Genomic DNA, 72,089 nt, shown 5'->3' on the forward strand with positions numbered 1-72,089 from the left:
AAATGATCTCATTCAGACAAGATTCAGTACATCTTAACAATGCCAACAATCGATTTCACTAGTGTCTACAAAACATTAGTGTCATTAGTTTCAATGCAGCCACACACTGTGAGTTTCTTCTTGGCTCTCAGGATGAAGTTAACCTTCCCTCTGTTCTTCATGTTGGAAGTATATTCATGAGACTTCAGTTTGGCATAGTAATCAGAGAACTTATTAAAGAGCATGGAGATAGGAAGGCCATTCAAAATGATCCCAAAGGAAATGCAGCCAAAGGCAAATATCCGCCCCAAAAGGGTCTCTGGACACATGTCACCATATCCTACAGTAGAGATGCTAACCTGGAATGAGAAAATATTGATAAACTGATCAAAATTATAATTCTCTCATCATTTACCCAACCTTATGTGACTTTCCCAAACCCCTATGAGTTTCTTTCTTACATAGAAAACATATGGAGAGGTTTAGCAGAAAGTGCATGGAGTCCATAAGTGGTAAAGCACAAAAACATCATTAAAGTAGTTCAAAAGACTTTTCTTGATTTTCCAAGTCTGAAGATGTATAATAGCTTTGTGTGAGAAACTTGAAACTTCACCATTCACTTTCAGTGTTATGGAAAAGAGCAGCTTGGAAATTGTGCTGTTGAATGCAACAATGCCTATTTAGCCTTTCTAGCAGCCTTGGAATTATTTTTCCCAATAATTCTTCCCATGGGGTTGCAAATGTCTTTGTTAAGGAGTTATATGAACCAAACACTGCATACTTTGTTTCGAAGTAAAGAAGTATTTGAAAATTGGACCAAAAGACTGAGCATATTGGAATGATTATGTTACACTAAAACTATATTTATATATTATATATATATATATATATATATATATATATATATATATATATATATATATATATATATATATATATAATTCATATTTTATATACACACTCATGGGAGTGGCAATTATCCGCATATTATACTGACTTAATAATGTCAAACAGAATGCTTCATGGGAGTGGCAATTATTTTGGTGCGATTTGCTTGTCACGATTCTTTGATTGCTAGAGATTTATCTGCAGAATTATGGGTAAAGTAGTTTTTCATGAGGAATTCCACTCTTAAACGTGATTATTTTTAATAAAAAATGAAATTATAAAATTTGTTGGGATAATGTATACCGATCGCTTCAACATTAGCATATACCATTAATTAATAACCTTGGAGCTCACAGTTGGTCTTTCTTTAAAGGTTTGCAATTGTTCAAAACCAATTCCCCTATAGAGAAAATTAATGGTATTTTACTTCCAGAACCCACCACTTTTTAAAATATCTCCTTTTGTGTTTTTCCACAGGAAAAAGAGAGTAAAACTTGTTTTAAAAGATATGAGAGTGAGTAATTCAACTAAATTCAACACCAACTATATCATATCTGCATGATTAATAGAAATAAAGTTGACTTACAGATGCCCACCACCAAGAATGTGGAATACTGATGAATTTGGTATGAGGGACATCGTGTTCAACAGAATAAACCATGGCGGAGAATGCGAAGATCCCCATGCCGATAAAGAGGAAGAGACATCCCACCTGCTGGTAACACTGCCTCAACGTGAAGCCAAATGCTCTGAGCCCCGTCGAGTGTCGCGCCAGTTTCAGAACCCGAAAAATACGCATGAGTCGCATGATTCGTAACACTTGTCCCACCTTGCTCACTTGACCAACAGTCTCCATGTCAGTGGTTTGTTTCCTAGAACCAAAGGTCTCAATGCTTTCAAGTGCAAATTGGAAAAACTGAGGCAGGATGGCCATGAGGTCAACCGTGTTCAGAATGCTCTTAACAAAGCGACCGATATCTGGGGTTGAAACTAGACGCAACAGGTACTCAGAGGTGAAGAAGGTTATGCACAGAGTCTCTACAAACTCTCCATTTGTCTTTCCGCTAAACTCGTTAGTAGATGCCATGTTCTCCATTTCATCTACTGTAGTCAAAGTCATCGTAACCAGTGACACCAGCACAAACATACTCGAGGCGACCGCCATTAGTTTCGCCGGTATCGAGGAGAACGGTTTCTCCATGAAGCTCCAAAGTGAGCGCCTCGTCTCGCCGAGGAACATGTTATCAAACGCCTCCTCGTTTTCTTCGAATTCCACCTCCACCTCCAGTTCCTTCTGAACCTTGAGCTGTTCGCACAACTCGTCGTGTTTCTCCTCGAGCAGGATCCGACAGCACCGTTGCGAGTATTTGATCCGAACACCCCAGTAATTGATCTCTTCCAAGAAGTTCCTCGGACAAAGCTCTTCCTTGATCCACAGCACCCCGGTCCTGTAGAAGTTGAAGATGCTGTTGAAGATGTCTGGATCTCGGTCGAAGAAATACTCGTTGTCCTTCACAACGTAGTCGTCACAGAGGTTCAACTTCATGTTGAGGTCTGTATAGGTTGCCAGACGGCCGATTCTGCTCTGCGGGTATCTTGCTGCCATTTTGTAGGTGATGCGGTAGGACTTTCCACCAACGTTGAGGTTAAGCATGCAATCCCTGCTGGGTGATGCGTTTGCAAACCACAGTGTTGGTTCCGAATGCTTCTCAACCTCCTCATCATCACCAAAGATTTCATAGATATCCGGCTGTAGTTCACCTAAAGAGCTCCACTGTTTTAACAAACACTGTTTAGCGAACGGAACAGCGTCGTCTGTTGACTCAGAGGTTGCTAGTTTGCAGTTGGGAAAGAGGCTCTGTCTCCTGTTTCTCTGAAAGTTGAACATCCTTTCGGTCCTCAGCTATCCTCCTCGAGGAGGATAGCTAGTGTACCGTACACCTGTAAATCTCAGAGCTTTACTGATGTTAAATCTACCCTATTTAAGTGTAAAGAGGCAAGCAGGAGGCAGCGCCAGTGGTCTAATGCTCTCTATAAGGAGCTAAGAGTTCAACTAATGATCCTTTAAGCTTTTGCTTGTTTGTTACGTCTGCTTTGAGTTCTTTGAAATGCAAAACCCACAAAATTTAGAAAAATAAATCCACATACAAAACAACATAATAATCTAAAACCCCCTTCAACACCCAATATATTAAAAACTTATTCTAAACTAGAGGCTCTTAAGCCACAGAAGTTAGAAATGGAGTGCCATATTTACTACAGGATAATGATCGTAAGATTTAAACAAGCACCCAAACAGACAAAGAAATTAGTGGGCGTGAAGATATTCATGAATGAAACTAGGATACTAGGCATTAAAGAGAGAGAGAGAGAGAGCGAGTTTGGAGTAATTAAGATTTTTTATTTTTTATTTAAGGCTAACCATGCTGTTTATTTGATCAAAAGTACAGTAAAAACATATGGTGGACTTGAATCTAGCTTTGTAAACAATGGAAAGAGCAGGACAGATAATGCCAGATAAAGTCACTTAAGGTAACCGGGTCACTAAGACTTTCAAGCCTTAAGTTCCAACCTAATCTCATGAGAAAACATACCTATTTAACGATGTGGAGATTTGATATTTATTCATACTATGTGAATCCGATGGAACACAGGATCTTTAGAAAAAAATTTAGCATGAAAGTCCACCCTTACCCCACCCCTAAATTCATACAAATTAGCCAATAATTCACAAAAATTGTTATGAATTGTCAAAAGAGTGTGTTGTTAAATTTAATTACTGAGGCAATTATCTATTGTTCTTTAAAAAAATTTTTTAAAAATTAAAAAATTAAATAATGAAAGAATAAATATTTATTCAGTAACTTGTGCCCTTTGTTAGATTATCACTTATTCAGAAATAACCCATATGCACTTCTCTATTCTATTCTATTTTTATTTGATGGGTATTAGGCCTATATCTCTTTATATTGCAACCCCCACCCCTCACATAAAAGCATCACGGGATGCAAGATAGAATCAATACACAAAATAATCCTGTATAACAAACATAGTGCTTGACTGAGCATATTAGCTAGTTTTACAACATGAAGTTCATTCAGCGGCTTTTAGACTCTTAAGGTCTTAAATAAATCACAGTAGATCAGATTAAGCAACAATTTAGGGAGACAATGGGTACGTTTTTAACCTTAGATGCTTCCACCGTCTGTCACTGTGGTCAGTTTGTGACAAGACCCCCACAATGGTGGCATTTTATATAATAAATGTTCATATAATATATGATTTGTTCACCGAATGTTATTTGCAATGCATTTTACTTAAAAAATAAATAAATAAAAATAAATAAATACAATTTAAAAAATTATAATTTAAGCTTTGAACTAGATGTTTCAGTCAAAATAAGATGAGCTATAAGTCTTATGACGACTTTACTGTGTGACAACTAGCCCCAGTCTTCCCTGTAAAAATACATACAGTAGATTATAACTTGTGATGTACATGTGGGTCATTCCAGGGATTCGGTAATATATCAGTCCCCCAAACTTTTTAAAGTGGTGTTTCACCCAAATGAAGTGTTAAAAGCTTTTCACAGTACTTTGGAATGCTCTTTAATAAATAAAAATAATTATTGCATTTAAATAATTTTTTATCATAAAATCTTATTTCTATCTTACACCAATCATTTTGTCATGTCACTGAGGCACTTCACTGAGTTTGTACCAAATTATTAACAAAATGTGCAGGGTCTATAATTTTTGGCAATTATGTATTCCGCAGCATTTATTTGTGTTCCTTTGTGTGAAAAATATTTTTATAAAAAATGTCAAGATATTTAATAAAATGATGTCTCTCAGTCTGAACTCAACCCTGTCACACTAACCATTCTACCCCCATAATAATTTAGACTCCTCCCATATGTGATGACATTTACCAGACATGACATCATTCAGGTCTCTCCAATAGTACCAGTCTGACTTTAATTATGATATCTGCAAATCGTTTACTGACAATATACTTGAAATTTGATTCCACTGATTAATAATGACTTCAAAAATCTTTGTGACCTTAAAAGAGAAGAATTTTCTTAATGTTTAATTAATGTATTAAAATAAAGAAACTGGCCACAACTATGAGACAAGGCTCAATCTCCCTGATAAACCAGAAGAAGATCCCTTGGAAACTGATAATTGGAGACCCATTACTTTCTTGGATTACAGACGGATTGCATTGTTAAATGCTAGAAGATTAAAATCGGGACTAGATAAAATTATTAATGAATCGCAAACATGCTTCATGAAAAACAGACATATTAGTTATAATATCCGTCTTATTTTTGACCTTTTAGACTATTCGGACCTGATAGATTCAGGGGCTCTTATTTTGTTTTATTTTTATAAAGCCTTTGATACTTTTGAACATGGCTTCTTACTTCACTCTTTGAAAGTTTTTGGGTTGGAATAATTTCATTGATATTAAAGAAATCTAAATAATTTTTTTTTATAAAGATATTATTATTTGTTAATTGATGAACTTCACATTTTAAGCAATCAAAGCATTCGGGGACTGAAAATATTTGATAGATAACTTTCTTACCTGACGACACTGCATTATTTTTAAAATAAAAAAATCAAGTTAAAACAGCCCTGGATTGTACAGTATTTCTAAATTTACTAAATCTTCTGGTCTAAAGCTAAATCTTCATAAATGTGAAATTCTATTCATACACAATTCTATAGACTTATCTATTGAAAATATACCAGTTAAAGATTCTATTAAATATCTTATAAAGCTACCTGTGAACAATTTAATCTTATCTAATCTAAAATCTACATTTTTCTACTGTAATCTAAAATCATGAAAACTAAATATATCTCGAATAATTGGCTACCAAGGGATCTTGGAACCATTTTCCATTTTTGGGAGAGTTTTATTGTCCAAAGCTGAGAGAGAGCTGAGGACATTATATAAGACAAAAGAGTAGATGGTGGCTTTTTTTTGTTGTTGTTGTTTGCCATTAACAACACTTTTAAACTTAATTGGTTAACTTGTCTAAAAAATGTACAATTCTATGTGGTTCTTTATCTTTATATGTATTTTTCGAAAGCTTGGACACTTATCTTTTCTGCAAAAACTTTATTTTTTAAAGAGATGCTTTTATTCAGCAAGGATGTGATAAATTAATAAAATAAAATAATATATATATATATATATATATATATATATATATATATATATATATATATATATATATATATATATATATATATATATATGCTTATATTATACAAGCAGCACAACTGTTTCCAACACTGATAATAAATCAGCATATGAGAATGATTTCTGAAGCATCACGTGACACTGAAGACTGGAGTAATGATGCTGAAAATTCAGCTTTGCATTACAGGAATAAATTAAATTTATAATTATTATAAGTAAGTATATTATAACAATTAGTACAGCTAGATAGATAGATAGATAGATAGATAGATAGATAGATAGATAGATAGATAGATAGATAGATAGATAGATAGATAGATAGATAGATAGATAGATAGATAGATAGATAGATAGATTTACCGAATCCCATGTATATGGTCAGGAAATATAATGCAGTTCTACATATTTCATTTAATTGGGAGTAGACATCAAGTAGATTTCACTTTACAGGGATTAGTATCTTCAAAAATATTCTGTTTTCATAAAAAAACGTAAAATTAAAACTTCACTATGAAACTTTTTCTTATGTTTTTTTTTATTTAAATATTTTTATGTTATTTATAGAACTTGTTTTCTTCCTTTTTGTAATTCGATGGATTAGATCGAGGACCCCGAGCACGAATGTCAAAGGACTTTTAAATAAAGGTTTCCAGAGTTTAAATGAAACATGGCCGCCACGCCAGACGGATGTGAGCATTACGTTCGGAGCTGTTTGTTAAAAGTGAGCGACATGTAGTTACACGTAAACTTTGTGTTTCGCACATGCTTGCCGATATCTAAAAGTTAGCTCGGTTATTTGGCTAAACGCGTTCTTTAAACCAATCTGATTAGCCTACTAGCTAACTGAAGGGAATATACATCACTGAGGACCTATTGACAGGTTTTTATGTTCAGTATAAGATTAGTTTTTTGATGTAAAATCGAATTAGTGTTGGCTTAAATGCAACAGATTCGATATGTTAGTTTAGACTCGACGCTGTGCTCGCTAGGGACAAAGAAATGAACAGTTGATGGATTTGTTCCTGCAGCGTGTTTGATGGCAGTGATGTTCTGGCTTTAACACACAGTGTGCAGTACAGTGGTGCGCGTGCATTGGTTTGTGCTCTGTCTCTCTCTGTAGGCGCCCTGCTGTGGGAAGTTTTATGTTTGCAGACTCTGTCATGATGGTGAAGAGAAGCATCAGCTGGACCGCTTTAAGGTCCGAGAGGTCAGATGTGCAGCATGCAGTACTATTCAAGAGGTGAAGTCATGTTTAAGCTATTTTAAGTTCTAAACAAACTAAGTTAGACTTTGCTTGGATGAATCTCACAAAACCTGTAAATAGTCTTTTTCTTAATGCATATTTCTCTGATAATATTTAAAGCTCTTGTGCATCCTTTGTTTTTTAGGCTCAGCAGACATGTAAAGAATGTGACGTGAAGTTTGGGGAGTATTACTGTGACGTTTGCCATCTGTTCGATAAAGACAAGAAGCAGTACCACTGCCAGCCCTGCGGGATATGCAGGTTTGTATGACATTTGCATTTAATAATTTAGCAAATGAACAAGTGAAACATGCAAAAACAATGTATAAATTAGAGGTGTCTTCATTATTCAGCCACAGCAATACTTTGAGTAAGATTCTTCTCCTCCGTTACCTTCAGAATTGGTCCAAAAGAGAAATACTTCCACTGTACGAAGTGCAATTTATGTTTAGCCACTGATCTTAAAGATAATCACAAGGTAATGTCTCCTCCGGACTCTTGAACATTTCTTGATCGTTGTGTTGTTAGTGGTGAAATATTAATCAGGGCTTGCTGTTTCAGTGTGTGGAGAATGTCTCTAGGCAGAACTGCCCTGTATGTATGGAGGACATCCACACGTCCAGAATAGGGGCTCATGTGCTCCCCTGCGGTCATCTGCTACACAAGTGAGTGTTTGATTATTACTAGTAATATTCACTACCCGTTTAGACACACTTCACTACATTTTTTGACTGAAAAATGTCAAATCTGGGTTTTTGCGCGTCTTAAAAAGTCTTAATTCACTCTTTCACTAATCGAAGCAGAAAGTCTTAAATTCATAGTCATTGCATGCTTATATTTTTTCTCTCTTTTTTCCCCCAATACAAATATCTTAACATCCTTAAATCAAGATACATTTACTTGATATGCAAAATGAAGATATACACTGCTGTTCAGATGTTTGGGATCCTTAAATTTTGTAATGTTTTTAAAGAAGCCTCTTCTGTTCATCATGGCTGCATTTATTTGACCAAAAATACAGAAAAAAACCCCCACTGGTATTGTAAAATATTACCATTTAAAATGATGTTTTTCTATTTTGATATACTTTAAAATAAAATCTGATCAAAGCTGAATTTTCATCATCATTATTCCAGTCTTCAGAGTCACATGATCTTTTAGAAATCCTTCCAATATGCTGATTTATCAATGTTGGAAACAGTTGTGCTGCTTATATAATATAATTACATATATATTGGAAACTGTGATACTTTTTTCTGGATTGAATAAACTTAAAAAGAACAGCATTTATTTAAAATAGAAATCTTTTCTAACAATATGAGTCTTTATTATCACTTTTTATTAATTTATCACATCCTTGCTGAATAAAAATCTCTTTAAAAAAGAAAAAAATACTGACCCCAAACTTATGAATGGTTGTGTATATTGTTACAAAAGATTCCTATTTTGGATAAATGCTGTTGTTTTTTTACTTTTTATTCATCAAAGAATCCTGAAAAAAAGTATCACAGGTTCCAAAAAAAAAGCAATGATTTTTGAAGGATCATGTGACACTAAAGACTGGGGTAATGATGCTTATGAAAATTCAGCTTTGCATCATAGGAATAAATCAGATTTTAAAGTATATAAAAAGTAGAAAACCATTATTTCAAATTGAAATAATATTTCAAAAAATTTAATTTTTCTCTATTTCTGATCAAATAAATGCAGCCATGATGAGCAGAAGAGACTTCTTTAAAAAAACATTACAAATCTTACTTATCCCAAACTTAAATCCTATGTTTAAGATCACTGTGTGTGTACCATCTGGTGCCCTGACCCATGTGTCATCAAATGAATATGATTTAATGTAAAAACACTTTTTTTTTTTTTGCTTGCAGAACATGCTTTGATGACATGTGCATAACTGGGTAAGGAATGATGTTTTTTTGTGACTGTTGAATTAATGATTTCTTATGACTTCTTATGCTGCTAATTCTGCATAGATTTATGCTGACATTTCCATTAACTTAAGAAGTGTCACTGATCTGAGCTGTGTGTACGTGTTCTGATCCTCACTGCACTCCATGAACCTCGTAATGTTTTAAAGTTGAGAGGTGAGTTCATGTTGTCTGTCCCGCAGTGCTTACCGCTGTCCTCTGTGCATGCATTCGGCCTTCAACATGAAGGAGTTCTGGGAAGATCAAGATAAGGAAATTGCCCAGTCTCCCATGCCCACAGAGTACCGGGACACTACAGTCAAGGTAACAGAGCCGTCATTTACATGTATTCACTTAGCACACACACTATCTAAATGAACATTCAAATGAGGAGCAATGCAGACACAAGCAGAATTGAATGTGAGATGTGCTCATATCCTGCAGTTGTAAAATGCCAAAGGTTCAGCTCGGATGTGGTTATATATACTTTGGTCATTTTACAGTGAAGCTCAGAATGATTATTTTAGCCTACAGCATGTGGCCGCAGTAGTTTATTTATTTTTTTTTTTTCTTTTTCAATTTATAAAGTGAATCTCTTTCTGTCTTATTTTAGAACTATTTATATACTTTTATAGTATTTATTAATGTACTGAATAAGCTTTTTTATATTTTTCATTTTAATTTAAGTTTAATTTTAGGGCTTTTGTCTTTTTTAAACATTTCTATTTAACTTTTATTTTCAGTTTATTTTAGTTTTAGTAATTTTAGTTATTTTAGCTTATTTCAGTTTGTCGCCATGGCAATTTTTCTAATTTTAAATTGAGCGTTTCATATAGTATTTATTATCATTTTATTTCAGCTTTATTTCAATTATCAAAAATGAGTTATAATAGCTTTAGGTACCTGACTAAACCTGACTTTTCTAGGTCATATTTCATAAGTAATTTTCTATAATTATGTAGTTTTATTTATAGTTATGTTAATAATTAGTTTTTTAATATCTTGCAAAATAAAATTACACCTCTTGTGGGACTATATTTTTTTTCCCCATGACAGTTAAAGGGATACTCCACCCCAAAATGAAAATTTTGTCATTAATCCCTTTTAATGACATACTTTTTACTGTTTTACACAAATTAGAATAATAGATACAATTATTGGGAATGACAAAAAAGTGTGGGTCGCAATCATAAATGTCCCTAAATCTGGTTTCATTTATTCATTTGGTTACCTTTTATTTATGTAGAAGTATTCTTTTTTTTATTTTAATAATCATTTGAATAATTTCTTATTTTTTTCCTTTGATGTTACAGTGAAATATGATCTGTTCTTGTGAGATTCGCCTCACAGGTCTGCTACACTTTATTTTCATGTTCACAGATCATATGCAATGACTGCCAGGCTCACTGCACTGTCTCCTTCCACGTGTTGGGCCTGAAATGCAGCTCCTGTGGCTCTTACAACACGGCGCAGTACGGCGGGCTGATCGCGGCCCCTGCTGTAAACACATGATGGTCTGAGGAGCCGCCGCCTGAAGAAGAGCCCAACACAGAGCACCACGAGTGACGTTTAGGCTCAGAAATCATCTCTCAGTTAAGCTTTTACAGAACTGATATATAGAAATACAACATTTCTGTACAACTGCTCTAATTGTTCTTGCTTGATTAAAAAGGATAAGAGCATATTTGAGGCTTCTTTAATTTTCTGTCATGGAAACTAGCTGTTCAGAGTCAGGTGTGTAAGATTCACAACTTATATTATCATATTTCATATCTCATATTTCTTGACTATTCCACATTCATTTTGTCGTAAAGAATGTTAAAGATAATCCTGTGCTGAGAGGATAGTCTGCTTTGTTGACTGAATCCTCAATATCTATCAAGAGCATTTTTGGTTTATATTAAGGAAAGGTATCCATAATATAATGTATCAGCATGCGCTCTGATAATCATTCAGGGCCAGTGGACATCATCGCCGAACTTTTGTTTATTTTAAAATGATTTAATTCTATTTATTGATTAATGCTGGACAAGAAACAAACATTGTATTACAGAAATAAAATGAATTGATCACATTGCATATTATGTTTTTTTTTTTTTTATAATCTTTAATAATTAATAATTTAATTAGGTTCTTATTTTCTCAATGGTTCTTTAAGCTTGTCTTCTAGAAGGAATCTCGTTCTCTGTAATTCTTGCTTTTTTTAATTAATTCGTTGAGTATGATTCCAGAAATTGATGATATTTCTAAAGGCCCGTTCACACCAAGAATGATAACTATAAAGATAACTATATTAGCATCCACACCAGCAGACAATATCGTCTGTTTATTCCAAGCAAACACTCGTCTGCCGCTTTAAACTCTCGAGCTCATTATAGCAGGATTGATTCTGATTGGCTGTCAATGTTTTTTATCGTTCATCAGCTGGAAAAATCGTTCTGAAAATGATTCCAATGACATAGTTTCTCTGTGCCTTTATTGTTATAGCTGTGGACGCTGCTATTCTTTAATATTGAGAATGATTTTTAGAACTATATCTCTATCGTTATCTTTATAGTTATCGTTCTTGGTGTGAACAGGCCTTAATACTGACATTCCGGCATTTTTTAGAATGAAATTTTTTTTTTACTTTTTCAAAGCATACTTCTATCGCACTTTGCTTTTCAAATACAATTGTGGCAAAACTTAATTGCCACCCATGTGGTTCACACCACAATTCAGTCAAAACCCCTGACCATTTGCACCACCCTAATATGATACGCCTATACTAACATCTGCAATTACTACTGTTCCCACGGCTGTGGTTTTGGGTTATTTGTGGCCTCCACATATGTTTATTCTTGTGTTTAGCCAGCAGCAGTAAATGGTGAGCTCGCCATCGCTGAAAGGGTTGTTAAATACAAGCTTTCAGTCACAGGAGAGATGACCCGTAATTGGTTCAGAGGTAGCATCTCGGACAGATTTTGATCATTCAAAACGAAAATTGGTATGCTTCATCAGAACCATGATCTGAGGGTCCATGCCAAATTTGGGAACAGCGCCACCTACAGGTCATGAGATCTGTGAAATTGATAATTTTGCTTTTAACTTTTGAACAGGTTGTCAGAAAATCATATCTGAATTTTCATTTTCCATCAGATTGACTAAAAATTTACTCATATTGACGCAAATTAAATTTTTTTTTTGTTACTCTTCCCACAATTTTGTCCAAAATCAGATCAGATGGTCTTTAGAAAGGGCCGCAAAGAAATAATTTAACATATTTATGATATTCACTACCGTTCCCAAGAAATACCTCTCTGAAGTAGACCATGCCTGTGTTTGTCCTCTCAGCAGCCTGGGGAACCTGAATGAGTGACTAGCTCAATGTGTTATACTGTGGATCCTGAATACTTCATGTTGTGGATTCAAAACCCAGTGTGACACATGACTGGACCGCAAGATGTACTGTGGTGCAAAAGTTGTATCTGTTCCATGTCTTTCTGAGAATGATCTAATGTGAACTTATTAAATATAACACGCAGTGCACTTGTATATAAAATCTTTATTTTGGTTGATTCTGAACTATAACTTCGGCATCTCTGTGAGCATCTGAGTTATAAGTGGCTTTTTGATGAAGTTAAATATTTAGAACGTGTTTAAACACATGAACTCTGCAATGTTCAAAAGTTTCCTAATAAAATTGTCAATGACTCCAAAAACAGTCATAAGGGTTTGGTCCCGGTAATTGCAGCAAGCAGCTTTATTTTCAATTTCTTATTATAATCATAAACACACTGGTTTGTAATGCAAATAGTTTACCGAATGGTATAGTCTTTACAGTACTGTTCTACCTCTGTAATTTTAATACACTCATCACGATGTGATAACCAGAGGAGAACGCCTAGGGTTCCTAAAGATTGGGATGGATACTAATGGTTATGTTACAGTGAAAAAAAAATCAGAAGAAATTCCACTTTTCCCCAAATTTTCAAAGCAAAATGCATTCAGTGAGTGTTTAAGGGCCGTGCACAGAATGCAGTTTTGGAACGCCGTGTTTTTGCATTTCACTGCACTACTTTTTCACTACTTTTTCGCGTTTTTTTAATCATTGTGTTTTTGACTACTTCAAAACAGGTACATGTAGCCAGCTTCAGCCGCAGGAATTACCTCAGCAGCTAACACATAACCAGAACTTCATCTAACTTGAACAGTAGTGCCATTTTTTATATGCAAGACTAAAGTGGTCTATCAAAAATATGAGCAGCATTTGTGCTTTTAAATCCTCAAGAAAAAAGGAAGAAAAATGAGGATTTAAAAAAATAAATAAATATTGTGGTATAAAATTCATTACTTGAAATAAAATTAAAGATGAACTTAAATAGAACTAATAAAATAACTAAGACTAATATAAATGTCAAAAACACACAACAAAAACTTTATAAAATATAACTATAAAGTTAATTCAAAATATTAAAACCTATAATGGTATATTAATTGTCCGTATGAGAGGACAATTCCCATATAAAAGGCATTATTCTGTGATTATTAATTATTATGAAATGAGTTGACTACATTATTTTGCACATTTTTTATTACTTTTTGAATTTGCAAAGTTCCTGAAAAACTTGTCTAACAAGCATCATGCCTATTTGTCGTCTGCTTTATATATCTTTTATATTTCTTAAGAAATACTGTTTCAACTATCAATGAAAAATGTAAATGAAAAGACACCAGTTTAACATACAACAGCTGAAAATGATATTGTTTAATTCTGAAGATAATTCAACTGAAGAATTCTACTGAAGAACAGTGAAGATGATATGAGTTTGGTCAACCTCTAACAAAGGTAACCCTGCCACAAACACCACCATGTTTTTGAGAACAGACAAGTCTAGTAAATATCAATATACACTGGCTAATTAAATGTTATCTCCTCTGACAGGTTTTGCCTCAGGACTGGTGAGTGGGACCGTGTAACATTGTAGTTCTGGGGTGGTGACGTTTGGAGACACCAGTCTTTCAGCATCTGGTCCACCAGTAACCGGCACAAATGGTTCAAGATGAACATAGGTTATATTCAAGTCGAACTCCACAACCTCTTGCACTGGGAGGAAAGGGTGCAATGTGGTCTGCGCAAGGCGTAGATGTGCAGCAGAGTCGTTGGCTTGGTGCAGATTGTCCCCCAGACTGACTGGTTGCATGGTGTTCAGCTCAGTGGGTTTTAATGTTGTTCTCGGTATTGTGACCTCCTCTGAAGAGCTCGACTCGTTTGATTCAAAGGATTCAGAACTGGATTGTGTCGACTGGCCATGCTGACTAACCTGTCAGAGGATTATAGATAGATAATCAACAGGTTTCAAATGCAAATCAAAATGAATTTTTAAAGCACTTAGTTATCAATAGTGTAGCAGATAAAGATAAAATACCATAAAAAAAGAAATAAAAGCAAATTAAATTAAAAATTAAAACCCCAAATACATTTCTTCAAAGCCAATGGCCAGTATAAAGTAGCAAAGGCTTTATTAAATGCAACTTGTACATTTCATACAAGGTACTAATTCAAAGTGTTTGGACACAATAAACAGAATAAAGTTTGGATTAACAATTGACTAAAAGAAACAAATTACAAATAGTATCCTTGTGTGTGTGTAATTATAACCTATATGACCTAGTTCACTTAAGTAACCATGCTTAATTTGAAAATGCATAGATAAACATAGTCTGAATGTAAATATTAAAATATATAATCATCTTACCGGTTTAGAAATTGTGAATGACACCAAAAATATTCCAAACAGTGCTAGTCCCAAACCATTCATCTTTTATTAAACGTCTCTCCCTGTTAGAGAATGAAAATTGTTCATCTTAATAATGAAAACAATCAATAATGGGCAACAAGATTACTAGTTAACATTACACATGCTTCAAAAAAAAATCATATATGCTCTGGATGTGAAAGTATAAATTGGTAAAATATTACCGTGTTTGTTCAAACTCCTCAGAAAGATGCAAGAAATTTCCAAGTTTGTCAGTCTTGTGCTGAAAGTGGACTAGAACTGCATATTTATATACGACTTAATTATCACTTGCGTTTGGTGTCAAATCTTTGGTGTTTATGTTTCTTTTCTCTGTAATTTCACAATCGGATTGCAGTTTTAGACGGAAGTCAGACCTACACTGAAGAGATCATATGGTTACCAAAAAATTGTCTTGTTAATTCCGGTAAACATGTTTTGTTTCAAGACATTTAACCACGTGGTGGTTGGCTGGGCTTGATTGAAAACACACCCTGTTTTTAATCTTGTCATTGTGAACTCATATTGGAAAGATGAATTAATGCTTTTATAACAAAACACATTAATCATGTCAGTGGTGAAAACATGATCAGACCAGCCACAGTACGACAGAGAACGCCTACAGCAGAGATTTCAAAAAACAGCAGTAAACTGGTCAAATCTTTATTTTTAAATCAACACAAAGCAAAACTCACAACCACAAACAGAACACTGAAGGTACTTTAACATGAGAGTACACCCAAAAATGAATACTCTGTCCATTTACTGACCCTCGAGTCACTCCAAACCTGTATGATTTTCTTCTGTGGTAACAAACTGTTCAAAATTAGGTTGGAAATACATGAGGGTGAGTAATTTATTATGGTTTAACGTTTCATCATGTCTAGTTAATTTTCCAACAAAGTGAATGATTATTTAAGAAAGAAATGCATTGCAGCTTGCTTATTTCAGTGACCCAAATGTATTCATAATGGCCTGTTCACGCCAAGAACAATAACTTTTCATCTCGCATTTCGTATTTTGTTTCTCACGACTCTGAGGGGGGAAGAAAAGTAAGATTTGCAACATATAAACTCAATTCAGATTTTTTTTTTCTTGCAATTGTGAGTTTACATCTCGCAATTCTGAGTTTATCTCTCGCAATCTGACTTTTTTTCTTGCAATTGTGAGTTTATATCTTACAATTCTAACTTTTAAGAATTGTGAGTTTTGCAATTGAGTTAATATCTCACAACTGAGTTTACAGTATATGCTTTTTTAATTCTAAGAAAAAAGCGAGAATTGTGATGAATTGTAAACTGAGAATTTAAAAAGTCAAATTCCTCAATACAAGCAAAATTAATGACAATTAAATACAATGTAAATATCTTATAATGTCTATAACTATTAATAATGAATAATTAATATTCTATAATCTAAATTATTAAGGTCACGCTTTAGCTTTAGGAACAATTCTCACTATTAACTATGATTTTGCCTCAAATTCCTAATTTATTGCTTATTAATAGTAAGGTAGTTGTTAAGTTTAGGTATGGGGTCGGATTAAGGGCTCTAAAATACGGTTATGCAGAATAAAGCATTAATATGTGATTTATTAATACTAATAAACAGCCAAAACGCTAATAATAAATCAAACTAAAAAACAATTTAATAACAAGCAAAAATCCCAAAACTAAATACAAACCAATAACAACAACATAATTAAATCAACATAAAAATAACAAAATAATAATAGAAAGATAATGTAGTTATATTTAATTTAAATTTTAAATAAATTAAATTTTATCAATTGTGATACACCTTATGTAAAGGTGAACCCACTGGGAAGGCAAGGGTGATGCTTAATAGGCCGGCAAAAATTATGAGATTCTTCATTGTATGTTAGGAAACTGATTTTAATGGGCAAATATGTAAAAAAATAAAAATAAAAAAATAAAAAAAAGTACAAATTATGATTTGTTACCTTGAGATGTTACAGACCTTCTCTAGTGTTGTACTTTACCTTGTATTCTTTAAATTGCATAAAATATGCATTCAACCTCTTTGTTTCATTAATGAGGTCATATTGTAGGGTGGGGCCAAAATTTTCTATATAGCACCGCTTATTAACTTTCTTCCCAAATTTCTGTGGTCAAGAGCATCATTTCACAACACGTTTCTTAAAAATTAGACTTCAATCTTTCATTTTGACAGGTTTACAATGTGGTTCTTTGGCCAAATCGATTTCTGCAGTAGTTATGTGGTAAACTAAGATATCGTCATTTAAGTTGGAAAGTTTCATATTTTGCCTTTAGACATTGAATAAGAACAGAATTATAGTTATGCAACAGTTTGTTTACAGATGGTATAGAAGGTAATTGCACAAACTAGACTGTGAATTTGACTTTTCAAAATGCAACATGACTTTATTTCAAAGAAACCAAGATGCTACAGCCAACATGTTGAAGCTAGTCCACAGATGTTACCACGTTTTCCTAAAGACAGAAAAAAGATAAAAAATAAATAAGTGTCAAATCAGTCATTTCAAAAGCTTATAAAGCATTTTCACAGCAAATGAGGCACCATCTTTGCTAATGGGAACATTTTTCTGGAACAAAAATTCTCTCAACCAGAACCGGGAACACTTCCCATAACACCAGAAGTACTTGTTACATCATAAGAAGAATGGCATCTACGCTAATATTAGTCTGTTTTATTCTTATTCTGAGGTCACCGTAGCCACCAGATCCAGTCCGTATCCAGATCAGATGGTGGATCAGCACCTAGATTGAGATGACCTCTACAGCCCTGAATGTCAGCAGAGACCATCTAAAGCTGCTTTGACACAATCTGTATTGTATAAAGCGCTATATAAAGGTGACTTGACTCGACTCTCAGGCAGGCCAAGATGTAGATGAGTTTTGTAGATGTAGATGAGATCAGAACAAATTTGAGGAAATGTTGCATTGCATCACTTGTTCACCAGTGGATCCTCTGCAGTGAATGGGTGCCGTCATAATGAGTCCAAACAGCTGATAAAAACACCACAGTAATCCATGCAACTCCAGTCCATCAGTTAATGTTTTGTAAAGTGAAAAGCTGCATGTTTGTAAGAAACAAATCCATCAAGGCAGTTTAGCTTTAAATTGTCTATTACAGTACGTCCAATTTTAGTCCATAATCTATCACAATGCTTCCTCTAGTGAAAAAGTCCACCCCTGTGACTTCATGACCTTTTTTTTTTACTAAAACGGTTTGAAATTAAATGTCTTCTTGGATTTGTTTCATGTTACTTTTCACTTCACAAAACATTAATTGATGGACTGGATTTTTGTTTTGTTTTTATTAGCTGTTAAGACTCTCATTCTGACGGCACCCATTCACTGCAGATGATCCATTGGTGAGCAAGTGACAATGCTACATTTCTCCAAATTTGTTCTGATAAAGTGAAACTCATCTACATCTTGGATGGCTTGAGGGTAAGTAAACGTTCATCTTGGGGTAAATTATTCCTTTAATATTACCATTCTCTTAATTCATACCTCTGAGAATTCAGTGTCTTTTCCATTAGATTTTACTGAAGACGTCTCTCGTCTTTTCTCTAGTTCCTTCATGCCTGTCTCCTGCACATCCACAGCCCTTGCTGCTTGCCTAAACACAAACACAGTTTAATCCTCACAACAAATATGATTTCAACCTTCATAAGTGAATGAAAGTTAGCAGATTATAGCACACCTCTGATTTGTGGCTTTTTTCTTCTGAATGAAGCCAACGATGACCCCCAGGATGACCACAGCGGCACATAGTCCAACTACTCCGTACAGAACCGGCCCCTGTAAGAGCCCACTCGAAAGATCCCGGCAGTGCTCTCCACTGTAACCCCCCTCACAGACGCACACTGTCACGCCGCTCTGGGTCAAGCATTTACCGTTGCCATTACACAGCGTAAGGCCACATGCCTCAGACTCCACGTTCTCTGGTATGACATTATCACTCAAAGGATGTTTTTATGTTGTGTATCCTGAAGACCTGAGAATTCAAAACAGAAGAACATGTCTATTATATGCATCTGTTTAATTTTGAGTGAATCTAAATGAATCTGAGTTCTAATATAATACTTAAGAATAATTAAGGTTATTTAGATTATTCAAAATTTTATTTTCTATTTTTCACTTTACTAATTAATGTATAAATACTTAAGACTAATTAAGGTTATTTAGATTATGCAACATTTTCTATTTTTCTCTTGATTCTGTATGTTTTGATTCTACACACACACACACACACACACGTGTGTGTATATATGGGGTCATTTCATTAAAACAAAACAAAACACTACACAATATTAATTAATAATTACACTTACTCTAATAATTATGAATAACAATTAAAAAAACAAAACAAAAAATTATAATCATCATAAAAAAAAAAACAACTAACTAAAGTGTCAGAAATTAAAATGAAGCCTATATTTGGAACCCTTAAGAATATTTTCATTATTCAAATTTCAATTTTCCTTTGATTTTGGGGTAAAATTGACCAGTATATGTTCTTCACAGTGGAAAGATACACCCCAATGGCAACTACCCATAACAGAATAATAAAAAATTCAAAAACTTTCTCCTGGAACAAATTTAAACCGGAAGGTTAGGAGTTGACGTTTCCTCACAGTTCTCATCAGAATGATCTGGACAGTCGGCGATGCCGTTGCAGAACTGCTCCAGGGGTAGACAGATGTTTTCACTCAGGCAAGGTTTGGAGCCTTGAGGGCAGCGGGGGTCCGGACTGCAGTCTCTGCCGTTGACAAGGCGGTGATTATGAGCACAATGGCACGTCATTCCCCCGGGGAACGTGAGACAGAGGTGACTGCAGCCTCCATTACCATTAGAGCAGAGATTAGTGCCTGAAATATGAAATGGACTCATTAATGCTTCATAATTTACATAAACGTAATACATTATTACATAATTATATCCCCACCTTTTTGTCTCGACTTTGCGAATGCTTTCAGACTAACGATGTCAGCGTCCACTTCAAACCACAGCTTCCCTGTATGTTTATCATCGCTAAACCAACACTTAGTGGAGTCTAAACAACAATGCACAGGTTAGCAGGAAAAAAAAAAACATCTTAACCTAGTATGACCTGGTTTTTCCCCCACAGGAAAAACTCAAAGTCCTCATACAAATGTACCTTTTTTAGTAATCCAAACAAGCACTTTGTTAACCACAGCAAATGACATCAAGCCGGCTTCTGTCTTTATTTCATCCAAAACAAAACAAACCAAACCAACCAAACAAACCAATACCTAGAGAAAAGATCATTATATTACTGAATTTATATTTTATATATATATATATATATATATATATATATATAGTGTGTATATATAATATATATTATATATATATATATATATATATATATATATATATAGTGTGTGCATATGTACAGTGGGTATAGAAAAGAATCACCTCTTTAAAATAATCACATTTTGCAATGTGCAAGGGCCCATCTTCATTTCAGGCTGCAAAGCAACAAAACATTAATTTTTTTTTATCCACTGTAATTTATCTGATCAAATATACAGTAAAAACAGTAATATTGTGAAATATTACAGTTTGAGAACTATTTTCTGTTTTAATACATTTAAAAATGTAATTTATTCCTGTGATGTAAAGCTGAATTTTCTGCATCATTACTTCTGTCTTCAGTGTCACATGATCTATCAGAAATCATTTTATTATGCTGATAATATGCTGGAATAAACTACATTTTAAACTGTATCCAAATACAAAAGTTATTTTAAATTCTAATAATATTTTACAATATTACTGTATTTTTCATCAAATAATTGCAGCTTTGGTGAACATATGAGTGTATATAAATAAACATACCAGTGTCAGCCCAGTACAGTTTATTCCCTTCATCCATCAAGATCAGTGATGTTGGCCGGACTGAATTACTCCACACCACTGTCCTGTTCTGTCCATTCATATAGGCACACTCCATCCGGGCCATTTGACCTTCCTGGACTTTGTTTGAGAAGCAGAGGTGTCCGCTGGGTGGGTCCAGAGCAATGGATTCAATGGCTCCGACACCGTCCTGTATTAACACACTGGTGTGTGTGCCATCCGGTGAGGTGACCTGCAGGCCAGGCAGCTTCTCGCTGCTCCAGTACACGTTCAGGGTGATCCAGTCCACTGAGAATGCACGCAGCGAGTCCTTATGTAGCTGGAGCAGTTTCCCACGAGGCACCAGCACTGTGTCCTTCATCTTGAAGAGCCCCACGACCGGCTGACTGCCATCAGACACGTACAGGGTGAGGTCACGCAGCACTAAATCTAACATGGTTGACTTGTTCATGTTGGGAAGGTCAAAACGGCGATGTTCAGGCCAGTTCTTTAGGTCCACATTGCTGTGTCTGTTCTGTAAATAAATCTGACAGAGACAAATTGTGTTAAAGTCTAATCCACTTAAGCATATTTAAAAGATGGTGTATCAAGGGTTTAACTGTAAATATTTCTGGTAGTTCTTATTTTTTTGTTACTGTATTTATACTTGTATACCCTATCATATATATGCGCACGTGTGATTTTTTTTCTTCCTTCATCTGGAATCATACAGCTGTAATGTAACTCAAATTCATAAAAACATTATTTTTTGCTGGAAGACAGTAGCATTTAATGCAACACATTACTGACTGATTTATCACATTTTAACGGATACTTTCAAGAGTTTCACAAATCATTTGTACAATTTAATTGCAAGCTAATCTGTATTTACCAGCTAGATAACATTAACCAATCTGTAATAACGTGGAATATATCACAAAGACTCAAATGTTTAAAGTTGCAATGAAACCGAAGTGGTGTCTGTATTGTGACACATTCAAGATTATCGATAAAGAAAACAAAATAGGCTTATATTAAAAATAAACAAACTGCTCTAAGATAAATTACATGAACTGCACTACTATGAATTTGTCAATTAATGAATATATGGCTTTTTTAACATCTAGCTTTGACCATAAGGTATTAACAGCAACACCTGTGTGATTGCAGTTGGAGAAAGAAACAACAGGAAGGACGAGTCTTTGGGTTTGGAGCAGGTCAGTCCATCTTCATCCAGCAGGAACTGAGACGGACACATGCACACAGCCTTCAGCTCCGGCGATAAAACACACAGGTGAGAGCAGTGCTGGGAAGCACACGGGTTAGAGACGCCCACTTGGAAAAGTGCATGAATGACCTGCAGACACACACAAGCACCAGGTACCTGATTTACATCTTACACATGCATGTTTAAAAGCAAGCAAATATACCCTGCACTTATATGAAATACGAATATCTGTGGGGTTTAATTCGATTTTTGTGATCACAGTGTGTAGGAATACTTGCCTTCAAACCAAACGGCTGTCCAGGACGTTTGAGCAGAACTTGGTGCTGTTTGCCCGTGCTTTTGTGAGCTCTCTGAATGGTTCCTCTTTTGGTATCAGACCAGTAGACCTTATCATTGAATACAGACACTGAGAATGGACTGGGGGTCTCCATCATCTGCAAGAGCTGCGAAATTATGGAAGATGGAGAGGGGAGATGATACAACAATGATGCTAGAATATAAATGATCATAATTTGCAACTCATAGTGGATCTTTCTTTTATTAAAGACCCATATCTAACTAGCGTGATGTCCGATTTGTGAAAGAGCCAATTCTTTCCAATTAACCTTCTGAATCTTTTCACAAATCACACTCTGATTCATTTGAGAATTGGACTGATCTAATTACAGCTGTTTGTGAATGAACAACTCACTGATTTACTGATCCAGTTAAAATGAGCCGAAAAAGGATCAGGATATTGTCAGAACTTGAATGTGCGACTGATGGCGAAAAAAGTTAGTTATTAATGCCAGATTTTAGTACTGATTATGGTAAATGAAAATCATATTTAGGTCATGACTCCCGGTTATTTCTGCTGTAAAAGTGTGTTCTGTTCAAGCCCAATGAAAGGTGATTTTAAGAAAAATAAATTTCTGCCCATGCATGTTCCTCCCTGCTGTAGCAGTTTCAAATGATATACAGCTATTTTGTTTGCATAGTGTTCCTCTTACAACATTGATGCATGTTTCTGCATGTGATTTTTATACTATGTCACCGCATACTTGCACAAATTTAACTTTTCCTCATTTTTGAAATACTATATGGTATTATTTCACTTGTTTGCGCACTTGAATTATCAGTAATTTAACTTCATATTTTGGTACATTGAAGTTTAAGGTTTTAACAGCGTATAATAAGTTTTTGATTAATAAAAAAGTTTGCTTATTTACATATGAATACCTAAAATAAACATGGTTCATCGATCAGTACTTGAATGTTGATCCAGAAACATCCTACAAGGTAAGCAATTGTAAACACATTCAAGTAGTAGCAGAGCATGTTTAAAGCCAATGTTTGGCCTTATTGGACATTTTCTGAAATGGTGGACACATCCATTACCTTAATATTTCCTCCATCGATATCGGCTGATCCGATGCACTTGAGTTTCTCATCTGTCCAGTAGATTCTGTGATGCAGGGAGTCCACCGTCAAACTGACTGGCCATCGGAGAGAGTGACTGACCAGCACACGTCTGTCTGAGCCATCCATGCCTGCTCTTTCTATTTGAGCGTCATCCCCGGTTTCTGACCAGAACATAATTCTGAAAGAATGACAAATATCAGGGTAACCAATTTCATTTACATCATAAGTAACATTCTCAAACAGTGCTTCTCGTGTTTTGTAGTGCCCACTGGTGGCTCTGTAATGTAATGTGACAAAAGAATGATTATTCAAACCCTCTCTGTGGCAGCAGAGCGATGGAGCGAAGCTGCCCTAGATCTTTACCCAGGATCATCACAATATCTGTGGTTCTGGGGGCATCACTGTCCAGTCCCAATGCATTGATCTGGCTGTTGACGCTATCAGCCCAGTAGAGGTTCCTCCCCACCCAGTCTACTGCCAGACTGTCTGCATTGATACCTGACACGGAGAGATACAGAGAGAAAGAGAGATGCTTACATGTCATTCACAATTCCGTCACATCCAAAAACTTTATTACATAGACAAATAACCAGCCTTATTTACACCCGTTTTGTGTTTCTGCAATATGACTTGTCCTCATGGTCAGGCAATGTGTAAAGTCAAGTAAAGTTTATGTAGCGCTTTATACAATACAGACTGTTTTAAAACAGCTTTACAGTAATAACAGGAAAATAACAGTGTTAATGTTGTCAAATTCATCAGTTATTTTCAGCTGTAAAGCAGCACTAAAAACACAATAGAGTCATTATTCAGTTATATAGCTGAATTAGCTTATACACAGTGTGTGTGTGTGTGTGTGTGTGTGTTGTGTGTGTGTGTGTGTGGTGTGTGTATATATATATATATATATATATATATATATATATATATATATATATATTATATGGTGGTACATTTTATACGTGCTTTTGGCATTTTTAAAATTTATCCCCCAAGTGAAACATTTTCATTTAAGATTTTTTTTTTTTTTTTACATGTAAATGTTTTATCTAATATCTACTGTATATTGCATCTTTTATCGTTATTTCAGTTACCACAACACTGACCTTTAATGAAGGTTCCTTTGCTCTTCTGATCCAGTGACAACCATTTTATGTTGTCTGTATTAAGGTTTATCCAGTACACTCTCTGCTTCTGCCAGTCATAGTCAAGTGAAAGGACAAACTGCTTCTCTGACGAAAGCAGGACGTCCAGACTGGAGCTCCTCAGACCCAGCAGGAAGACCTCAGACTGCACAGATGCCAGGAGGTACGGCTCACCTGAGACAGGAACACAACTTTCCACTTCAGTCTTAGATTGTGTAAAGAAAAGGATGGATTATACTGTGAAACTGCATTATATTGTGTATTCAAGCCATACTCATGATCTGAACACTCATGTGAAATATTCTAGCCCACGTTGCATTCACTTGCAGTGTAACAAATGACATCTATTTTAAACGTATAATTGAAATACTAAATACCTTAATTTTTTTTGATAACATGTAAAATACTACCATAGATAAAATGTAGCATACTAGCATTTGATGCATAATGCATACAGTCTGACCATTTTTATAAAATACAGAGTGTATACTGCTCCATTCTGAACATGGCATATGTTTTACAAACAGAAAAAAATATATTTGCATTTGCTTGTAATTTGTATACCTGTGATTTTGCAGCTGCGGCCATCAGGTTCCAGAACGTAACCGTGACTACAAGAGCATTCAAATGAGCCCTGAGTGTTGTTACAGTAGTGTGAACAGAAGTCTGGACGGTCCACACACTCATCCACATCAACACACAACACACCATCATCTACAGGCTTGTAGCCGATCCTGCACCAACAGCGCTATTGGACGAAGATAAAAGTGGTGTCAGGAGCACAAAATGGTAAGCAACTGCTTATTAATAAGAGGCCAAACACCAAAGTGAGAGAGGGTGCATCTGATACTGGTGTACTATACAGAAACAAAGCTTATTTACATAATGTCTTGAATGCAACCAAGCAGTTTGGGGCTACTGCCACCAACTGGTCAACATAAAATGCTTTTTATTTTTGCCTTTTAGAGTAATGCAGAGTATACATGGAATTTATCAAAAAATCTTATCCTATAAAATTCTTATCAAATTTGGGTTATATTATCAGCCTAAAAACTATTTTCCAAAACTGATTTTTGGATATTTGGTGTAACGGATTAACATCCGACTCTGGTCAATGATTTTAAAATGACTTTTTTTTTTTTTATATAAAGAAACTTTAAAACCTAAAGTCCTAAACTTGTTAACCAATACCATTCAAACATTTGGGGTAACAACATATTACTTCTATTTAGCAAGGATGCATTATGTGTGATTTGAAAAATGACAGCAAAGGCATTTTTAATAAATATTTGACAAAGTTCTATTCATCAAAGAATCCAAAAAAACTATCACCGTTTCCACAAAAATATTAAGCAACATTGAAAATAAGAAATGTTTCTTGAGCAGCAAATCAGAATATTAGAATAATTTCTGAAGGATCATGTGACACTGAAGACTGGAGTAATGATGCTGAAAACCCAAATAAATGCAGCCACATTTTAAAATGTATTACAATAGAAAACGGTTGTTTTAAATTGTAATATTTCACAATATTACTATTTTTACTGATTATTTTTTCCCAAATAAATGCAGCCTTGGTGAGCATAAAAGACTTCTTTCAACAACATTAAAAAACTAAATAAAATAAAAAACTAACCACCCATAAACTTTTTAACTTTAGTGTATGTTAATATTATTAGTCAAACTTGACTGGTAGTTTTTAATATTCAAAGAACACATTTTATAACAAAAAAAAAAAAGAGGAAATCATACTGTGCCTGTAGGTGTGATATGGCAGTCCTGTGCACACTTTGACTGTTCAGAGCATTTGTCTGTCTGGCATGTCCCGCCCTCATCAGAACCGTCCAGACAGTTAGTGATTCCGTTACAGAGCTGAGACGGGTCCACACACTCCGAACTACCACACTGGAACAGATGAGGAGGACAGGACACACTCGGACCTGTCAAAACACAGAGCAGAGGCTCATTTACCTCAGATCAGATCAGATACGGACATAGATATAGGTAATCTTGGTGAAACTATGATTACAGTTAAAATCCTATTTAAATAGATTTTTTTTTCAATTTCAAATAAAACAAATTTTCCAATGGTGTGATTAAATATCCAGTTTGACTCAGAAATGTGTCATATGTGTCAGAAGTAAAAAGCGTCAGTGTGTTGATTATAACTTTCAAGCTTAAAAAATGTAATTGTGATTGTGATTAGGTATACTTTTCAAGAAGCCACATTTAGAAATGGATTTCGTCACTCCACAGGAATAATTGGTGGAATACAGAAAAGCATCAAATTAATGTGGACAGAAATGCTATTTACATATATAAACATTTTTCCAGTTGGGTTTTTCAAAAGTGACTAATGATTATTTTTGAAATCATTCAAAAATTTGGGTCAACATGGATCCATTAAATTGATCAAAAGTGACAAAAACTTTTACATTGTTACAAAAAAACATCCATTTAAAATAAATGCTGCTCTTCTGAACTTTCTATTAATCAAAGAATCCTGAAAATTATTGATAATAATAAGAATGGTTTCAAATCAGTATATTAAGATGATTTCTGAAGGATCATGTGACACTGAAGACTGGAGTAATGATGCTGAAAATTCAGCTTTGATCACAGGAATAAATTACAATTTAATATATTCACATATAACAGTTCTTATGTTGAAATATTTCAGAATATTACAGTATTAATTGCATTTCTGATCACATAAATGCAGCCTTTCAAAAAAACATTTTGAAAATCATACCAACCCCAAATTTTTTAATGGTAGATTTACTTAATTTTAGTCTATACAAATGTCCCACCAATCATTCCTGTGGGTTGACTCACAAAATCCATTTCTGAATGGGAATTCTTTAAAAGTGTTTCTTATCAGGACCCCAAACACGTTTTTTCATTTATATAATAAACACAAAACACTTTTTACTTCTGTAATGTGATGCATATGAGAATATAAAATGAGTGAAACCTATTTTTTTTCCTATTGGGAATTGTCTTTATATCTATATGAAAAAAGTCTGTATGAACGGTGGTTAGAGAATTGCTGAAAGTAAATAGGGTCAATTCTGATTTCATGTTGACTTTAAAATAATTTCTAATGTTTAATGAAGATGAACTTTCATTGGGGTCTTATCTGGGTTCAGCCTGTTCCAGTTTGACAAAACTGTGTTAACTCACAACCAGATTCGTCGCTTCCATCCCTGCAGTCTTCAGAGCCGTCACAGCGCCAGGCTTGTGGAATACACTGCGTGTTAGAGGCACACGGCCACTGAAACTCACCACACTGCACTGGAGACTCCTTACAGTTCTGTCTCACATGGAAAAGGTGGTCAGCTGAGATTAGAACAACTAAATGAATCATTTTATAATGCATAATTGTAGTGCTTTTGGTCATTTAATGCACAGATTCCCCAGCACACCTTCTCATCTGTGCCATCCTTGCAGTCCATCTCTCCGTCACATATCCACTCGTCCAGGAGACACTCCTGGCTCTTTGGACAGCGGCGTTGTGTGCTGCATGGTGGAGGTTCAGCGCAGTCCTCCTCGTCTGAATGATCTCTGCAGTCCGGGGGTCCATCACAGCGCATACTGACCGACACGCACTGACCGCTGCTGCACCGCCACTCGGCACTGCTGCAGCTCTCCTCTCCTACAGGACAGGACGTGTCATTTCATTATGAAGAAAATGAGTCTGGTTTTTACTTTGTATATTGTATCTCAGATGTGCATAACATTATGCATAATGGACCAGTGTTATTTTAGTATTATTTATATGCTAAAATAGTGTATATTAACATTTTTAATTAGACTTTAATATATATTTCCAGTTTTAATTTTAGTAATTTTTATGTGCTTTTGCTATTTTTATTAGTTTTTATTTTTATTTCAGTTTTAGTAATTTGAATATTTAATTCCAATTAGTTGCTAAGGTAACATTTCTAAAACAAAAAAAATATTTAAAATTAATTTTATTTCATTTATGCTTTAATTCAGTTTATGAGAATGATGAGAATAGCTTAACAATAACAACACTGTGATGGACAAAAACCAACCCCAAAAATATAATATTATATTTTCCTTTTGAATTCAAATTTATATATTAGTAACCTTATTATGTGGTTTTGTTTTAAAAATCTTTTTCAATTCAGTTTTATCAATTTAATCATTTTATTACATTTAGTTGCCATGGACAAAAACTATAAACAGCAAAAAAAAAAATATATTAATATTATATTATCCAATTTAATTTGAATTTCAGTCATTTTTGTTATATATCATTTTTTATCAGGTTTTCATTTCAGGTTGGGCAATTTAAACATTTCATTAGTTAGTTTAGTTAGTATTTCGAAATTTTACTCAAGTTTTTCCCCCTTTTTTCATATTTCAACTTATAAATATATATATATATATATTTACACACACAATTACAATACACATACATATATAATATATATATAGTTTATATATGTTGAAATATAAATATTACATGAAAAAAGGGGGAAAAACTTGAGTAAAAAACACTGTAATGGACAAAAAACTATAATATTCACACACGTTTCTATTTCATTACTACCTATAATGGACAAAAAAAAGCCACTGACGTCAACTGTGATAATTTAAATTTAAATTATCTCCGCACTTAAAAAAAAAAAAAAAAAAAAAAAAAGAGCTTTTCACCTACCACAGCTGGCCTCATCGCTGCCATCCACACAGTCTGCATCTCCATCACAGACAAAGGATTCTGGGATGCAGCGGTTTTTATCGCAGCGATGACCGCAGCCCTCCTCTGGCTTGAAGCAGTCGACTTCATCCGAGCGATCCTGACACTGAGCCACACCATCACACACCTGCCGTCGCTCGATGCACTTCTTACCATGTGCACACTGAAACTGACCTGAGAACAGATGGACGGACTATTGCAATATGAACACAAGAGCAGGTATTGAGGAAGACTTTCTGACCATGTTAAAGTGCATATAAGTGCATGTTGTGAGTGGCTGCCATTATGTTGCCATGAGGTTTCCTCACCTGATTCACACTCCACAGAGCACTCGTCTTCATCAGACCCGTCCTTACAGTCGTGCTCACCGTCACACACGTGATTATAGAGTACACAGTCCGTCCCGTCTCTACATAACTTTGAGCCGATAGAACAGCGTAGAGGTCCTTTAGTTACAGGAGCTTTTCCTGAGACTTCATCCTCCATTGTCTTTCCCTTCTCTTCATCCTCCTCATTGCTGTCATCATCATCATCAGGGTTAACATCTGAGAAGACAAAAGCAAACTTCAAAACTAAAGGCATGTTTTTGGAAACGTTAACTTTTGTAGTTGTATTAACCAAAGAATTTTGGGTCCCACAGTATGGATAAAAAAATACTATGGAAGTGAAAAATATGCACTAATAAGTGTGTTTGTTTACAATCTGAACCAGATCCAACCAGATGATTTTACACTCTGTTCTAGTTAGAACCTAGTAATACTACTTTTTAACTTAATTCAAACCCCTACCACAGCTGTCCTCATCACTGCCGTCCACACAGTCTGCGTCTCCATCACAGACAAAGGATTCTGGGATGCAGCGGTTTTTATCGCAGCGATGACCGCAGCCCTCCTCTGGCTTGAAGCAGTCGACTTCATCCGAGCGATCCTGACACTGAGCCACACCATCACACACCTGCCGTCGCTCGATGCACTTCTTACCATGTGCACACTGAAACTGACCTGAGAACAGATGGAAATACAATGCTTTTATATTTTGCAAATTTAAAATAATAATAACAAATAACATCAATTAATTAGGCAGCCTACTAAATAGTTTTTTTTTAATCTAGTAATATGCACCACTGCACAAATGGCATGTTAACATTTGCTTTCCAAATCTAAAAAGTTAAAGGTTATCAGAAATTAACCAATTAATATGAGCACCAAGGCCAGAAATAAACAGGGGCTCAGGGAAATTAATACAAAAACAAAAGTAGTAGTAGTAAAGATGATATTTTGTTATGTTTATTATAGACCTGTACACTAAAAAATACTTAAGCCTAAATATAAGATTTATGTATTTGAATTGCATGTAAAATTTCCATTCATTTAGATTAGATTACACAGTTTTAACATAGACCAATAAACTTAATGAAGCATATTTGTTTTTCTTACAGGTAAAAGTTCTGTAATAGTACTTATAAACTGAATGTGTTTTAAATATGTTTACAGTGGGTATAGAAAAGAAACACCCCACTTTAAAATAATCATATTTTGTTGCTTTGCAGCCTGAAATGAAGACGGAAACAGTTTTCACACTTATTCCAACTCAGTGATTCGGTTTTTTTATTTTAATTAATTTTTTTTTCTGACATATTGGTGTTGTATCTTTCACTTGGATTTTATAAGTTGCACTGAGCTAGATAAAACAAAAACTGTGTCTATCTTCCTTTCAGGCTGCAAAGCAACAAAATGTGATTTTGCATTTTGGAAAATCTGATTAAGCAAAATAGATGCAAATATTAAATTGTGCCTTTTTTTTGAGTGCAGAAAGCTTGCATGTTTAATTTATGTATAACTGACAAATATGCATCACATTAAGTTTATTAATTTGTTAAAACTTAATAGTTTTTTTGTTAAAAATGTGTATTAAAATGGAAATTTTATATGCAATTCAAATAAATAAGTCTTATATAAACGTGCATTCTAGGCCCCTTGAAAATCAACTTGAGGAAATGTTTATTGAAATGTGTAAAAACATACCTATGCTGCAGACAGCTGCACATTCATCTTCATCGGAGCCGTCAGGACAGTCATTCTCACCGTCACACACATGACTGTACAGCACACACTCTGACCCGTCCTTACAGGGTTTGAAGCCCAGCCTGCAGTGCAGGGGAACATGATCAGAAGCCACTGCAGCCTGCACACATTCAGCTAGAGCACAAACAAGTCAAAGCAAGTGAATCCCATGCAAACCACCTCAATAGATAATCACTGCAAAACAGTCGTTTTGTCATTTAAACCAACACAAATTGAAGGCATTCAGTACCACCAAGTATTATTTCAGTATAACCACAATCTAATTGTATTTTTTAAATAATAATATCATGCTGCATGATCATTATGCAAATAGTTTTTAGGGTACATTATGACCTGGATCTGATTAACACAGGCAGCTTCAAATTTGTATTTTAATTTTTGCAACGCCTCTAAGAACATAGAAGATACTATTATATAGTTCTTAAATAAGTAAACTAAATCACTTAGGTAAGAAACTGAAATGACTAAAATTTAAAAGTGTTTGGGGAAAAAAAGTGCATTTTAATGGCCACACATTAGCCTATATAAATTGCTGACAGGAGAACGTTTGTCGTTTCGCACGCAGTGACTTCAGGCCTGTTTGTTGCTGCCAGTTTCTCAGTTTCTGGACGAGATAAAATAGCGGAGGAAAATATTACACCGAAGTTAAATGTGAGATTTGTATCTGACCTCTCAGAAGCAGAAAGATCCCTGAAGCGACACTGAGCAGCACAAATAAACACATGACTGCAGGGAAAAGCGGTCAAACCGGCTCAGCTCGAGATGCGGAGCTTTAGTCGCGCGAACAGCTGAGAACGATGCGGCTTGATTGATCAGATGACACACAGCACACTGACACATGAGTGATGTCACATTTAATACGTTTAATAGACTTTCAATGCTGTGTATTTACATTAATTTCTATTTTTATTTTATTTTATTAGAGTTAATACTAAAAATTATTAACAATTACTTACTCCTACTAAAATAGTGAATACACGTAATAACTCATGCCATTACTATGGTAATTTACATATAATAATTTATTAAATTCCATAATTTAATTAATATTGAAAACGTTAGTAGCCTACATTAGTATTCATTATTATAATAGCCTATCAAATAACTCTATCTCTATAATTCTATCATATTGTTAGTTAATTCTTATAAAAGTTAATTGGTAACACTTACAATGAGGTTCATTAGTTAACATGAACTAAGAATGAACAATAAATCTGCAGCATTTATAGTTAATGGAAATTTCAACATTTACTAATGCATTATTAAAAATTAAAAGTTGTGCTCGTTAACTTTAATGCACTGAATTAACATGAACGAACGATGTATTTTCATTGACTAACATTTACAAAGATTAATAAATACTGTAATGAATGTATTGTTCATTGATCGTTCATGTTAGTTAATACATTAACTAACATTAACTAATGGAACCTTGTTGTAAAGTGTTACCAGTTAATTAATAAAAGTAAAAGCAACCACTTTCATCGTTTGTAGAGGGCGATTAATAGATGCCCACTAATTTAAAATCACTATTTTAAAATCATAAAAAAAAAAATATATATCAAATAATATAATAATAATATAAAAAAATCAAAAATATCAAAATATCAATAGAGGGAAGAGAGGCGCAACAGTGTAGCATAAATTACTTTTAACTTTGAACACGTCCTCACTAGCATTTCTCTTTTCATGTTTTTGTAAATAATGTTAATGATGAACCGGAATATGGATCACTGTAGCACATTTAATCGCTGTGGTGTCAGGTGTAACTGTGTTGTACCTTTTTCATTCAGTCTTTCACATTTCTCACATCTCATTTAAACCCCCCCCCCCCTTTTTATTTTTATTTTTAAAAAAATGCTTTATTGTCAACAAGTAGCATGTACAGTGCCATATCTCACTGTATAACAAAACATTTCACATGCCTCAACAAAAAGCAACAATAAAAAAAAAAATATATAAAAGGAAAAAGAAGAGAGGGTACATAAGCATCTTTTTACTGACAAATTTTATACTAATCAATTTTAATACAGAAAAATATACTTTGCAGGTCAGCACCATTATTTATTATTATTATTATTGTTTTATTATTATGTAAAAATGTTAAAGGAGGAGCATATATGAATTGTTTTAATTGCTTTACTATTTTTAGATTTTGATATCACATCTACAATCATTTTAATCTCTTTTTCGAGCACCATAAAAAGAGGTTTGCCTTTTGTAAACTTGCATTTATGAATGTGAAATTTACATAAAAATAAAATACAATTTATTATAAAGCCAACATCCTTTAAAGAGTGATCCTTGATATAATAACCCAAAATCACATGTTTATAAGATAATGAAAATGTTTTTAAGATATTATCAGCAATAAAAAGCTCCACATTATTCCAAAAACGCTGGGTATATTGACAGGACCAAAACAAATCAGAAATTGTTTCAGTGGAACATTCACAAAAAAATTTTTGTAGAACAATATCATTTAAAAAAAAATTGTAGGAATTCTTTTGTTGGATAAACTCTATGAATTAATTTATATGATATTTCCTTAAACTTATTTGTAAGGAAGAATTTTTGAGGTAATGACCAAACTTGAGTCCAACATACATTATTAAAGATATTATTCCAGTAGAAAATAACATAAGGCATAGAAATATTCTCTTTTAAAAACAAGGATCTAATTTTATAGTTTTTAGGCTTTAAACCCGAGAAACAGATAATACACATACCGACACATACCGACAAGGGTTCAGTTCTAGGGGGACAGACAGAAAGTGCGGATGTACATACACTGCTTTTGAACAACATATGCACACCTGCAGGAATGGCCCTAGTAAGCACCTTGAATTCTTTTAATGTAATAGGCATTTTGTATCTTGAGATAAAGTCTGTAAACGTAAATAAAGTCCCATCATTATTAAATAACTGACTCACTAATAACAACCCATTACTAAATCAATTGTGAAAAAATAAAGACTTATTTCTATACAAAATATTGGCATTATTCCAGATAAGAAAACTTTGAGGGGAGAAGTTGTGTTTATATATAAGACTCCAGGTAGCAAGTACTTGTTGGTAAAATTTAGAAAGTTTGATTGGAAGTTTTTCAATTTTATAATTACACATCAAGAGAAATTCTAAGCCACCCAAAATAGAGAAAATAAACCGAGGAATTATATTCCAGACAGATAAAGAATTTTGAAGATATTGTCTTAACCAATTTATTTTAAAGATGCTGTTTAGAGAGCTAAAATCAACAAAATTTAGAACGCCTTTGTCAAATGAATTTAGAATTACTGATTTTTTAATATAATGAATTTTATTTATCCACAAAAATTTTGTCAACATGCCGTCAATTAGTTTACACGTGTGTTTGTCAACAGAGATCGATTGAGCTTAAAACCTCTTTTTAAAGTCTATGTTTAAAATTCACACGGTCTTTGACTCCCAGAGACATTTGCCAGGTTCAGGTTCAGTGCACCTCATGACCAGATACATTTATGAATCTCTCCGGAAAAAATTAGGAACAATGAGGAAAAACAAAGGCACAAATGACGAGCTTGTTTTTGCTTTGATCAACTGCAGGTAAGTTGACTTAAAAAAAAAAAAAAAAAAACTATAAAAGTGCTTGGGCTCCTCAAATGGCCCACGAGATCCACTTTCCTGCAGGGTTTAGCTGTAACCCTAATCAAACACACCTGCATGCTAATCTAACGCATTTAAAGTACATGCAATATTATATATTTAAAAACTTTATTATTTATATATATTATAGATTTAAGTCTTTGTTCAGTAACGCATTTAAAGTACATGCAATATTATATATTTAAAAACTTTATTATTTATATATATTATATATATTATATTTTTTTTATAAATATTTTATTTTTTATTTTTGAACTAAGTAAAAATACAGTACATTTGTATTTTAATGGCCACACATTATATATTGTCATAATGTTAAAGATGTTAATGAATGTAAATTATAAAGTGTTTGTAATGTAATAATTAGGGAAAATAACACTGCAGAGTGTTCACTGTATAAATATAGATTTTTTAAATACAGTTTTTTTTTGTTGTTTGATGATCGTTAATGACAGCAGCAGTAGCCTATTTATAGGCCGGTGTCCCTTTAAGACCTGATGCACGGATCCGATATAATGATGCACATCACATCCCATTTCTTTCTCAGCTATTTTCATTCACTTGAGACATAGCTGACTGCGTTAATAATACTAACAACATTAATAATGTTAAATAAGTATATATAGCATTATATGTATTAATATATTCATAATAATGCATTGATTAATATAAAACATATAGATATCATTTATCAATAATATTATTATAATTATTATAAAATTATATTAAAATGACATAAAATGTAATTATAATTTAAAATATCAAATTATATATTAAAACCCACAAATAAGCATATTAGAATGATTTCTGAAGGATCGTGTGAAACTGAAGACTGGAGTAATGATGCTGAAAATTCAGCTTTGATCACAGCAATAAATTACATTTTACATATATTCAAATAGAAAATTATTCTTTAAAAAATGTGTATGTAAAATATAAAAGTAACATAAGGCAATAATTTAATTTTTTTTTTTTTTTTACATCTACTTATATATTTAAATATATGTAATAAACTAAATTACATATATTCTAATACACTACAAATTATCTCATATATCATTTTATTCTCTTTTGTCGCAGGAGTTGAAGTGGTGAGAGCTCCTCTGACTGTGTCAGTCTGTTACAAACTGCCTGTGTCTTTACCAAGGAAAGTCACCATCAGAGTCAGTGAAAACACCAGTGAAACCTCAAACACAGCATCATTTTCACTGGAGGACCACAGAACCAGGACTCTGAACCTCTCAGTCAAGTGAGAAAGCAAAGTGATGGTGATGTTACTCTTACAGAAAGCATACTAAAAACTTAACAATCTCAGCTGAAGGATATCCTAAACCAACAGTACCAGGGCCTTAGAAACCCTAGTGATGCTCCTGCTTATATCTGAAATGTCTACTCTCACGAAGAAGAAGATTCTTGTTCTTTCAAAATAAAGGAATCAATGTCCTATGTGGGCAGATTAAAACATTCACAGTGTAACACTTCCTTCTCAGTCTACCCGTAAGAAAAATACTTATTCATATTCTATATTCAGGAACTTGACCCACTCTAATGAAAAGCAGTGTGAATTACAGCTGAGGTTAGTCAATCATAACATCAGCCATTTACATAAAAAACGGCACCGCCTTTAAAATACAGGAGCAAAAACTGCCTAAATATGTCAAATGATTGGAGAGAGGGTTGAAAGTGGCCATATGTGACCCTGGAGCACAAAAGCAGTCTTAAGTCGCTGGGGTATATTTGTAGCAATAGCCAAAAATACATTGTATGGGTCAAAATTATGGATTTTTTTTTAAGCCCAAAATCATTAGGATATTAAGTAAAGATCATGTTCCATGAATATATTTTGTAAATTTCCTACTGTAAATATATCAAAATTTAAGAACTTCATTTGGACAGATTTAATGGCTATTTTCTCAATATTTAGATTTTTCTTCACCCTCAGATTCCAGATTTTCAAATAGTTGTATCTCGGCCAAATATTGTCCTCCTAACAAACCATACATCAATGGAAAGATAAAATTAAAAAATAAATACATTTGAAAATAAATTTGACCCTTATGACTGGTTTTGTGGTCCAGGGTCAAATATAGAACAAAATAAAGAAACATTCAAAGGGAATAAAAAATTCCACAGAAGTGTTAAATATTGCCCCTTCTATTCTATATTTTTGCTTATAATTCAACTTAAAAGCCTTGCATTTCTCTGACAGTATTGTATAATGCATAATGCATTGTACATGTGCAGTCAAATCACTTTTAATCAGTGTCTGTCAGTAGGGGAGGAGTTTGAGTGGAGGGCAGTTTCTCATGAATATTTCAGTGTCCTCCCTCTTTCCCTATGCATACACACGTGTGTAAGTGCTCCATGTGTATTATTCATTAGTAGATGTTCAGTGTATTATGAGGAGTGGGTTTCTCACAAAAGCTGTTTTCAGAACAACTTAATGAGTATATATATATATGTGTGTGTGTGTATGTATGTATATTTATAATGTTATTATATATTTCATGGTATACACACACATACAATTTTTTATTGTAATATACTTGCTTAGTAAGTGCTATTCTGTTAATAACCCTATAAGCATTGAAGCACATTTTCTCTCCTTCTAATAATTGTAAATGCAATCTTAATTTTGTATATTGAAGATGCGATTTCATGTTTTTGGAATTTAGTGGATAGTTGTATTTTCATCCATGCACCTTTAAATGGCTGCACTTTTTGTTTGTTTGGTTGGATTGTTTGGACAATTTAAATGTTTGGAAAATTAAAATTGATATTTCCTACTGGCACATTAAAGCAAAAGCTACTAATAGCCATTCTAAAAAATATTAATTATATATTAATATATAAATTATGTCTGGTTTAGGAAAGTTATTTGTATCTTTTGCTTTAAAATATATTGTCAAGAATTCACAATATATAGTAAATTCTTGACTGTATATATACAGTATATAAAACTTAAAAAAGGGGCTTGTCTGCACACTACTGTTGTGTAGTGACTGTACTCATATAGTCTAATAGACATCATTAATTTATAAAGGCCTGATTCTGTCGTGTGTAAAGTGCAGTCGTGTGTAATCAGTGTGTTTGGAGCAGTGAGTACAAGAGCTGCTGTGATCAAAGAAGAAAATACTGAAAGTGTAAGTTCAACATTGTCTATTTTTTTACTACTTTACTATTTTTAAAAAGAAGTAGGCAGTTTTCTGTAGTTTGTGAAGAATCGTTTGCATCAAAATGCTTGATATGCAGATGTGTCTGTTTTTGTGTTCCTCACAATCTTGATGGCTGCTTCAAGATAGAATGTCTTTCTTCTTCTGAAAATGCCTTGAAGTCTCTTGGGAACTTTGAGTTATTTTTGCTGCTTTTAAAGGTTTCATGTCTTTATTCATCCTGTGGAGACTGCTGGAGAAAAAACTGCCCAAATCCCATTCTCATATCTTCATCCCCTCCTGTTTCTTCATCTTTCTGTTCTCTCAATTTCATAAAGCATTAGTAGTTGGATGTTTTGCATTATCTTCTTGTATGCAACATCTGGAGCATTAATGGTGCTGTATCTGTGGATACTAAAAGTAAAAGGATGTTGAGGTATTAGTGTGGTAGTTGAAGGGCGAAAGGTTAATTCCTTTGTGGTAATCCTGAAACCGTAGAGGATTTAGAGGAGATCTTATTTCTTTTGTTTTCTTGACGGTATAGATGTGAGCCGTCTCTTGGACCCGCTCTCTCAAACGTGTGTTAGAAAGGGCTTGCCATGGTCACCAAAGACAACGCTAACTCTGGTGAGTATAAAATGATCTCAACCCACTGTAAGTGAACAAAAACTTATGTATTACATTAATTACATTTCTTGAGCAGCAAATCAGCATATTAGAATGATTTCTGAAGGATCATGTGACACTGAAGACTGGAGTAATGATGCTGAAAATTCATTTTAAAATATATTAAAATAGAAAACAGTTCTATTACAATTTTACTGCATTTTTGATCAAATAATTGCAGCCTTTGTGAGCAGAAGAGACTTCTTTCAAAACAGTTTTTTTAAAATATTACTGATCCCAAGATATTAAATGGTAGTATAGATAGAAAGACAGATTGTAAATTTCTGGATAAATTCCAATTTTATTAGTTTGCTAATCATCATAACTCTTCCTGTACATGCATGTTAACTTTAAATTGTGTGGCTTGCCTAGAAGTGCTGGGAAATATGATTTCTGCATGGCGTCTAATGAGTGAGAACAATCCTTTAGGCTTATATTAAAGGAGTGACTCAAGTAAGATCTATAGTTCTGAATATCAGGGAGACTCTTTTTGTCTCTTTTGTTTAAGGAACCAAATTGCAACATTAACAGTATCATAGAGACTTTTGCGTGCGCAGGTTTTTCAATGAAATATATACACCCTCTTTTATTGTCCTAGGCTCTGGCGGCAAGACAACCTGTGTGAAGAAGCAAAAGTGTATGATGAACAGTTCCCAAAAGGCTGAGACACTTTACAGGGACCCGCAGAAGACCATATTTGAACCCAAACTGACCTTAGAGGTCACGGCTGACGATGCTGGAAGGAAAACGAATCTGGTCACAGCGAACGGTGTTATAGAAACGGCTGTGAATGAAGAGTCGTGTAATGAATGGAGCGTTTCCAATCTCCAGAATCTGAAAGAGATGCAATATCTGCACCACGAGACTGAGGACAGTCTAATTGACCCATCACTGGACGTAGACAAGTCGTCCTTCATGGGTTTCATTGACTCTAGTAACCTGGAGAGCTCAGAGGATGCTCAGACCATTCCGTGCATCCAGGTGGATGTTAAAACGGATGTGGTGCTGATCGATGAGGATGATGATGATATGTCTCTAAGGGAGAGGACAGTAACAGATGTGTCCACTGCAGACGGGAATGCGGCCGAGCTTGTGTGTGGAGGGCTCCAGTCAATCTCTGACTCCTCCCACTCTTTATGTGATGGGCGGAGTCTAGAGCAGGGCTCGACCATTGAGACGCCTCAAGAGAAACAGGAGCCGCCCAAAAAACACAAACGCTCTTGTTGCCTCTGTGTTATCATTTGAGGTTTCCTCGAAAAAGGGCCAAGATTACACACTTTTCAAGCATTTTTTTTTAAAATCATTTTATAATGTTAGTCAACGATTCTTGCATCAAAAACAGTCAGAATAAATTTTTTCATGACCATTTTAACTCTCTCTCTTACCCTTAGAGTTAAACAAGCTTATTTTGCTACTCACCTTTTTAAAAGTCATAAATTACCTTTTTTAATTTTTTTATTCCATACATTTTAAAGTAAAAAAACAACTTCCATTTCCAAGTGAAAGAATATTTAATGAGGAAAAAATATAGGGACTTGATTGTATTTATCATGACAACTCTTTTGTTGACAACTTGTTGTCCATTTGTCTCCTGTTGGAGCGAATGCCTGTTCACACCAAGGACAATAAAGTTTTAATCATTCTAATTCTATGAGGATATTTAACGATAACGACGCAGAGGAACGATATAATTGGAATCACATGGAGAACGATTATTTCAGCTGATGAATGATAAAATCATTGACAGCCAATCAGAGTTCCTCTTGTGCATTTAAAGCCACAGACAAAACAGCAGTGCACTTATGATAAACAGAACATTATTGTGCATTAGTGTGGATGCTATACTGTAGTCATCGTTACAGTTATCTTCATAGTTATACTTCTTTGTGTGAACAGGTCCTAAATTAATTGTGAGCACAATCACTGTGAGCATCTAGTTTTAAGGTGTTGAATACTGAATTTGAGCAAATTTAGGCAGTTTAGGCTAATTTTGGTGTTCCTGATTGTTGGGCTGCTATTTTCCCCATGCGTCTGGCACAATAGTGTTTTTGTGAATTATACATTTTGTATGTATTTGTCTTTTATCGCAGTTACGCTGTAACTGTGGGTCTGTGAAATATTCAGTGCAGAGCTTTTAAGAGGTCGGAGAGCACTGCTGGGAATGTGCAGGTACGATCAGCTGCACAAAACCAGAGGAAAATTTAAACGTGGATCCTTCTAGCTATACAAGCTTGATTTCAGTCGGTGGTTGACCGAAATGTGTCACATTGTGTTGTTAACAGAGCTCCTTTAGAGGCACTATCTTATTATTATCAATGTTACAAACCGTTGTGCTGATTAATACATTTATTTAAACCATGATTCTTTGATGAATAGAAAGTTCAAAAGAACAGCAATTATATAAAATAGAAATCTTCTGTAACATTATAAATGTCTTTACTGCGGCTTTTGATCAATTTAATGTGTTCTTGCTGGATAAAAGTATTTCTTTAAAATAAAAAAAAATTAAAAATCTTACCGAAAAGTAAGGTAATTTTGTTAACATTGTGTCCCACACTGAGTGCACCCAATTTGACCTTCCCTTGCCAGTGTGACAAATGAGCCCGAAGTAATATCACCTGCAATTTTAAACTATTATGTATTTAACACCTCTTTTATCGAACTTCCAAGATTTTTGTACACACAACATTTTTATGCTTAATTGAGTTTAAAAAGCTTTTAGTTTCTAAGGCAACCAATTCAATGCATGGCATCCAGTTATCTTGCATGTAATGGTGTCATGTGACAATGTTGCATACTACTTTTTGAAACCTTTAGCATACAGCGTACTGTTTTACACACACACACACACACACACATACATACTGTATATACAGTATACATACTGTATATATACGTATATATATATATAGAGAGAGAGGAACTATTATATCTATTGTATTGTGCAGTATGCACTAATATTCCATTTAGAACACAGCCAAGCATCTCTTGACAACAGAACTTTTCTAAACTGCCACATTTTCTGTACGGTGCTGATGAGCTGCATCTCTCCATATGTCTTAAACTGTGTCTGTTTTGTATGTTTTAATAAAAGCCTTGCATATGTTCACAGATCTTGCTCTGGTTTGTAATCGTTGTGCAGTACAGTCAGGTGGAGGACGTGGTTTCTCATCTCAGTGGAGGTTTCCGGATGATTTGAGTGAGGGTGTGTGTCTTGTTGGGAGGAGTTGCTGTGTGAATATATTTGTGTGTATGTTTAAGGGGTGTGTGAGGAGGGTGATAAGGCAGAACTCTTTTATCTTTAACTCACCACCCATCAGAGTTGGCGCTGTAAATGTGTCACGCTTATACACTCAGAAGTGTATTTGTACTCTTTGTGACCTTGTGAATATTATTGTTCTTTAGAATAATTGTACTTAAAAAAAAAGTACTTAATTTGTTTTATTTGAAGTAGGTTGTACTTTTGTGCATCAGAAACATGTAGACCAGAATTTGCACCTTCAAAAAGGTAAGACAATTTATAATTTGACTTTAATTTATTATTCATTATGATTATTTTTAATTTATTATTTGTATTTTATTAGTAATTTCTTTTAAGTAGCATCATGAATTTTTCACACGGAAGATAGGCCATCAGCGGAAATTAAAGATGGGTGTATTCACAGCAGTTTGACAGCTTTCATAAACAAAAACCAAAAATAGCCGTAATCAGCATGTGGCCATAAGAATGAGCAGGTTCCCTTTCATACAGAGCGACATTTAACTGAATGTGTCTGCGCTGATAATAACAGACGTCCATTACAAACCACACAGAAAGCTGAGAGGAGATGTGCTTAACCTCAACTAACTCATTCACCACTATCAACAGAGTTCAGAATGGAGGAGGAGGGTCTTTAAAAGGGAAATTTGGAGAAATGTGGAACAGAACTGTGGTTTTGAGTTCGCTGGAACAGAGGAGAGAAAAACAGCGATGACAGTCGTAAGAGTGGCCTTATGCTTTCTGATGATTCAAAGCATCTTTAAAGGTCAGTTTCAAACAATTAATCACAATCTTTAAATATATTTTCAAATACACAGTCAGAAGAGATTTGAATAAAATGATTTAATCCTTTAATTAATACAATTATGTAATTATTGATTGATAAACCTGTTATTTTAATGTTATATAGTGTGCATTTGTACATAGATCCAGTGGGGCCCAGAAGTCCAAGAGTGATTTTTATTTTTTATTACAAATGATATTATGAGGAAAACAATTAATGTGAATTAGGTTTATTAACATAAAATGAACATGAATTTGATAAAGTGTTTGGTTTGCCTTTTGCTTTAACCAGATGATCATGATTTGAGATGTTTCTTGAGTTTCACTGAAAATCTTACTGTCTGAAATATCACTAATTTTCCTTAGAAATGATATAGAATTGTATATATTCCTTCTTTTAAATGTATAACTTTTTACATTTTTACAGGTTTTATAAAATATCCCAATTGTTCATGTTATATATACAGTAATATAAATGCATAAATATTAAAAACAACAAATAATACTAAATAACTTCATAATAATACTAATAATAAAACAACAAAAAAATCAATAACAAAAAAAATTTAAATAAAAAAAAAAAATATAACAGTAGATTCTTATTTCAAAATGAAAATGTTAATCAAGGATGTTCTTAGATATAACAATTAATTTTAGGTTTTATAAATATTATACATTTAAAAAAAAATTAAATATTATGTTTTTATAATGCAAAAGTAATGCTCATCTCAATTGAAAAATAAAAAAAATAAATAATAAAGAAACATTACTCATATATAATTTAATATAAATAGTAATATGAATACTTAAATGTTATACATTACACATAAATATCTTTAAAATAAATATTATTAAACATGACTCTTATATACTGTATTATTAGTAACATGCATTTAAATAATTGTAAATCTAACATGTTAGAAGGATGCATGTCAGTATGTATTTCCATTTTAAATTGAAAATGTTAATCCAGGTTTTTCACTCTTCACCTCAGATATAACAGTGAAGACAGAAACAATGGATGTTTGTGCCTCTTGCCATAAAAACGCCACCTGTAATGATAAAACGGATGGATCTGGGGGGAAAGTGTGCAACTGCATGTATGGATTTGTTGGCAATGGGAGGACCTACTGTCAAGGTTTGATTATCCTGAGAACTGTTTAATAGCTGAGCATACCTTTTTGATTGATAAACCTATATGTTATGTTTGTTTTAATACAGATAAAGATGAGTGTCAGCTGGGTAAAATCTGTGGCGATCACACCAAGTGTCACAACACATACGGCAGCTATTACTGCACCTGTCTCGCAGGCTACAGCCCATCCAATCACATGAACACATTCATACCCAATGATGGAACGTACTGCCATGGTGAGTTTTCATTTCAGTAAATGAGTGCATTTGTAGACCTGTGTCACTGGAGCTCCAGCATATCTTCCCCTTAAGGTTGTTGTTTCCTGACTGAAACACAGGAGGTGCAGAGACGTTGCAGGAAGGGTGTGAGCATGGTTTTGAAAGTGATATATCCTGAATGGTTTAATTGGTTAAAAACTTCTGCAAAACTTATTGCTCGACTGTGGCTAAACAATGCTAAATGGGAGTTGCTTCAAGTGGAATGTGTCAAAAATACATTATGAGGATTCTTTTTGACAAAGTGGTTTGAAATTAAATGAGCAGAATTACTTTAAAAAATCAAATGTTTATATTTCTTGACCAGTAGGTGGTTTTGAAACTTCATGTAACTATAAGGACATGCTTGTTATGACTGGTACCAAGTTTAGTCTCAATAAAAACCCTTTTAATACCTTCAAAGCACGATATTGATGACACATACCAAATTTTATAATGATGTGCCAATGCAAGGTTAATATCAAGTGAAAAATTGGCATGTCGAACGAATCTAAAGAGACCAGTCTCATTATATTTTGGTCGAACCATTAAGTTATGAGTAAAAATATGCTTTTTTATAACTCATGACCAGTAGGTGGCGCTGTGCTGAAAATGTGCAGGTACCTTCTGGTTGTGGTTATTATGAGACACACCAATTTTGGTTTAAGTACACTAAGGCCCTGTCCATACGAACGCAGCTTTTGCTATGCGATTTAGACGTTTGTCCACACGTAAACGCTGCACCAGGTCACTGAAAGTGTAATCGTGTAGACAAGCGAAACCGGAGATTTTAGCTTGTGATGTCGGACATGCGCTGTTATCTACGCCTACTAGACTTTTTCAGGCTTCTGATTGGCAAACATTGCTTTACGGTTGAGATTATATCACCACCTGTTGGTTTGGCATGCTCTTGACAGTGCTTCATAGCATGCGTTTGCATTTTCATGTGGACTGACTATAAACTCTGTTTCTAAAAATACCCATGTACATGTGGACATGGCCTAAAGCAGGGGTTTTCAAACCTGTCCTGGAGGACCCACAGCACTGCACTGCATTTTGTATGTCTCTATCAGTCACACCCAGTTCAGTCTTGCAGTCTCTGCTAATGAGCTGATGAGTGGAATCAAGTGTGTTAGATGAGGGAGATATGCAAAATGTGTGTTGCTCATCCCCTAATAATGTTGAACAGGCAGCACATTTCTCCTCTCACTTCATGATGTTGTTTTTGCATGTACTGTAGATATAGACGAGTGTGGCGTGCAGGGGGTCTGTGGTGAAGGAGGTCTCTGTCACAACACAGAGGGAGATTTCACCTGCTCCTGTCAGACAGGTTACACAGTCCAGGATGGGTCAGAGCCCTTTAATCCAAACTGGGATGCAGCTTACTGCAAGGGTAAGAACAGAGCCATTGCACTTCGAAAGTCATACATAAATCACTCATTTGGACCTCTATAGAAATATCACCTAATTTACAAGAACACTGTTTGTTTTAGTCACATGCCAATAATTGATAAAAAATTTATTAAACAAGTAAATAAATAATTATTATTATTATTAGTTGTGCTTTCTTAAGACATTAATGATACTTCAAATTGTGTGGCTTATTGAGTAGAGATAAGATTTACATTGGGACCTGACAAGAGACCAAAGTATAACAGACCTGTGCTTGGCAACCACCTAGTAATGCCCTAGTAACAATCCAGATCACCTGAGCAACCATTCAACAGCTCAACTTAGTAACTATATAGCTAAAATATGTTGAAATCACCCTGAACACAACCACCACAACACCTAATCAGACTTCTCAGAAAACTATTGCTACAAAGCAGAGCACCCTATCAACAATCCAGGAGTACCTTAGTAACTGCCTAGCAACCTCTTAAAATACAGTAGCAATGGCATAGATTCTTAAATACTGAGAAAGTTGCGTAACGAGAAAACTGTCAAGTGTATATATATATATATATATATATATATATATATATATATATATATATATATATATATATAGCCTATATATATAATGTGTGTGTGTGCTTTTTATAAATGTTAATATTACTTTGATGTAATGGATCTGTTTGTGTGTGTATGTATTCTATAGTGATAGACTGTGGATCTCCTCCATCAGTCCTCCACGCTGAGCAGCTCTCCCCCACGATCACACACTACAACAGTGAACTCCAGTACGGCTGCAGAGAGGAATTTCAGTGGAAGAGAGGACAGAATTCCTCAGTCTGTGGTCTGGATGGAAAATGGCACGGACCCAGTCTGGTCTGTGAAGGTAATACTTACGTTTGAGCAAATCAGTCTGCCAGATCTTGAATTAAGATGCACTAAAGTCAACATGAAATGTACATAACTCATTATGTTTTGATAATGTAACATTTAAACACACACACATACACACACATGCAGGTTGGAATTTTATTGTGTATTTTTACTGATGCAATATAATCCATTTTTACATAGAGGTGGACTGTGGGGAGCCTCATGTTTTTCCTCAGTCAACAACGGTTTGGAATAACATCTCACGCATGGGATCATTGGCACTGTATGTGTGCGACCCACATTTTTATAACAGTGGGCATGAGAATGTATCAGTATGTACTGCTCATGGGACATGGAGTCGTCCTGACTTCCAGTGTGAAGGTATCTATTTTTTTCTATTATGCGCATGGAAATATGACACTGAATCTCAAGCAAAGAATGTGTTGTGTTTGTGTTTGTGTGTGTTTAGAGATACAGTGCGGTTCTCCTCCGGTCCTGCCTCACTCGGTGTTATTCTGGAACGGTGTCAGTAAGATTGGTTCTGTGGCTCTGTATGGCTGTGATGTTGGATATCGCAGTTTGGTTACAGGAAATGTGTCTGTGTGTGAAAGTGATGGTCAGTGGAGTAACCCAGACTATTCTTGTGAAGGTACAGAGAATCTTGTCACATTTTTTAAGGAATAGTTTGCCAAAAAAATTAAATATCATTATAATGTTCATGCTTAGCTTAATTTAAAATGCAAACATTAAATCCACAAGTAAAAGCGTTATTATTTTGGAGTTTGTAGAACATATTATGTTATGTTTAATAAAAACAGACCAACTTTAATTCTTAAGTTAATGCAACAACAACAACAACAACAACAAAAAAATCAGTTTCTGCCTTAAACTTTTAAGTATAATTGAATTGCCTGTACAAGTCATTGCAACTTAGATTATATTAAACTGACTTAAAAAATCGAGTTAAATCTCATAACTTAAAGGAGTAGTTCACCAAAAAAGAAAAACTTGCTAAAAATATACTCACCCTCAGGCCATCCAAAACATAGATGAGTTTGTTTCTTCATCGGAACACATTTGTAGTGATTTAGAATTGCGTCACTTACTCACAAATGGATCTTATGCATTGAATGGGTGCCGTCAGAATGAGAGTCCAAACAGTAAAATAAAACAGGAAAAACATATGTTGCTATGACTGGAGTATATTTTAAAAAATCCTGAAGATGGTTGCCTCATGTTTTTGAAGTTTCTCAACTTCTGATTTTTCATAGTGTATAACTTCCACCCTAATCAATGTAAGTCCTCTTTATACTGCAGTGATTCAGTCATGACCACTGACATGTCATTTCCTTCTCAACAGAGATTGTGTGTGGGGAGCCGCCTATAATGCCCCTCACTGTGCACATATGGAATGGCAGAGTCACATTTAACAGCACTGTAACATATCACTGCAAACACGGTTACTATCCTAAACAAGGACTTAATATATCTGTGTGTGCTGAGAATGGTTACTGGACAAAACCAGCTCTTTTGTGCGAAGGTATTTGTTTACATTTTTTTAACTCAAAGTTAACTTTTTTTTAAGTAAATGCACTCACTTTGTATGTAATGTGTGAACTGAAGACATTTTCAAGGTTTTTGTTGTTTCTCAGAGGTGAAGTGTGGAGTACCGCCCTCTCTCCCCCTCTCTGTTATGATATGGAGAGGACAGACTAAAGTTGGATCTAGTGTGTCTTATAAGTGCATTGAGGGATTTTATAATGTTAGGAAAGGAGATACATCAGTGTGCGATTCAGAGGGAATCTGGAGTCATCCTGATTTTCTGTGTCAAGGTATTTTTATGCTTTTTTTCTTGTTCTTTTTATTTTGTGAATGGGTCATTCTCACGAAACTGTCATTTATTTAGTTCAATTTTGATTCAGTTTAATTCAATAGCTGAATGACAGTGTGAATGTTAAAAGCTCTTTAGTTATGAAACAAACTAAGTTCAACAAAGTAACTCTACAATAGATAATAGTGTGATTATTCAGCTCGGATCAAGTCGGTTAAGTATTTTTTTAAAATGCTTCATGCATTTTCAGAAAAAAATGCTGATTTTGTCCCATCATACTTGCTTATAAAATCGAAGGTGTATCATTTACATTTATCAGATCCTTTTATCCAAAACGACTTACAATGCAGTATCCTTTCTGACAACAAAGGAATAGTTCACACAATAATAAAGATCAGTTGAAAATGTAGTCACCTGATGACATCCATGTTTGAGTTTATTTCTTCATCTGAAAAGATTTGGAGAAATGTAGCATTACATCACTTGCTCACCAATGGATGCTCTGCAGTGAATGGGTGCCGTCAGAATGAGAGTCTAAACATCTGATAAAAACATCACAATAACCCACAAGTAATCCACACGGCTCCAGTCTATCAGTTAATGTCTGGTGAAATATAAAGCTGCATGTTTGAAATAGACAAATCCATCATTAAAATGTTAGCTTTAAACCATCACTTTCTGGCCAAAAATTCAAATTCATAATCCATAATAATGCTTCCTGCAGTGAAAAAGTCCATCCCCTGTTGTCCACATCAAAATCCACTGACGTATTTGTTTTATATTTTTGTGGCTTGTAAACAGTCCTTGATCTGTGCATATTTCTCTCTTGATTCAGATGAGATGACTTTTTCCACTAGAGAAAGCAATATTATGGATTATGGAAGTAACAGTTTGTAGTTAAAACATCTCCATGATTACACGCAGCCTTTTGCTTTACAAGATGTTAACTGACGCTACATTTCTCCAAATCTGGGTGAGCACATTTTCAGCAAATGTTTGATTTTGGGTGACCTGCTCCTTTCAGGTAGATTGACCATTTCCTGAGAATGACCCCATTTGATATTTAAGCGCTGTTCTCTTTAATAAGCTGATAATATGTATGCACATGTACAGTGTGTCTGTATGTGTGTTTGTTTAGAAGTAGACTGTGGCGTCCCCGTCTCACTACCTCACTCAGTTGTGTTGTGGAATAACAGCTCCAGTCTGGGCTCTGTGGCCCTTTATGTGTGTGAAGCTGGATATCGTACTGTGGGTGAAGGAAATGTGTCATTGTGTAAGTCAGACGCAAAGTGGAGCAGAGTTAACATGAGATGTGAAGGTACTGACAACATACTGTCATTGTTTACTACATGTCATTCAAAACATATATGACTTTTTTTCTGTTTCGTGGAACAAGATTTAAGCTGTTTTACACTTTAAGGAAATAAAGAATATGCAGCATTTTTGCACTGGTCTTTATTTCTAACTCTTAACACTGGTCCCATTGAACAGAGATAAACTGTGGGCCTCCCCCAGAATGCCCACTAACAGATATACTCTGGAACAAAGCATCTACGCTGGGCAGTGTGGTTCAGTACAAATGTAAATATGGACTCAAACAGCAGAGTGACAAAAACATGACAACATGTACATCAGATGGAACATGGGAAAAAGTGTTTGTAACATGTACAGGTAAACTGAACTGAATTCCGATTATAATGACGTGCACTATGTTTAAAAGTCTGAGGTCAGTAATGTTTTAATGTTGTTGTCGTTGTTGTTGTTGTTGTTTCAAGAAATTAATACTTTTATTCAGCAAGGATGCATTAAACTGATCAAAAGTGACACAAAAGACATTAATAATGTTACAAAAGTTTTCTCTTCCAAATAAATGCCGTTCCTTTGAATTTTCTATTAATCAAAGAATACTAAAAAAAGTATCAGTGTTTTCAAAAAAATATGAAGCTGCATGACTCTTTTCAACATTGATCGTAAGAAATGTTTCTTGAGCAAAAAATCAGCCTATTAGAATGATTTCTGAAGGATCATGTGACACTGAGTTTTATATTTATACTTTTTTGATATATATATTTAAATTTATATACTTTTTTTTTTTTTTTTTTTTTTTTTTTTCTTCTATTAATTGCCATCTCTTTTGGCCAAAAGAGTGGTTTTACATGGATGCCTTTTTTACATTTTTGCTGTTTCCTGAATTGATTTAGTGTTTAATTTTACCTGAAGAGCCATGAAATAACCATGAATAAATTTTGAATATAAAATGTTGTGGAAAATTGCTTTTTTTTAACCTTAGTTTGACAACATGTGCTACAGGTACTTGTAAATTATTTTTTTGTTTGTTTTACTTTTTTTTTTTTTTTTTGTAGTTAGGATGTTGAGGTGTATGCCCATACATAAACAGACTGTCTAAAATAACCCTGCAGCAAAATAATGTGTAAATTAATTACAACTGCAATTAGAATTACAATTAGAATAACAGAACAAATTCAAGTCCTTATATTTTGAAACAGATGTTCTATATTTAGATCTACAAATTTCAGAACCATTTCTGTCGTTCTGTTTTTTTCTCTCTATAGCACACTGTGGCCCTGCACCAGAGGTGCCACATGCAGAGGTAGCATGGGACAACAGCACTGCAGTGATCCACCGCTGTGTTAAAGGACACTACAGACACACAGGAAGTGACATTTCAATATGTGACATCACTGGAAAGTGGCAGATAGCCACTCTGCATTGCAAAGGTACACATCCGCACTGTTCAGCACAAAAGGAAAGTGGACCATAGTCTCAGAAGTGTGTCTTTTGGCATAAAGTCTGGTCTAATTTGTATCTAACTTTGTGTTACAGAGTTGAAACTGACAGTTAACAATCTGGTGGTGATTAATGAAAGATGCCTGCGCTGGAATGCAGAGAATGAGGGTTATAGGGAGAAATACACAGTGAGTGTTAATGAAATAAATCTATATCTTTGCACAAGTTGTCTTCTTTAATCATCAATGAGGTTGTATATAACATCTCAACACAGGTGACATTTTTTGGATTGCGAGACTTCGAGCAGCTGTTCAGTGACAGGAGAAAAAACATCTTTAGCTCCTCTGCCCTGTGGCCTGTTCTCTGTTTGAATCTCTTGCCTGCCACAAACTACACCATAACCATTACCGCCGAGTCCACACGAGCCACGTCTACAGTTACAGCAAACACTAGCATACCAGGTACAAAACAAAAGCTGCTTTCATGCAAACATCCATAATCATAAACATTTAAAGTCCAGATGACATGGCATCTGCAATTCATTTTTACTTGTGTAATGCAACATTTCTGAGCAAAACAGGAAATTCAGTGAAAAACATTGAGCATGTCAAGTTTAACAAGATACAATGCTTTTTTAGTATATATGCGACCCTGGTTGCATAAAGTCACTGGGGTATATTTGTAGCAATAGCCAAAAATATGGGTCAAAATTATAGATTTTTCTTTTTATAAAGATCATGTTCCATGAAGATATTTTGTAAATTTCCTACCGTAAATATATCAAAACTTAATTTTTGACTAGTAATATGCATTGCTAAGAATTCATTTGGACAACTTTAAAGGTGATTTTCTCAATATTTAGATTTTTTTGCACCCTCAGATTCCAGATATTCAAATAGTTGTATCTCAGCCAAATATTGTCCTATCCTAACAAACCATACATCAATGGAAAGCTTATTTATTCAACTTTCAGATGATGTATAAATCTCAGTTTCGAAAAATTTACCCTTATGACTGGTTTTGTGGTCCAGGGTCACATATTGTTGTTTGCTATTATTGCTTGTAACTTATACTGCATTAACTGGCAATGCATTACTGCAATATCTTTTTAGAAAAGTTGCATTTTTGCAACAGCTGCCTATGGAAATGCCTTAAATCTATTTAAACTGACCAATAGTTTGTACAGACTAGTGTTATTATAGTAGTTAAGCAGTTTTTTAAATTGTCATTTTTATTGATTTTTTTTTTTAATTTTACAATTTTTTTTAACATGCCTATATTTTATCTCAGTTATTTTTAAAAACTTTTTTTTATTCCTTAGTTCATGTTGACTAAAAGACACAAACACTTGCATTAAATCATTTGGGTTTCTTGTGCTCTGTTAGTCCCCCCCACACCAGAAATCAAATACAGTGAAGTAGAAGCTTCATCGCTCACTCTCAAATTACGGAGGTCGACCAACACACTTGACTCAATATGGTAAGGACTTTAACATCACTTTACATAAACAGTTAATACCATCTGAGCACATACTGTAATTTACAGTGGGGTTTAAACAGCTGAGACCAGACTGAAAATGCATCTATTTTGCATATTTTTCTAATTTAATACAAATGGTTTAATTACAAATATTTTATTAGCATTTTTGAAAATGAGAAGTGAAAAATTTACTTGAATTTGAGGATGTCTTTATGTCTTCTTTGCTTTTATGGCAGCTGACGTGAACAAAATCTTGTTTAAATGCTCAGTGTCAGAAATTTGCTGAAAACAGTACAGTCTTAAATATTAATAAAATATAATAAACTTAAAGAGATGGTCCACCCAAAAATTTTAATTGTTATCATAAAAGCAGGTATTCTGAAGAATGTTGATAACCAATAGTTTCAGGTCCCTCAGAGTTTGTCCATATAATGGAAGTCAATGGGAACCAAAACGTTTCGGTTACCAACATTCTTCAAAATATTTGTTTTTATGTCCCACAGAAGAAAGAAAGTCACACAGGCTTGGAATGACATAAGGGTGAATAAATTATAAGAGATCCCTTTAAATATAAAAATAAATAATAAAAATAAACTGCAAATAAATTCCTAAAGCTGTTTATTTACAGGTTTTAAAAAACTCTCCACTGCAAACTGCATGTGCTCTTCACTGCATATGCCGAATATTTCAGCTATTGTAGATAATTCTGAATTCAGTTGCTGTGAATGATTTGTTTGTGTGTGTCTGTGTGTTCAGCATGTACCAGGTGTTTGTGATACCAGTCGAGGGTGTGATGCTGTTTGACTGCAGCTCATCCATAAGTCCACGCTTCCTCGCGCAGCAGAGATGTGACAGAGGCTACGTCACGGCCCAGATACAGCTCAGTGGTCTGGCTGCAGAAATCAACTTCACTGTAGGAGATCAGCAGCTGTATGGAGACTTCTTCAACGCACCTCTGGAAAATGGAAGAGACTATTATATTATCCTCCGCACTGTGTGTCAGTGGGGAAAGGTGGGTAGATGTCTTCTGTAAAATGAATGCATTTAATACTTTTTTGATTGGTTCTCTAATTTCTCTCTCTGTTTTCTTTGGTAGTCTAGAACACAGTCCTGCGTGATCTGGGCTAAAGCCAGAGGTAAAGATCATAAATAAACACTGCTTTGTGACACCTACAAATTCTGTGTAAAACATGTGAAGTGGTTCTATATAAACCATTTCTCTTCTCACTTTAGGAACATCTTACATCATGAAGATATCTGCTCTTGTAACTGTTGGATCCATAGGTGCTGTTGGCTCAGTCTTTGTCATGGGATACTGGTACAGCTGGTGAGACTGCAGTGTTGAATTTTTATTAATTAACAGGATGAAAACATTGTGCCTCATATTTCTTGTAAGCACTGTCAAATTATTCCCTGTGTGTTTTTTTTTTTACAGGTACTGTAAAAAGTCCAGTCCCAGATTTATTTCTGCAGCAATATAAACCATCTTAACATGTTATACTGATTCCTTGAAATAAAGGCGATTTGTTATAAAACTGAGTCGTCGAGTCATTCAAAAACATTCTGCAATATATTACTGAATTGAGGGCTATATTTTGTTATAATGAAAACAACTAAAACACTTGAGGAAAAATTGTGAGGTGCAAACAGCCTGAGTTAAGAAAAAAAAAAATGAAAATATAGCAGCTATCAGAATTCATCATGGTTCTCAGAGTATAATATTGAACTATTAAATGTTGTCCAGACTGTCATAGTGTTAATAAGGATGGATCACATAGGATTTTTAAAACATAAATCTGTCCTTTAGATGGCAGTGCACTACCACTGTTCATCAGAATGACAATGAAATGGTGTGTCTCTTAAATAAGAGTAATTGCTAAAAAAATTAATTAGGCCTGCCTGACCTACTTGGTACAGCGTGCCACTACAATGGTGGTTAACAAACACATCACTTCATTAGATGCAGGCTGCTGCATACTGCTTTTCATGACACCACATTTTTATTAAAATATAACATTTTATTTCCATATTTCAGTATTTCAATAATAGTGTTGTTGTATTGTTGTATTACTGAGATACTTTTATAGTTTTATTAATATTTTAAATTAATTTATATTTTTATATTTACTGTTATTTTTTATTTTATTTATTTTTTTTTGGTTAAAGTTTTAGTAATTTTGTTGGGTGGTATCGTAATTTTTGTATATAGGTTATATTTATTTTTAAATCAGTTTTAGTTTTAGTTATTTTACCAGATCAAGTTCAACTAAATGAAAATGAGAAATGCTGCCTTGTCTACTAACTGAAGTAAAAAAAAAAAAAAAAAAGTTTTTTTTCTTTTATTTCAGTTAAAGTTCTGCACGTAACTAAAATAAAAATCATTAAATAAATTAAAATGGCAGCTCAAATCATAAGTCAAATGTTAAATGGATTTTCATTTTCCTCGTTTGATGAAGGATAAAGCATTATTATAAAGAAAATGAAATTAAATTAGATTTTTTTTTTATTATCAGTCCATTATAGGTATAAACATAAAAAACAACAAAAATATGAATCCACTATAAATGGTGCTAAACTGAGCTAAACTTGCTGCAGGTTCAGTCGATGAGAGAAAGCGTGTCGTGGGCGTGTCTTCTTAGCTTCAGGCTGTCAATCACCGAGAGAGCGCGCGTGGACTGCTGCTATAATGTCTCCCCTCAGACAATTTTATCGAATTGACAGACCGCAACAAATCCAGTTTTGGTAACAGTTTTAATATTTTATATAATTCCGTGCAAGTGAGGAAAAAATGTGTACTTTTTCTTGAAACTGAATTTCTATTCAAATGAAGATTATTTCACAGCAAAACATAACCTAGTTGATATGTTGTAAATTCGTATTTTATATTTTATTTTTTTGCTGTGTTTTCAACATAAACATTCACTCCATGTCGAATTCCTGTGGTCAAAGTCAACAAAGTTTCAAGTGACTGTCAGGTATAATGGTATTGATTACATCACTGAGGTGAGCTCCTTTACTGATTTCCATTCTAAACAATACCATATTAATATTTAATATTTGGTTAGGATTTACTGGACCACATTATTGGGATGTTTATTCAGTAAAAAACGTCATTAACATTATACAAATTAACTTTCATTCCAGTGCGAATATTGAACATTATACACATGTGCATACAAAAATTAAAGAGATAAAAGAAAAACAAATAAATATAAAGTGCCAGGTAGAATAATAACATAAAAATCAGAAAGAGGGTATAAAAATATGAAGAAATGCTTTATAAAGCTCACAAATTTTTGAATATTTTTATTTGTTTCAGGCTGTGATGTTCAACCTAAAATAGGAGTAGATGTGTCCCAAAAATACCTAACACATCTAACGGCTTGCTTTCAAATAGATCTTTAATATGTTTTTGGACCTCAGAAGTCTTAATATTACCTTTTGATGGCCTCATAATGGATGATAATTTGTCATTGCCTTTTCTCCTAAATCTTAGATCTCACTCTGCCAGAGGAGGTGATGTTCAGTGACCATCTGCAGAGGTTCAAAAGCCACCTGCCTCCATTTCAAACAATGATTCTGAGGCTGAACATCACGATAGTCTCAGATCCTGTTCTCAATTCATCAGTTAATCTCTTAGAAGAGGTTGTTTTTAGGTACAAAATACAATATATTTATTTCAAGAACTGAATATGTGTCTTTCAGAACTGTCAAAAACAGCCTAAACATAACACAGACCTGCATCTTGATAAAAAGAAAAAAAATATTGTGCAGTTCTTTTACAAAATAATGAAAGTTATTAAATTATATGTATTTAAAAGCTTTAATGCACTTGTCAAAATAACAAAAATATAATCATACGATACAGTTTTAGGCAAAGTAACAGGTGCCACGTTTACTTTAAATGGTACAGAAGAGTTCCGAAAAGAGGCAGTACTGAACGAAGAGGTAATCGTCCAAACTGAGTCATGATAAATTAAATATCTCTCTTGGATGTGCTATTCGCAGCTTATGAAGAAGTTTTGTATATTTAAATACCAGCTATGATTTCTCAACAGTCTCTGATGTTGCCTGTTGAAGTTCAAATGGATTGCTTTCCAAAACAAGCGCCCAATTATTCCTTTGCACAAATGCAAGATTTTCTAAATGTCACCTGTGAACCAACAGAAGAACATTTCCCTTTAAAAGATATTTTCTAAGAAGATAAAACTTGACTTATACATAGCAAAATATACACATTGTCTCAATGTCAGTGCATTAGATAACAACATATCAAAGCAAAGGTGTTTATTTTTAAGAAGGAAGCACAAGAACGCTGTCCAAGTAAATCATTTGACAAAAATAAATTTGTTTTGGTTTTAAATGATAAAACAATTGATGCACTGTTCAAACTGTCAATAAATTCCAATAAATAGCTCAAAAGTGCAAATACCAATTGCTTTTCAATTTTATTTAATGCAGTTACAAGCAGAAAGTGTGACTGTATTGTGCCATTATATTGCATATAAAAGTCAATAATAATTATATTTCATTTATAGTCACCTCTGCTGATAAACACATGGCTGAGTTGGAGGTCCTGCAAATGCCGGAAAGCAGCTTTGCTTACATCACCTTCAAGGAGCCAAAATCTCCAGGTATGGGAAATTGCTGTTCATATTTAATCACAATCAAAGAGTGGTTCCTGCTGCAGATTGCTCTTCTAATCTCCAGTGACTTCAAAACCTTTCATTCCAGCTCGAGGTCTTATGCTGAGATGGAATTAAACCTGCCTCTTTCACCACATAATCATAAACTGTGTTTACCAGACCAGCTTATGTCCAACAGACAGCTGCCAGCTGAGATAATGCCACCAGTTTATAAGCAGTGAGTTTGTCGCTTTTGTTATAACATGGAGAGAAGGCTGTAAATAATTGGTAAATTAAATATGTTAAGGCATCTAGAAGAGGCTTGTTTTCACTTGCAATTCTGAGTCAACATTAAATGGCATTCACAACCAATTGCATACTTTGACATATTTTCAAGGATATTCAATGAAATTATTTATTTTGCGGTACTGTACAGTAGAAGTATGGTGTGTTCAAAGGTTTGTATTGTTTTTTTTTAACAACATACTGATTGGTTAGATTAAGTGTCTTTCCGAAATACAGCGTGTGCCATTGTAAAAACTGTGAATCTGTTTCTCACAGCCTCGTTTTCATCCACATTAAATTTCATGTTGACTTTATAATCAATGAAAACTCTACTCATAATAATAATAATAATACATATGACAAAGTAAATAATATGTACTGTGCTTTTCCTAGGCATTTTATGTCAAACAGTGATTGTGAAAATTTGGAAAAAGCAGTTTGGGTGGCAAAGAAACATCCAAAATGTTTGGCTTGATTTTTACTTGCTGGTAATGTGGATATGTAGATAATAATGTGAGAAATTTAGCGTGCATCCAAAAAAAAATGGTGTATATTTACAAGAAACATCTACACAAATGAATATTTTGGCCATTTTTGTCTTTAGTCAAGTATGATGGCTGGACAAAGCTTTTTTTATAGAGCCCCTAAACCCCACTGTTTTTTTTTGTGCAGAACCACAGGTAGCTAAGCCATTGGTCCACGTTCAGTCACTCCCAGAGCTTCCCACACTGCTGAAGGTGGAGTTGGAACAGGTTGCAGAACCCAAAGACAATATGGGCCAGTTTCACTTCACCAACAGTACAGTGATGGTTCCTGAAAACATCTTCAGTAATCTCTCCATCTTGAGGAGAAAATTTCCACAGTAAGAGAGGTGTGAGAGAGCCACACGTGGATGAAATGTTCTCACCACTGTTTATTGTGAAAATAGATGGTAAGGCAGTATGCAATATTTATCTCACTTTAAAAAAAAAAAAAAAAAATATTGCATATATGCAATACAATGCAATATTACTCTTTTTTATATTTTATTAATGATTTCAAGATTGTAAGTTAATGTTTTTACAGAGTTGCTGAGTAAGTGTGCTTCAAATGCAGGTGAGCTTTTTAAGTTTCTCTAATCATTTCAGATATAACCTAAACATATATTTTCCATTATAAAATACTCACTGTTACAATAGTATAGCAACAAGATGATATAGTGATGTATTATTATTTTGAGAAGTACTTTCTACCCCACCTTTGATTTATTAATCTAAAATATGCCAAATTCTGTGACATTGCTGTCTGGCATAAACAGTTGAGATCTCATTTGTGTTTTGATCATTATAGCGTAGCTTTAGTGTAGCTTTTCTCACACACTTGTAAAATCTGTCTTTGTATAGATTACCTGGCAAAGGCGAAGGATTCCTGGGCTCTGAGCTGTTGAAAGTTTGCGGTGCTGCAGTATCTGAGCCAGAAGAGGCAGGAGCCCATTACTAAACTACTGGAGCTCCAGGATCACACAGCTCTATGTAAAGTTGAACTTTATTTGTATATACACAGTACACTCACATAAACCATTATGTACTAAATAGCTCTCAATGTGAAATACATAATTGCCTATGTTGTCGACTGTTATAAACATTGACCTCATGATTTTCTGTAAAGCTGAAAAAATGTGTATTGTAAAAAGCACTATAGAAATAAAATTGACGTGACTAAGCAAACTTTTCAAACAAAGTAAATTTCAAAGAATGTGAATGTTTATCTGCTGTCGTTGAATGTGAGCAGGTTCTAGTTTTGACAGTGAACCGTGTAAACACAGAGTTGCGTGTAGCTCTCAACCAGGTACCAGGAGAGTTAATTCTTAAAAGAACCCTCCAGATTTTATAAGATAGGTACTATATTTTGATTGTCCTGCCTGATTCTGTGTGTGCGTGTTCTGAAGTCTTCCCCAATGAAGCAGAGAGTAAAGTTGTGAGCAGAGAAGTGATGGACAGGTGTATAGATCTTTTTTTTATACAGAATACATGAGATCTGGTTATAAGGTCTGATTTAATGCGTTATGTCTGTTTCTTCTCTCCTCAGACTCTCCTGGAGTAGGTGTCTCTTTGTGTGCAGTCAGCACGTTGGTCCTGACTTCCCGTGGCTGAGGTTCACCGTGGTTTTTGAGCTTCACTCTGTGGGTCACTCTCCCTTCAGCAGTGTGTGTTCAGAGAGAAACCTCAACTTTATCTCCTTCTCCTCTGCAGTGCCTGAATTCAGTCAGTCTAGCAATCCTTATGATCACATGATGTTGATGTTTAATGCATAATTATGTGGAACAGGATTCTGGATCAATGAGATTTCAGTGTTAGTTCTCAGCTTGACACTGCAGAAATAAAATCCAAGTGTTTGGTAAAATGTCCTGTTGCTTGTTATGGCTGTTAAAAAAAAAAATCCTTATCCTACATATGTGTTTTATTAATTTTTTACCCCCATGTCGTTCCAAACCCATAAAAGCTTTGTTCATCTTCGGAACACAATTTAATATATTATAGATGAAAACAGGGAGGCTTGAGACTGTCCCATAGACTGCCAAATAAATAACAGTGTCAAGCTCCAGGAAAGTATGAAAAGCATCGTCAGAATAGTCCATCTGCCATCAGTGATTCAACCGTAACATTATGAAGTGACGAGAATACCTTTTGTACACAAAGAAAACATTTAGGCAATTCTGAGCAGTAAGCAGATGGCGTACGCTCTTCTGTATCAGCGCGGCTGATACAGAAGAGCGTAAGCCGCTTGTGTACTGCTCAGAATTGCCAAAATGGCACCACGCTGAATTGGAGAGACACAGAGGAGAGGAATTGTTGAATAAAATTGTTATTTTTGTTTCCTTCATGTACAAAAAGTGTTCCCATCGGTTCATAACGTTACGGTTGAACCACTGATGGCAGATGGACTATTCTGACGATGCTTTTCATACTTTCCTGGACCTTGACACTTTTATTTATTTGGCAGTCTATGGGACAGTCTCAAGCCTCCCTGTTTTCATCCGAAATGTCTTAAATTGTGTTCTGAAGACAAACAGAGCTTTTACGGGTTTGGAACCACATGGGGAATCATGACAAAATGTTTATTTTGGGATGGAGTATCCCTTTAATGTGTGTTTGTGTGTTGTGTGTTGCCTTCTGCAGTTTCCCTGCAATAATCCTCTGGTTGCTCAGCTGATGTTGAGGAGAGCTCCATCACTGCTTCTTTATCTGAGCTGCAGGAAATGTTCCCACAGATCCCTCACAAAGTCATTGAGGTAGTTCTAATTTCACCAGTATCCAAGATAAAACTATCCCAGGGTAGATACATTGTTGGTTAATAAAGCTCGTTGACATTTTCACTTACAGCTGAGTCCAAAGTCAAAACCTCCACACTAAAGAGTGAGAATACACCCTTCTCAAACATAATCAGCCAAACTCACCCTCCTCTTCGGGTACAGGATCCTGTTAAACCTCAGATAGAGCTGGAGGATAAGATGCCACCTATAGCCAGTTTACAGAGCTGATTGGTCAGTCTTAGTGTTTTAAAGAAGACAAATTTCTTAAACCTCTCAGACAGGATCCAAAATGAATACTTGCCAGGCACTCAGTGCGAGAATAAAATAGCTTTGATAAATATATATATTTATGAAAAATAAAAATTTATGACTACATTATTAACAGTAACATTTATTGTTGTAGGAATCCTGATACCATTCAAACGGTTGGGGTAAGTAAGGACATTAAACTGATCAAAAGTGAGGTTAATGACTTATAACTTATGACTTAATGACTTATAATGTCATAAAATATTTCTATTTCAAATAAATTCTGTAAAAAATCTTGAGAGAAAAATATATCACTGTTTATACAAAAATATAATTTAGCAAAAACTGTTTCCAACATTGATATTTGAAAGAACTGTTATTAATAATTGAGTACCAATAATAATTGAGCCTCAAATCAGCATATTTAATGATTTATTGAATATTTAATGATTTCTGAAAGATCATGTGACTGAAAACTGGAGTAATGATGCTGAAAATTCAGCTTTGCATCACATGAATAAATTACATTTTAAAATACATTCAAATAGAAAACTGTTATTTGATATTGTAAAAATATTTTACTGTATTTTTGATCAAATAGATGCAGCCTGGATGAGCAGAAGAGACTTATTTCAAAAACACAAAAAATCTTAATTATTCTGAATTTCTAATTGACTTGAAGTGTATTTTTATTGATGTATTTATATTCAGTATTTGTACTTTAATTACAATAATCATAATGCTAAATATATTTTACTGGCTAGTTAGAAATATATATGGTCGACAGGTGTGCTTGTTGGCAAAAGTTAATTTTGGACCATTTTCACATGTAAAAATTAGTTTTTTACAAATTTTTTTAGAGCAATAATTTAAATTACTTGTTTATCACATAAGCAGGTCATAACAGCAGAAGAGGAGAGGAAATATGGCCAAGAAATGAATTATCTCTTCTAGATCCAGCTCATTTTCACTCATACAACCTGTTCAGTTCAGCCGAAGTTCAACTATGGCGAGCATCTGGCAGCCCCAGGGTGAAGGATTCATTCAAAACCCAGATCTCGTGCCAGGCCGAGCTGTTCCCTTGGCTCCTCTGCCCACTCCTGAAGTACAGAAGCACTGCGTGTGGATTCAGATCTAGACCACAGAGTCAGACTCACCGGAGCTCACCTGAGAATGATCTGCCCGACAAGACAGGAGAGGAGAGGAAGAGGCGAGGAGGAGAATACGTGCACAGTGGTACAGATACACACACACACACACACACACACACACACACACACACAAACATACGCATGCAGCGACACACACATTCTTAACCTGCATAACTTACTTTCTTCTGTGGAACACAAAAATGACATTCTTAACAATATTTAAAAAAAGTCTGTCAATTAATTTTAGAACATATGATTCATGGATGCATAAAGCTAGTTAGGTGTATTTGCTGTAGTCTTTGTTCTGAAAACAAAAAAAATTACAATAAAGAAAAGAAAAAACTGTCAAATCAAACATTTGTCATAAACAGATATTTTAATAAGATATTTACAGATATTTTAAATTTACATGATTATAAAGAAACTCCTTTATTACATATATTTATCTTTATTAAATTGAAATAGATTTCCCAGATCTTTTTCACAAAGTTTATATATATTTGCAAATAGCAAGTAGCAAATCCATAACCTAATTCATATTCAAAACCTTCAGAAATGTGCAAACATACATGCATATTAATGAATTGCGTCTGCATATCATACAGTATTTTGTATATGAATTAGGTCATGAGTTTGTGAATTGCTGTTTGTAAATACATAAACTTTCTTGTGAATGTGAATTAGCTTATGGATTTGAGAATAATGTTTTGTAAATAAATTCATTTAGCTCCATACTGGAAAACAATTGGTGTATAAAAAAATTCATTTAGAAATTGCTAGTAAATCTCATAATTAATTACAAAGAAATGGCAAGTAATACATTGGATCAAACGTAAAATGTTAAAGTAGAAAGACTGAAATAGTATTTTCTTATAAAACGTACTAGAATAATCTTGGTTTTACTTAAAAAAAATTCACAGTAAATCCCATTGACTTTCACTGTTTTGTCGAAAAACACAGAGGCATCTTTCAGTCATCCTCTGTTCCACAAAAGAAAGAAAGTCATATAGGTTTGGAACAACATTTTTTTTTTGGGATGGACTTTCTCTTTAAAAGTAATCACAAAAGTATTTTTGGAGGACAGGAGAGTTTTGCTCTATCAGTCTGTGTCTGTGTGTTTATTTCCATAAACACTGCAAGAGAGGAAAACTGCTATATGAGCGAGTTCCAGGCAGAAATGATTAGAGTAGTGTTAAGACTGAGTAGTGTTTCTACCTCCTCTTAGGTATATCCCTCGTTTGAATGAAATTTCAGAATATTTCTAATGTTCTTCTTTAGTTTCAGTTTTTTTTTATGTAGAATATAATGTTACGTTAATACAGTTCAGCCATATGCTCATTAAAAATATAAGCATATAATTTATAATAAATGTACATAATGAATGCTTTAAAATAAATGTAGATGTTTTCATTTTCATGTTTAAACTATCACCCTTTAGGTGTATTTATATCAGAAGACAGTTACAGTGAAGAAAAGAAAAGAAAAAGGTCAAATCGAACATTTCTTTTAATATATTTGAAATTGACATGATTATAAATATACATCCAGTTGATATTGAACAAGATTTAACTTTTTTCTTAAAATTGAATTTTTTTGTTAGATTTCATATTTTTTATTATTATATATTTTTGAAAGGCTTGTCTTGATGCGGCAATCTGAAACAGAGAAAGAAAACAACAAAAATTGTATTTAGTTAAATTTGAATTACAGGTTTCTGGGACGCAGCAGAAGGTTTGAGCACTGATTGTTCAGAGGTATTTAGTGCTGTTTTGTTTTTTCTCTCTAATTATAAGACTCTAGTATTATGTGGCTCATTTATCTACTGACCTTTGACCTACAGTTGAGAGTGAGCGTATGAACACATGCATCTGTTAGCTTTACAGTCTGTACACACACAGAAGCAGGTGTAAAGGATGCATCTGAATGCAGATGAAAGAGTTCTATTCAAACGTGACACTGTATTGACAAACATGCAGCGAATTACATTTCCCGCTACACCTTACTGCTGCGACGCCGCTTATTTAGAGAAGGTCACGCCGGTCTGGAACTGAATAAATCATTCGAATGTGAAGCTGAATTGATTGGCATTAAAAAAAACATTTTCAAAATTACCATTCTGGATGTTGATTGGGGATTACAGTGACAGTGGCCATTCATTTATCTCCCACACCAGACGCATTTCCAGCCCCTTGCTATTTTCTTAAATAAGCGTGATAGAAAGATAGTCATTCAATTACAGGACGATCTTCTTATCACTGACAGTCAGAGCAGAGGAAAAGCGCCGCACGAACAGAGGAGGAGGAAGAGAGGGAGAGCGATGTGGTTCGGAGGGCTTATCTCAGTCTGACAGCAGCCCCTCGCAGGAATGAGCTGGAGAACAGACACTCCTCCCACAAGGCATTTTCCTTTCTCCATCACTCTCTCTTTCACTCTCTCTGCACCCCGTGAGCCTCAGCCTCTGTAAAACACCAAACAGCCTCCATAAATAACTCCAACACCATCTGAACTGCCCTTGTTTGCCTACTGAAACAAAAGCAAATAAAACCATTCGGACAGTGATTTCGGACACAAGGGTGTGAGGGGGGAGACCTGTATCCAGTCTGAGGCAGTAAAACACAGCGGTGTAAATAAATACGTCAGTAATGTGATCGTTATCACAGCGTTCTTTCAGATGGAAAAAGGTTGTGAGAACAGAGCATACTGTTCAAATCTGAACCTTTTAAACCGCTCTCTTCATTGCAGACATTGGCTCGAATCTCTTGTCACCCTTATTACACTGTCAATAGTGTTTAACAATGTCTACTGAATGCTCAAATAAGAACAGTTGGGGACAGTTTCTGCATTTAACTGGTCCTTGCTGAGGTGATCTGATCAAACTACTAACCATACAGTAAGTTACTTTTGCAGTCAGATTTATTTTTGTTTGATTCACTTTTTGTTTCCATCATACAAATAACATAATAATATAATGTATATATTTTAAAATAAAATATATTAAAATAAAAAATATATATATTTATATTTATTTATAAAATAATATATATATATTCCAAATTTTAGTTTCAAATATAAATAATGTATACTAAAAATTGTGTATATATAATTTCTAAATATTTGATATATTTTAATTTTATATATAAATATTATTATTATGTATTAGAATTATAAATAATTATTTTTAAATCCAAATTGTATTTCTCCTAGTAAATTTTTCATACAAATAATATACTGTATATATTTAAAATATATATATTTTAAAATTTTCTATTTTAATTATAATGTACATTTTTTTAATTATGAATAAAAAAATGTAAGCATTTTAAAGTATATTTGAAAGAAATTTTAATAGTGTATATAATATTATTTTAATGCAAATTTATATTTCTCATTTTCAAAATAATATACTGTATGTATTCGCAATTTAAATATATATTTTTATTTTATTTAAAATAAGCTAAATTGCATTTCTCATATTTTGCTCTTTCAGTTTAGTTATGTTTAATTCATGTAAATACCAGTTTTGTTGTGGAATTCCTTAAAATTAAAACAGACACATTTGATACACTTCATTTGGATTGCATGGCTCATTCGGTCTTTGAAATATTTGAATTCATTGACAAATACAACTTTTTTGACAAATACAAATTTTTGATTGCAGACTTTTGACCAAATCTGAGAGATGGAGTGTTTTTCACAGCAGCAGAAGTCTTTGTTTAATTGCATCACTGTCTTGGAGAAACTACTGCGTGGCGTTTCTTTCCAGTGGGAAAGCGGAGCTCAGGTAGGCTGAAAGTTTGAGTGTGGATTGGGTGAGAGTTTTGTTTTCGGGCAGGTTTGCGTGTTGCTGAAGTTTTTGGCAGATCTGAAAGGCAGCTCTGCAGCTGCAGGGTGTGTTGAGCGGTTGAGTCTTGAATTCAGCTCCGTCCTAACTGTGTCTGTCCTCTTCCTGACTCCTAATCCCTCCATAATCCCATTATGCAAATCCCCCACAATTCTCAGAGAGACTTTTAATGCAACAATTGCTGCAGCGAGACACCAGCTTTTGATCTGAAGGGAGGCTGAGAGTTCGGGAGAGAGCGAGAGGGGGCTTCGGAGGCCTTGGCCCCTAAGAATGTGTTGATCCACAAGCTTGCCTCTGTCATAACCTAGTGTAATTTATGTGAAGCCCCAGGACATTCTAAACAAGATTACCATCATTCAGACAAAACCCATATTATTACTCTGTCAGGGTGAATATGCTGTGGGGTATTTTGGCACCGTGTTGTCCAATCAGAGGAAGGTTTTCATTATGATGTCGCTTCACTTTTGGACAGAGTCGCTGTAATAGATCTGTTAGCAGGTGGACATCCAGCATCCCAACAAAAGAGGGAAGCACATTTTATACAACAGCCACGTATTTGTTAGAGCTCATAGGCAATAAGTCTGCTTTGAATAGACTGTCCTTTCTGTTGTTTCCCGATGGTTTAAATGTGGAAGGGTTTAAGATTATGAATAAACTCTCAAGGGTAAAAATGGTATATGCTGGTTCATTCGTTTCATTAAGTGCCAGTAAGTTTATTAGAAAAGATATGCAATGGCAATGCGAAGATGTACAGTTAAAACTGACTTTTAAAGAGAGTGGAAAAAATGCAAAATATAATATTTGGTGGATTAAAATGAGAAAATCAAATATTAAAATATTTGACAAAACTAACGAAGGTTGACATTTTGGTGAGACGGATTATACCTCTGAGATGGGCTTCATTTAATTTTTTTTCTTACCTGTTTATATGGCCAATCCATGCATGAATATGACTGGCAGTCTACTGTAAAGTATATCTAATTTTTTATTTGCCTATTTTTTATTTTAAATAAAATATGAATCAGAAAAATAATAGAATTTAAATACAAGTATAAAAATAATTATATTCATATACTTTAAAAAACAAACAACTATAATAACACAGTGTCTGAACTATTTTTAGCCACCCCAAAAACAACTCCCTATTAACGCAGGGGCGGAGCTAGGGTTGGCCACCCCACTCACAACTGCTGCTTCTGTCTCTGAAATGAAATGAAACCATGAGCATGCAATGTCGTAGTTATGTCGTCAGATAAGTCATGAAGTTACCAAAAAGGTGATTAAAGCTGTCTTTAAACTGTGCATGCAAGTATTTTTTATATATGAGTCACATTTAAGAACATGTCTCTGAAAACATATCTCCCTCATCTAACACACCTGATTAAACTCGTCAACTCGGTAAAGAGGTAAAGAGATAATCAAAGAACAAAAGAAAAAAAGAGGAAATTAGACATTTTTGAGCTTCAAGGATTCATCTATATTTAATTTAGAATTTAGAGTTTGATAACTTTAATTTCCTACTTGCTGAAGGGCACAGGTAGCTAAATATGACATTTATTATAATGGGTTTTTGTGAGATTGCTTTAAGTTCACTTAAATTAGAAGTTTAAAAAAAAAAAAAATTAAGTCTAGTAAATTATACAATTGATAGCTCTCAATTATAATGTAATGTTGAATGGCTATAGTTAAATATAAGGAAAAAAAAATCAGTGATCAGTGATACTCGCCTCATGAAAAGATGCCATTAAACAAATATTAAAAATATACTGTCTTTATGTTGTTTCTACATCCATTTGAAGATTGAATTTGAAATTATTGTAATATAAAAGTATAATTAAAAACTTTAATATTAGGTGGGATTAATCATGATTAAAAATGTGATTTAGTATTTTTTTTAATCGATTAAACTATTTTAAGTTTATATTTTTTATTATTCTTTTTAAGAATAATTATTCTTTTTATTTATTCTTTTTAATTAAAGATTAAGCGCAGGACATGATGCATACAAAAGCTTTTTATATGAATTTAATGTACCCTGCTTGGTTTAAACACTAGACTGCAGTTTGTTTTGCATGTTCAGTTGGTAAAAAGTTGGATTTCTTTGTATTTAGCTCCCCAGATGCTATAGCTGTGAATGGAAACACAACGCATTATGTTAATCAATTTAAACGCATTAATGGCAGATGTAAAAATCACCCCCCCACCCCGCTCACATCCTGCAACGTCACACAGCGGCATGGCTATAAAAATGAGAAGCACAACCCAAACCCCACCCCTCCCTCACATCCTCACTCTCTTTCACCCTGTTTTCCATCTGAGGAGTTTGTTCAAGGGTTCAGGGAGTGTTGGTTAGCTGAGAGTGAGAGGACGGATGCCGATGTATTACTTCTGCAATTACCTGACAGCACTTTATCTTTCCTAAACACTCTGCTCTGTGCTGCTTTCACTTGATGTTGGGACTATTTTTCAATTTTTCATGCTTGAAAATTTGTGCCTGATGCTCCAACGTTCATAGAGCTTCAAGACAACAGAAAGTGGTAAGTGTGTGTACTCATTGCTATTAACAAAATTATTTTAATTTTTCCTCATGCTCATATTCAGACAATGGCATGACCGTCTATTCTTTTTTTGCAGAAGTACTGCAGTATCATGACCAGGAAGGTGTTCACCAACACACGCGAGCGCTGGCGCCAACATAACGTCAACACAGCTTTCGCAGAGCTGCGGAAACTCATCCCCACACACCCGCCTGAGAAAAAGCTCAGCAAGAACGAGATCCTGCGGCTGGCCATGCGCTACATCAACTTCTTGGTGACTCTGCTGGACAGCCAAGGCGGAGAGCCGGCAGCTCACTCGCAAGCCGCGCTCCTCACACTGATCACGGGGAACATGCAGAAGCTGCGCACTGACCGCACCTGGACCAGCGACACCGACCCGCCCTCACCCGGGTCCAGCTGCGACAGCTCAGAAGCTTGGTAGAACGTAACGAAAGTGAGAGGATTCCGTGATTGTGATGTTTTTGAAAGTTCCATCGCCATGGAGGGACAAAGCTGGATTTTTGGAACTCGGAATGTTTGCTATGACATCACAATCATTGATATCAGCCAAGCTGTTTGGAAACAAATGATCTTTGGAAACACTTTATTCAGCAGTACTGCTGTAATTGAGCAGGAACCCCGAAAAACATATGCATGGTCAAGGATGCACTTTGGAAGCATCTATCTGATACTTTGTAGTATTAATGTAATTTAATTTCCTTGACTGAATTAACACTCAAGAATGTTTGGTTTGAGACTGAAGGCAACCTCAGAATTGAAACTGTAATTTATTTTATCGTATTTATTTTTTATTTAATATTTATGCTTTCAGTGGATTCAGCACATGCGGCTAGTTGTACATTAAATTGTAATTTATTAAATGGAAAATGTTATTGTTTAAACTACTCGGCATTTACAAATACAAAATATGTTTTGCCAAAGATTATTTTTGTGCATTTATTATTCAAAAGTGTAGAAGGTTTTTTCTCAGTAATCAAAAAATTGTTACTTGAAAATTATTTATTGTATTAATGTAGTAGTCTGTTTGATATTAAAATGCTTTAAAAATCTGCAAATTTACTAAGTTCTTTCAAACATCATCAGCTTGTTAGTGGCTGTTGTTCTAACTGGTTTGTATGAACTAGTGTGCATGCATTACAGCTCTGAAGATTCTGATTGGCTTTTATGTTACGGTCAGATAATTATTCACGGCAGTGGCTGTTTAAGAGCCGTGTGACCATAGCGATGACCTCTGGAAGTCTCCAAGCCACATGAGAGAGGTGATTGTAGACACAGCTTAACTTTTGGTTTGAGGCCAGAGGTCATTTTGGAGTCAAAATCCACACTCGTCAGTGACCAATCAGATACACAAAGAGGGAGTGTGTATATTTGTGTTGCATTCAAACTCAGTATAATTTTCAGTATTATTGTAGTATAAAGTTTACTTGTGCATTCTATTAATGGAGTTCTGTTTCAATGTTAATATATATATATATTTCTTTATATATATATTATATATATATATATTGGATAAATGCTTAATGCATATAACACTGCAAAAAAAGCATATCTATCATTTCGGGTCAATTAGATTATATTATATAAAATAAAAACTCAAATAACATAACACTGCAAAAAAAGCATATCTATCATTTCGGTTCAGATCACTCTAGTCTTTAGACCCCATTTGACCTAAAGTGTAAAAAAGGCTTTTTTAAATCTCATTTATCCATGTTAAAATCGTCATCACAGAGGAAGAGTGAGTTTATGGGCAGCTGTTCATACCACTTTACCCGTTTGAAATCATCAGCTGACTGACCCTCTGTACTAATCACCATTTAACACAACACACAATCACAACCGCAAACACAGAAGAGGCAACTTTGTGATCCTAAAACCAAACATAGAAAAGCAAGGCTCGTCTGGCAAGTGTGTGAATGGTTGCTAATGCTTATATAGAGCTTTCTGGTTTAGATAATGTTCAACAACCACTAACATCTACTAACAATATTTGCATAATTAAGAATATACACTGTAAACTGCATTATCTCACAGTTGTAGTGGGTTGTATATTACATCCAGCAGTACACTTATATAAAGTGATATATGCTATATAACAAATCTCAACGGCCTGATTTTTTAATTGTGTTAATATATTGCTCTAATTGTATACTCAATTAGGGCAATATATTATGTAGATTATATTTTTGGCAAGCTCTATATATAGGTGGATATGTGAATATATCTAACTTTATCCGCATACTCACAATATACTTTACTTAGGGCAATATATACCATATTGCAAATCTCAACTGCTTGATTTTTTTCATTTCATTGCAAATGTAACTATATTATCACCCAGCTCTTAAACTGGATGTATAAAAATGTCGAACTTTATCTGCATAAATACATTATACTATACACTCACTTAGAACGATACATAGCCTACTAAATTGCAAATTTCAATTCAATTGTTTGATTACTGTTATTGATGCAAAATGTAAACTATACTATTACCAAGCTCTCTTTATAAAGTTGGATATATAAAAATGCCCAACTTTACCCACATACATACAATATACTCATGCAGGGCAATATATATTATAAAGCAAATAGCTCAACAGCTTGATTGCTTGTATCGTTGCATGATGTAAACTATGTTATTGTCCAGCTCTAATCCACTAAATGCAACATTAACATTACAATTTTCCATAAAGCTGATTTGAAACGTTTTGTGTATAGTGAAAAGTGCTATATAAATAAATTTGATATATCGGACTCAAGCTCTGTTACACAGCAAGTGATATTTAAAGCAAATGTTAATGTGATGAAAAGAGAGTAACAATTAATAATAAATAACGAACAGAATCCATTTCAGCATGACTAACACATCTCCTCTTCCTTCCAAGTGTCCTCCTCTCCTTCACTGTTCTACTCCAAGTATGCGTCTAATCTGCTATTGAGTGTGCTTTTCCTTATCGGAACCCCACACTCTGCCTAAATCTGTTATCACAATGGAGCAGATCATGGGCTTCTCCCTCCCTCCCTCTCTCACATGCATTCACTCCCGCGCTCCGTTGCCCTCCCCGAAAGGAGACTGAATGCAGAAGTGTCTCTGGTGCCAACCGATTAGCCCTGATCTCTTTATACGTCTAAACCAATTCACATGCTGCATGCTCAATTTTTCCCACTCTATCTGAGACCCCGTCTCCAAAAGAGGGGGCTGGAGGGGTCATAAATCCTTATATTTGCCCCCCCTAAAAATAAAGGAGGCATGGAAGAGAAGGTAGAAACTGTTATCTGTGCGAGACAGGAGAGCAGGCAGGTGCATCGCTGGCTGCAGGGACGCCCATTGATAGCCGGAAACAGCGGCTCTCTCTCCTCTAGAGCACTTTTTTACGGCACACTG

The 72,089-nt window shown here is 34.3% G+C and overlaps 6 protein-coding genes across 11 annotated transcripts in view; 4 read left to right on the forward strand and 2 right to left on the reverse strand.

Annotated features, from left to right (window-relative positions):
- Window positions 1-2,847, reverse strand: part of LOC109078714 (potassium voltage-gated channel subfamily V member 2-like) — a 3,045-nt gene extending 198 nt beyond the window's left edge. Inside the window, exons 1-2 of the mRNA XM_019093923.2 lie at window positions 1,454-2,847; window positions 1-338 (exon numbers count right to left, since the gene is read on the reverse strand). The exon at window positions 1-338 is cut by the window's left edge and continues 198 nt beyond it. Coding sequence (XP_018949468.1) covers window positions 66-338; window positions 1,454-2,755 — 1,575 coding nt within the window. The 5' untranslated portion in view covers window positions 2,756-2,847 and the 3' untranslated portion in view covers window positions 1-65. The remainder of the gene's footprint in view (window positions 339-1,453) is intronic.
- Window positions 2,848-6,713: 3,866 nt separating this feature from the next.
- LOC109078718 (RING finger and CHY zinc finger domain-containing protein 1-like) lies at window positions 6,714-11,325 on the forward strand. 2 transcript variants are annotated; one of them, XM_019093925.2, is made up of 8 exons: window positions 6,714-6,805; window positions 7,205-7,324; window positions 7,473-7,588; window positions 7,727-7,805; window positions 7,889-7,992; window positions 9,208-9,237; window positions 9,450-9,570; window positions 10,627-11,325. In XM_019093925.2, exons 1-8 carry the CDS (start codon window positions 6,752-6,754, stop codon window positions 10,756-10,758), a joined length of 756 nt encoding a protein of 251 aa, XP_018949470.1. In that variant the 5' UTR covers window positions 6,714-6,751; the 3' UTR covers window positions 10,759-11,325. The 2 variants fall into 2 exon arrangements, with proteins under 2 accessions (XP_018949470.1, XP_042608514.1); XM_042752580.1 differs by lacking the exon at window positions 6,714-6,805 and adding an exon at window positions 6,837-7,123.
- Window positions 11,326-19,002: 7,677 nt separating this feature from the next.
- LOC109078715 (low-density lipoprotein receptor-like) lies at window positions 19,003-32,318 on the reverse strand (the record flags this gene model as incomplete). The annotated part of the gene is given in 20 exon segments (XM_042757256.1): window positions 19,003-19,031; window positions 19,672-19,905; window positions 19,983-20,090; window positions 20,196-20,269; window positions 20,271-20,310; window positions 20,900-21,443; window positions 22,053-22,253; window positions 22,403-22,567; window positions 23,502-23,703; window positions 23,840-24,023; window positions 24,632-24,844; window positions 25,235-25,418; window positions 26,423-26,610; window positions 27,854-27,983; window positions 28,096-28,325; window positions 29,358-29,570; window positions 29,705-29,941; window positions 30,185-30,397; window positions 31,421-31,594; window positions 32,150-32,318. Coding segments are annotated over 20 exon segments (3,618 nt in total), but the record flags the coding sequence as incomplete, so codon positions are not given.
- Window positions 32,319-38,204: 5,886 nt separating this feature from the next.
- On the forward strand, window positions 38,205-41,303 carry LOC122141862 (paralemmin-2-like). Its single transcript, XM_042750293.1, has 3 exons — window positions 38,205-38,268; window positions 38,822-38,904; window positions 39,542-41,303. The coding sequence occupies exons 2-3, from the start codon at window positions 38,877-38,879 to the stop codon at window positions 40,186-40,188; spliced, it is 675 nt and encodes a 224-aa protein (XP_042606227.1). The 5' UTR covers window positions 38,205-38,268; window positions 38,822-38,876; the 3' UTR covers window positions 40,189-41,303.
- A 921-nt stretch (window positions 41,304-42,224) lies between these two features.
- LOC109078163 (sushi domain-containing protein 1-like) lies at window positions 42,225-54,235 on the forward strand. 5 transcript variants are annotated; one of them, XR_002015704.2, is made up of 20 exons: window positions 42,225-42,451; window positions 42,812-42,968; window positions 43,980-44,123; window positions 44,207-44,356; window positions 45,615-45,767; window positions 46,476-46,655; window positions 46,844-47,023; window positions 47,112-47,291; window positions 48,003-48,182; window positions 48,295-48,474; window positions 49,612-49,791; window positions 49,965-50,144; window positions 51,047-51,211; window positions 51,318-51,409; window positions 51,496-51,682; window positions 52,607-52,700; window positions 53,457-53,712; window positions 53,802-53,836; window positions 53,934-54,027; window positions 54,136-54,235. XR_002015704.2 is itself a non-coding variant. In XM_019093473.2 (20 exons), the coding sequence occupies exons 2-20, from the start codon at window positions 42,914-42,916 to the stop codon at window positions 54,179-54,181; spliced, it is 2,736 nt and encodes a 911-aa protein (XP_018949018.2). In that variant the 5' UTR covers window positions 42,225-42,451; window positions 42,812-42,913; the 3' UTR covers window positions 54,182-54,235. The 5 variants fall into 5 exon arrangements, 4 of the variants coding, with proteins under 4 accessions (XP_018949018.2, XP_042608545.1, XP_018949019.2 ...); XM_019093473.2 differs by having other exon boundaries at window positions 53,797-53,836; XM_042752611.1 differs by lacking the exon at window positions 49,965-50,144 and having other exon boundaries at window positions 53,797-53,836.
- A 14,159-nt stretch (window positions 54,236-68,394) lies between these two features.
- Window positions 68,395-70,139, forward strand: LOC109107841 (T-cell acute lymphocytic leukemia protein 2-like). Its single transcript, XM_019121005.2, has 2 exons — window positions 68,395-68,680; window positions 68,778-70,139. The coding sequence occupies exon 2, from the start codon at window positions 68,793-68,795 to the stop codon at window positions 69,120-69,122; it is 330 nt and encodes a 109-aa protein (XP_018976550.1). The 5' UTR covers window positions 68,395-68,680; window positions 68,778-68,792; the 3' UTR covers window positions 69,123-70,139.
- Window positions 70,140-72,089: the final 1,950 nt, after the last annotated feature.

Source organism: Cyprinus carpio, chromosome A5, assembly GCF_018340385.1.
Source record: "Cyprinus carpio isolate SPL01 chromosome A5, ASM1834038v1, whole genome shotgun sequence".
NCBI lineage: Eukaryota > Metazoa > Chordata > Actinopteri > Cypriniformes > Cyprinidae > Cyprinus > Cyprinus carpio.

Bases quoted from the DNA above. Each gene is read 5' to 3' on its own strand.
- LOC109107841 (XM_019121005.2), top strand. From the start codon at position 68,793: ATGACCAGGAAGGTGTTCACCAACACACGCGAGCGCTGGCGCCAACAT.
- LOC122141862 (XM_042750293.1), top strand. From the start codon at position 38,877: ATGGTCACCAAAGACAACGCTAACTCTG. The intron at 38,905-39,541 runs GTGAGTATAAAA...TTATTGTCCTAG, and splicing joins CAAAGACAACGCTAACTCTG to GCTCTGGCGGCAAGACAACC.
- LOC109078163 (XM_019093473.2), top strand. From the start codon at position 42,914: ATGACAGTCGTAAGAGTGGCCTTATGCTTTCTGATGATTCAAAGCATC. The intron at 42,969-43,979 runs GTCAGTTTCAAA...TCTTCACCTCAG, and splicing joins GATTCAAAGCATCTTTAAAG to ATATAACAGTGAAGACAGAA. The intron at 49,792-49,964 runs GTACTGACAACA...CCCATTGAACAG, and splicing joins AGTTAACATGAGATGTGAAG to AGATAAACTGTGGGCCTCCC.
- LOC109078718 (XM_019093925.2), top strand. From the start codon at position 6,752: ATGGCCGCCACGCCAGACGGATGTGAGCATTACGTTCGGAGCTGTTTG. The intron at 7,806-7,888 runs GTAATGTCTCCT...TTGCTGTTTCAG, and splicing joins ATCTTAAAGATAATCACAAG to TGTGTGGAGAATGTCTCTAG. The intron at 7,993-9,207 runs GTGAGTGTTTGA...TTTTGCTTGCAG, and splicing joins TGCGGTCATCTGCTACACAA to AACATGCTTTGATGACATGT.